The sequence below is a fragment of the Anas acuta genome, chromosome 1, assembly GCF_963932015.1.
Source record: "Anas acuta chromosome 1, bAnaAcu1.1, whole genome shotgun sequence".
In the NCBI taxonomy this organism is placed as follows: Eukaryota; Metazoa; Chordata; class Aves; order Anseriformes; family Anatidae; genus Anas; species Anas acuta.
Window position 1 is genome coordinate 84,865,165 of NC_088979.1, and position 58,026 is coordinate 84,923,190.

The 58,026-nt window shown below is 41.8% G+C and overlaps 2 protein-coding genes across 2 annotated transcripts; both read right to left on the bottom strand.

Annotated features, from left to right (window-relative positions):
• Nucleotides 1–6,001: 6,001 nt before the first annotated feature.
• Nucleotides 6,002–26,276, bottom strand: CYBB (cytochrome b-245 beta chain). The gene is made up of 13 exons (XM_068686576.1): nt 26,118–26,276; nt 23,920–24,015; nt 22,243–22,353; nt 19,013–19,097; nt 17,675–17,820; nt 16,763–16,953; nt 13,229–13,358; nt 12,490–12,582; nt 10,814–11,067; nt 10,357–10,519; nt 9,351–9,497; nt 8,941–9,065; nt 6,002–8,207 (listed from the first exon to the last, which is right to left on the bottom strand). The coding sequence occupies exons 1-13, from the start codon at nt 26,160–26,162 to the stop codon at nt 8,081–8,083; spliced, it is 1,713 nt and encodes a 570-aa protein (XP_068542677.1). The 5' UTR covers nt 26,163–26,276; the 3' UTR covers nt 6,002–8,080.
• A 6,909-nt stretch (nt 26,277–33,185) lies between these two features.
• Nucleotides 33,186–53,429, bottom strand: XK (X-linked Kx blood group antigen, Kell and VPS13A binding protein). Its single transcript, XM_068686604.1, has 3 exons — nt 53,041–53,429; nt 44,218–44,480; nt 33,186–37,250 (listed from the first exon to the last, which is right to left on the bottom strand). The coding sequence occupies exons 1-3, from the start codon at nt 53,283–53,285 to the stop codon at nt 36,424–36,426; spliced, it is 1,335 nt and encodes a 444-aa protein (XP_068542705.1). The 5' UTR covers nt 53,286–53,429; the 3' UTR covers nt 33,186–36,423.
• Nucleotides 53,430–58,026: the final 4,597 nt, after the last annotated feature.

Here is a 58,026-nt window from a genome sequence, read left to right on the forward strand (position 1 = left end):
GGTTGGTACCAGGTAAAGGGAAATGAAGATCTTGGAAAAAGGTCATGGCTGAGCATGTTGGTGCTGACTGATACATCAAAGAAAACAACACCAGAGGGCTGGGGATCTGCCTGCTTAAAAAGTTCAGTCACAATTTGAGAGTCACACTGAGTTAGAAGTCAGGGCAGAGAAGATTTAAGGTGAAAATCAGAAGCACCAGCAATTGTTTAAAATACTTTTTCTTGGTAAAAGATGGAAGAGAAGAAGGGCTGGTAGTTATATTAGCAAACGTTTGTTTTAATTACTTTTTTTTTTTAAAGATGAGAATGAGTTGGGTAGAGAAAGACAGTGGCATTTTCACTATAAACAAAGCTGGTCCTGTGCAGCCTTTCCCACTGACACTTTCTCTAATGAGTAAAACTGCACGTAAAGCTGCAATACCTGCTAGCTTGGCCCCGCAGTGTTTTCTCTGATGATGCTGTCCCCTCTAGCTGGTGATGGTCAGTGTTTTTGTCCATTGGTAGAGGGAGAAGGGAAGTCGCAGCACCTTGAAACAAACTAAGTGGCTGTGGACATTAGCGACATAACATCTGTTACTTCTAAAGGGGAAGTGGCAACCTTAATGTGGTACAGCTGAGTCTTTGCAAATGACTTGAAAATAACAGGAGGACTTTCATAATTTTCTTGGGTTTGGGGCTAGTTTCTGTTGCTTACACAAATGCAAGTGTACCTATTAGATCTTCCTCATAGTAAGCTGTATTACCCTCTGTCTAGCTCTGAGAAATGCAGATATTTCATTTATTGATTGAGTGAGTTTAACAGCTTTGGGCTGATGTTTTTCCCATCTAGCTTCACAAGACAAGACTCTTTTATGGACTCTCTTCAACTCCCTTCCTGAATACTACTGGTCCCTTTCCTCCAGCCTCAAGATCCTCTCCCCAGATGTTGCTAGAGAAATCTTATCTCTAGTCTATCACTAATACATGAATTTTAATAGCTTATAGTAAACCACCACCAACATCGTTCTAGAGGGATTTAGGGCATACAGGTTCCTGCAGGGGGAATCAGTACCTAAAGGGCTTAAATAGGATACATGTATTGCCTTCTTGCAAGAAATCAACAAGAACACTGGCTAAATCCTGTAAATATGCTGATGTATTGGCCTTGTTATGAAAAACTGAGACCAGCGCTCATATCCCTATGGTTATCCTGGAGGAGAGACGATATATTCAGAGCAGTTGCTTGGGGAAACGCTCATCATACATTGCAGAGCTGCTGGAGGGCCCCAGGCGGTGATGTGGCTGGCAGTCCTCCGACAGTAACTTCATTCATTGTGATGGCTTCTGCTTTGGTACCAGCTGAACGTCTGACAGATTAATGCAAATAAAGGCATCGGGGCATTTATTAGCCCAACAACAACAACGAATAACTTGAGGCAAGATTCCCCAGCTGTTTACAACACGGGTTTTGCTGCCAGTCTCTGAGGGTGTGAAATAGCAGTGAAAGGACTCACTTTCAGCTGCAGCAGTAATTGTGGCAGAGGCTAAAATCTTTGAAGTGTTTCCTGTAAATTGAAAGCACAGCAATATTGGGTAACTGGGCATTGGTTAGTACTCTGCAAATAGCATTTTGTTGCAACCCGTGTTGCTGTTATTTACACACTTCTTATTTTTTATTTTGACTTGTAGCATTAGGTTTTGCTGTTGACTGTATTACTTTATGCACATGTGAGACAGACAACAGTGATAGAAAATGATCCAAATATTTATTTAACCATTTGCAGTACTAGTACAGTGAAAGTATTTCATGAATTGTTAACAGACAAGATAAACTTTAATAATTCTGGAGCAGAAGGTACCTGCTGCTGACCTACAGGGCTCTTTACCTGTATTTTTGTGGGGATTTGCTCTAAAAAAACTTTCCCACAATTGGTTTGACAACATTTTCTGATTATATCCTTGCTGCTGTCTGAGGAAGGTTCACGTCTCTGAGGGCTTGAGTGAATCTTCCACCTGAAAATAGGCTTGACCTAGCATTACAGATGAAAGGGAAGTATGAGAAAAAGGCCAAGAGGGTGGTAAAACCGCAGCAGAAACTGTCTTCACTAGCTGCTTGTGGGATCTTGCCATCCCTGGGTCATCCTGCAGAGGCATTCACTTACACCTTGGCTCCTTGGGATTGTAGGGTAGAAATCTCTTCAGTTTAGAAAGGTGGGAAGGCTGCGATATGAAACCAGACTCCTGCTGTGCCGAAGTGCTTTGGTGTTAACACTGGTATTGGTGATGTTTTGGCCTCTTAGCTGCAAAGAGATGATGGCAATTGCCCTGTCCCAGTTCTTCCCTATGCCATTTCTGCACCCAGCTGGTGCTGAGGAAAATTCCACCTGAATTTTTTCAGCACTCTCAGTCATATAAAGAGAAAACAGTATAGAGACCCTGGACTTTTTCATGGTTCACTCTAACTCACAGGCATGTAAAATGGCAAAATCAGTGTAAGAATCACCTGCACTTTGTTTCAGAGTTACTTGACCAAAGATGTCTCTGCAGTCCACTTGTTCTGAAGGCCATGAAAGTCACGGTCAATGGTATTTTTGCATTTTCTGGTCTTAACACCTGTCCTGCTTTCAGCTGGGGCAGAGTTAATTTTCTTCATAGTAGCTGGTATGGTGCTCTGTTTTGGATTTAGGATTAGAAAAATGTTGATACCACGCTGATGTTTTGATTGTTGCAGAGCAGTGCTTACACAGAGCCAAGGACATCTTGGCTTTTCAAACTGCCCTGCCAGCGAGGAGGCTGGGGCTGCCCAAGTTGCTGAGAGGGGACACAGCTGGGACAGCTGGCCCAAACTGGACAGAGGGATATCCTGTACCATGTGGCATCACGGGCAGCAATAAAACTGGGGGAGTTGTCAGGGAGGACTGCTTGCTCAACCACTCTTGGGGACTGGCTGGGCATCAGTCAGTGGGTAGTGAGCAGTTGCATTGTGCGTCACTTGTTTTGTGCATTCTTTTATTATTATTATCAATATTTCTCTTCTTTTTCTGACCCCTTAAACTATTTTTATCTCCAACCCACAAGTTTTGACTTTTTTTTTTTTTTTTCTGATTCTCTCCCCCATCCCACTGAGGGGGAGCGAGCAAACAGCTGTGTGGTGCTTAGCTGCCTGCCGGGTTAAACCACAACACTACTAATTGACCTACATATGTTTTTTAAGAAGTCCAAAACAAAATCAACCAATGAGTTATTTGTAGGGCACTTTGCTTTGTGAACTGCTTTTATTATTACGAAGTGTCTGTTCCAAGGGAGAGAGATGGTCTGACTCCCCGCCTTGGCTGACCTTCCTGCCCTCCCTCTACCATAGTGCTCAGTGAGGTGTGTGGGTGTTGGGGATGGGAGCAAGTGTTGTTCTTTTTTCCCCATTCCCCTCATTTCTGAACAATGCAAATGAAATGCAGGGCTAAATGCAGATGTGTTTTACGAGGCAAAAGTGCAGAATTTGACTCACACAGGCTGCTATGCTAGAACAGAGCAGCTCATAAACCTCCTTCACTGTAGAATTTAAAAAGTTAAATGTGGGGAGAAAATCCTACAGAAGCTGTCCATCTAGGCAATTCAGAGCTGCAGCCTTGGTCTCTTTGCAGTGACAGGGAAGGTGGCAGCTGGATCACATTATGCGTGATGCATAGCACGCACTGCACCCCGTGCTTCTCCCTGCACTTGTAGGTGGGCCCGAGCACTTGCAAAAGCACCAGGAAGCCTGAGGGAACTGGAGGTTCTCAAGAAACTTGCAGAGCTGGGGAGCAGGAAGGAGTGGGCGAGTGAAGGTGCAGCAGCAGCAACTGGTACAAGAGGATGAATGGGGATAAATCGCTGGTAGCTGAGCGGGCAGAGATACTCACATTAGTCAGACAGAGGAGTACCAGTGGAAAAGGAGGGCTGGAGTTAGCAGATGTTCAGAACACAACTGGAAAGCGTTTGTAAGCTTTCAGCAATTCTTTCACAACTTCTCCACTCTCCTGCTATTAATTTCTGCTTATCTGGGCTGGCTTGTGTGTTGTGAATGTAAATGAGCGCAGTGGCTTGCTGGGGTCTCTGTGAAATGCAAAAATTAACGTGTGGTTCATGAGAAATGACTGCTCTGGTTTGCATCTGTGGAGCTGTCGCTGTTGTACACAGTCAGACACGAGGATCTTGATCCTGCGAGCTCTTATAACCATCAACATCTTAATAAATGCTACTAACTTCCTTTGAGCATTTATACGTGTGTGTTTGAGGTGCGAGAGCTTACACCTGGCTATGAGTTCTACAAACAACAGCAAAAACAAGCAAACAAAACCCACTGCAAGATGGAAAAAATAACAACAGTCACCATTAGTTTATTAAGAATACCCAAATTAGAGCAGGATTTTGTGACAAAGTGCCATAATTAGTCACTTGCTTGTTCAAAAGTATCTTGTGTTTGACAGGCAGCTTTTTGGCTGTTTTTCTGTTTCTAATTTGGTTTAACCCACCATTTGAGGACTGAAGTGCAGAAAGTCCCCACCCAGCCGAGAAAGTCTTGCAAGGCTGAAAAGAGGAAGGCCTATTTTGCAACCGGGGTGGTTTTCCCCCGGGACATGCATGATGGTGAACAGGCAGAGTAGCATTCTTATCGTAGGTGAAAACTTATGAAAACTTGGATTTCCTTTCCATGTTTGCAATTTTGCAAGTGTTTACCAGGGAAGGAAGGAGGGCGAGATGAGTCCTAGAGAATACCAAGGTCTCAGATGTATTACCTGGATGTGAACAGGTGCCTTGCACCCTCCAGAACCACCGTCCAGTTTCCAGAATTAAGATGGGACCAGTGGAAACTGGAGCTGCCCAGCACCCCTGAGGATCAGGGTCTTTAAGCGTGAGACAAACTCCAGTGGCCTGCAAACCAAGGACACTGATGAATGCATTAACATCTTAGTTCAGACGACTACATGTGGAAGACAAAATATTGTGTAAGAACCTTACCTCTTCTAGAGTCAGCTCTACAGAAGAGGCCGCGCTAGGACTGAAGGCTCCTGTAAAAGGACGGCCTTAGAGGGAGAGCCACTTGTGGTGTTCAGACCCCACTGGAAGGGAGGGTGCTTCTGGAGGGGGCCCCGAGACCTCCACGAGCATGGGCAGCAGCAGAGCTCTGCTCATTTACTTCAGCAGCCAGCAAGTCAGGAACTTGGTAAAGGTGGGGGAAGAGTTTTGGGGTGGGAATCGATCCTTGTCAGTGAAACATGGAGCTCTGTCAAGTCCGGCCTTCTCCCACTGGCTGCCATCCCCATCCTCCCTGGCACTGCTCCCCTCAGCTGTCCACTGGCACAACCCTGACATGTCCCTGCCTTCCAGAAAACCTCGCTGGTGCTTCACATTAAGGTCAGGGTGGCAGGCAGCGTTGCCCACAGTGCAGAATACCATGTGCAGCTCCCCAAGCAACGCTGAGAAGCCAACCTTTGTTTCCAGGACAGGCCCCTGGGAGTCAGCAGCGTGACAGCAGAAAGAATCTGTTGATTGTGAGAGCTACCCCTGCCACTGCCCCCATGGCAGAAAATCCCCAAACACACGGAAGGAGGAAATTTTCAGCAAGGGGCCCGGCCTATAGCAGCGATCTATTTCCAAGCAGTGTCATTGGGACACCAAACAGGATCGTCTGTAGGCTCACCTGTAGCCTGCTGCCCTGGAAGCAGTGGTGTTGTCACAGCCATGATCATCTAAGAGTGGCATGTCTCAAGCGGCTCACAGAAATGCCACCTATGTGGGGAATGTCTGTAGACCAGGCAAGCATTTGGAAGGAGGGCTTTACTCCATTAGCGAGAAGACAGCAGCGTTGAAAACAACACCACTGACATCCCTCCATGCTTTGCTGAAGAGCAAGGAGGACTTGATCTAGTTTCTTTCATAAGTTTGTGTTTCAGTGCTATCTGTCTCACTCACATATCCTAGATTTAAAAAAAAAAAAAACAACTTCATATTTCATATTCAGACCACGATTCATAATGCACGTCTCATATTTCAGCAGTATTTAATAAAACAAACCTTTGAAAGAAACTGAGAAGCTCTTGCTTGCTCTTTTACATGTTTTAGGAAGACAGTGGTTTATCGATAAGCACACAATTCCTTTTTTCTGGCCAACAGTCCCTGGTATAAACGTGCAGCAGGTCAGGGAGTGTCATTAGAACTGGCTGTGAAAGGAAAGATCCCTGGAGTTGTAAGAACAAAGGTGACAATGTTTAGAAAATGAATAAGTGAAGTAAAATGCACCCCCTCCAAGAGTCTTCAAATGCTTAGGGTCTTAAATATGCTGTATTAGACCCCTTCTTCCTTCTTCTGTATCGATTAGACCCCAGACTTCCAGTTTGCTAGCTGACAGTGTGAAAATCTGATCATATGTCCATTAAAATCAAAGCCAAATATTTCAGTGCTCTCTGCAGGGGATGAGAGCCTTCCTATATTTCCATAGCAATTCCTTTTATTCCAGTGAAGAAGTTTATTTAATTCTGCTTAAGCTCTGTTCTGATTTAATAGGCATGCTTCAAACATTATTTGTGTGGATTTAAATATGGCCCCTTTGAGAATTGAAGAAAATAATTGAAAAATTCCTCACCAAGAGCTGATCTTTAGTTGTGTTTACCAGCTTCTGCCCTTCAGATGGTGATACAATTCATGTTATATAGGTAAGTTTTATATTAATAAATAAAAATGGTAAGCTGTCCTTCTAAAGTAGCATGAAGTGCTTGGATAACATTTAGAAATGGTATAAAGGGAGAACACATCCCATCTGGCAAGCTGGGGTGTAAAATATGCTACATACAACCAGAAGGTTACACAAACTCGTGTGAAGTTACAGAAGGAGGTCACCACTTTTTTTCTGCTGACTGCAGGAACCTGTCAGCAAGGTCTAGTGTTGTGTAGGAGCTACCATAGGGCTTGGCAGAGGAGTTTGAAAGGCAGTAAGCAGGTGACAGGGCTGAACTGGGCTGAAATAAAATGTCTGTTTCAAGGTGTGTTGTTTTTTTTTTTTCTTCTTTTCCTGCAGCTGGTATTTAAAGTGTCTTGGTTCCTTTTTTTTTTTTTTTTTTTTAATAACCTGTTACCTGCACTGTACATACAGAAGCACTGTGCTTTGTATGGGTTTCCTGCACACGTGCAAGCTTTATTCATGTCTCTTCCAGCTACTGTTCCCATGCCATGGTATTTACTTTCTCAAACCTATCTCACTACAGTCAAAGAGGAGCAGCTGAACAATAGGGCCAACAGCCCTGTGTGCATTTTAAAATGCTTCGCGAAAGACCCATTAAACCATTCAGTGAGGAGTCCTTTCAGCCTTGAAGTCAGAAATTTAGAGATGTGAAACTGAAACAGTTCGGAGCAGCTGAGCGGTGGCCCACAGGCAGAGCGGAGGACTTGGTTTGGCACCGGCCTCATGGTCCCCGCTGCAGCTGGGCGATGGTGGCAGTGGTGCTCTGACATCCAGGTGGTTCCTTTTCACTTCTCTGCTTCCCTAAAGAGAAATGGCTGCTTTCCAGCTGCCCATGCTATCTCTTGGACGAGGCATTTAGGCTTGTACCTAAGCCTGAGAGATGCTGGTGTGCAAAGCAGATTTCCTGTTCTAAGGTCCAGTTTTTCCTACACACCTTTCCCTAAGTCTTCCCTCATTCCAGAGACTCCCTGTAGCCAGGATAAGCTGTCTCTTAATAGCAAGGATTATGCCAGAACGCCTTATAGTTTAATAGCATTAAGCTTTCTCTGTGTGAATTGGTTCCCAAATGCGTATGTCTGCCTTGAACCTTCAGCAGTCATTATGAATAACAGGAGGATAAAGACAGTTGAGGGGAATTCCCCTCACACAGATGAAGAATAAATTCTTGCTAAATCGCCAGCGTGTTGGGGGGTGGGTGGGCAGGCAGTGCAAACTTTCTTAAAGTAAAACGTGACTTCTACTCTACCACAGCGCCAGAATAATTCCAAAGAAGCAAAGGGATATGCATTTGTGTAACTGGGATTAGAAGCCGGGCTGCTCTTCCCACAGAAAGATCCAGTCTCTAGGCTTTGTATTGAATGAACGACTGCCACGTATTTGGGAGTTAGAAATTTTCCTTGTTAAAGATGAAGTGTACTCCTCGTGGGTCAGCTTCCGAGTTACTGATGCTCTGCTTGTTGAGCGTGTCAGCTAGGCCCTCCGGTCCACACAGAAAAACACCTATTCTGGAACTGTGAAGAAAATGAAAACATGGTCAGGAACTAAATATAGAGCAGCTGGATGTTGTTTGTGCATATCAACCTTATGTTCTGTAGCTGCAAGTCGTTTTTTTCTCAGTGACAGAACTTAAAAGAGAACAGCATGTCTCCCCTTTAAAACTTATAACCCCTTCAAACTTGTAAGGCATCTACTACTGCTTCTAAAGCAGATGATGGGCTACATCTCAGCTCAGCAGAAGTCAGTGAAGACAGTTCTATGGACCTCAGTGGAATAAATAAAGTGAAGCCTCAGAGTTTATGACACAAATTGTTGAAAGGAACTGTTCTATTTTTTTCCTACAAATTTTGGGTGCTCAGCCAAAGGCCATCAATATTTAGTTTTATTTATTTATTTACTTATTTATAGGTAGAAAGCATTACTATTTGAGGTATTTAGAGGTCAAATGACTTTCCTATCTACTTCAGCTAGGAAGTTGTGATATGTGTTTTCTAAAACATTGCTAGTAATTGCATACTGCATGAAGTACCTCACCAAACATGGATGATTTTTTTTTTTTTTTAAGCTGTAGGTTAAAACAATTTGGTCAAGACTCCAGGTCATGTCTCCAGGTCTGAAACCAGATTAGAAGATACTTGGAGATTGTTTTTTAAATACTCTAAAATACTCTCCTCAAACATTATTGGTCAAAGGAACAAGATTGTGCTATTATGACGTTCAGACAGAGGACTATCAGTACAGGTTTACCCTGGATGCTGCCTTGCAATGGTTTTGAACTCGTTTTCCCAGTTAGGTCTTCCATACAAGGTTTTCTGCTTAAGGCCTGTAATCACATCCTTCTCTTCTTCATGATGCACTACAAAATGAGTGGCCTGTGGGAAAGGAAAGACAAAGGACAGCAGCATGTCAATATGCACTGAATTATTTGCAAACCAAGAACATTCCTGAAGAATTTATGGTGTTTAGGAAGGAAAGTTACATGGGTATAGTCCTGACTAGTAGTGTCCATCTCCCTCTTTTCCCCTGATTGGTTTATCTCAAGACTTAAAGCCATAAAGCGTTGAACACTGAAATGACATTTCTTTTGGAATGAACTGTTTTAGTCCAAGAACTGTAATCAGTACATAAGGTAGTGATATTTTTTGCAGTGTTTTTACCTGAGATTCATCCCAGCCTGTAAGGTAGATGTTATAGCTGAGAAACTCCGCGTTATTTCTCTCCTGCATTTGAGTTTCCAGAGACTGCAAGAGGTCAGCAAACCATTCAAAGGCATGAGTGTCCCTGCAAAGCCAGTAAAAATAGATCTGGAAGAGACAAGAGTAAACTGTCAGGGGACATAGTCCTTTAGGTTTCCGGGTTTCTGTCTGCTGACTGAATGAGGATTTCAGAGTTCTTGTAGAAATTTTCCTGACCAGTTCAGCTAATGGGTAGGTAGTACTGAAGCTATTCAGGAGTTGTGACACTGGGAGGGTTGTGAAGCAGAATGAGTGACTGCAAGAACAAAGAAACATCTTTCTATTTGTCTTTCACTACTGGGTTACATTTGTAGTTCAGGATGTTTCCCTAGTTGTAAAACAGCTTGTTAGGATGTAAAACAATGACCTGGAGGTAGATTCTCCCTGTCCGCTGGGGGGGAAGTTAAATTAAAGCAGGTAACGAAATCAGATCTGTCCTCTGGATATGCCCATAACTGTGGAGTGTGGCCCCACATCTCTGCACAGGGACTTTCCAGGGGCAGAAGGCAAGAAGAGGATGGCAGCAGGGTGCTTCCACTGTCAGAGTTGCTCTCTTTGTTGTTAGGGAAGGCACACAATGTTTGCATGTGCTGGGGAAGTATGGCATGTCTTTTTGTATCTAGCATGGCTTGAATGGCACTTCCACCACAGGTGGAAATCCCCAAATCCCCAGGACCACAGCCAGGATTTGTGTATAGGACTTTGCTTCTAGGGTTTTTTTCTTTTTTTTTTCTTTTTTTTTTTTTTTTTCTTTTTCCATCCTTTTGCTTCCCTACCTGCTCTTCTTGTGAGACAACTGGGCTCTTCTTTCAGGATTTATGCATGTTTGGAGCCAGATCCCTTTTCTGGGCCTGTCTCGATTTGGGCTGTCAGCCCTCCAACAACTACATGAGTTCTGGGAAATTTCTGTGACAAAGAGGACACGTACCTTCTTAAGTTTTAGGTTGGTCGCATCGTGGCAGTATTTGTACCAGACAGACTTGAGCACGGATGCAAATGGTGTGACCCCTATCCCAGCTCCAACAAGCATAACAGTTTCATAACTGAACACGTCCTCACTGGCGGTTCCAAAGGGGCCGTCCACAGCTATCCTGAAATCAAAAGTACTCTTAAGAAATCAATAGTGAATATTTGTTAGCACCATTTAAAGTAACAGTAGAAAGGTAAAGTATTTGTCTGTTAAAATGCATGTTTGGGCTGATTTCTAGAAAGTAGGAGAAAAGGTGGATTTGATCATAGGAGGGAACTGGAAGGAGCAGTCCAAGGTCAGCATCTGTGATGGAAGTAGTTAATGACTGCATCGCAGGTGCCACCAAACTGGCTGAGTACAATTTAAAGTGTTTAAGATTTTGGTTGGCTTTGTGGTAGAGTCTCTCTGTACATACTTGGGCAACTTCCAGGCCTCCTGGAATTCTTGCTTGTCACATCCGCAGGCATTGAACAAGCCCTCTGTCCAGTCCCCCACAATACGGACATGAATACTGAAGTAATCCTCTTCTGGGGCAGAGGTTAGAGTGAATGGATGCCATTCCAGTTTAGACACTGCTGGACATTTGACAAAAATATATTGTCCGACCTCCATCTTGAAACCCTTCTTCATCATCTGGAGCTCAATCGTCTTGAAAGGATGAATCACCACCTACAGCCAGAGGGACAAGGGGAAAAAAAAAAGACAAAAGGAAAAGGCTGTCTTCCCTGATCACTGGTTTTATCTGTCCTTCATCATCCTTTCCTATGAAGGCAAGGAAGGCAGGTGAAACTTTGTTCCTAGTAAACTGGGAGTGAGAAGCAATGCCTGACAGCCAGGTGAAACACTGCAGAAGATGCTGAATTGTTGGCTGAGGTACCTTTTTCACACTGCACGTGCAGTCACTCCAAAAGGGATAGGTCACACTGGCACATCTTGTGACACATCACCAGATCTGTGTATGCACATTGCTAATTCTAGGTGCACCTTACACAGTGGCACAGTGTTAATGAAACTGGGTGTATGTATCAACAAAGAGCTATCATAAAGGTAGGGAATTAGACAGATAGTACCACTGGAAACTGAAGTTTTCATGTTATACCTGGGTGGGAACTATAGTTGTGCCTATTGTACCTATATTTAGCCAAGAAGTAACAGTAGGAATATTCTAGAAGCAAGGCGAGTATTTCAGTCACTGCAATTTTTTAATCCCAAAGTTGTTTGCCAATGTTATTTTCAATTTTTAGAAGAGAATCAGGTCTCTCTGTTTATTAATGTAGGTATCAATAATAGCACTCAGCATTGTGGAAGAAGCTTCCGGCCAACAAGGAACCAAGTAGGCACAATAGACATATGATGCAGAAATAGAGAGATTTTGGTAAAGTTACTAGAAAGCATGCTAGAGTACAGGAGCCTTCCAATATGTCAGCATGGTGCCAGGAACAGCAGAGGCATCTACTATGATCCCCCAGATCCTGCTATGACTTGAACGGGGTAGGTCCATGAGATGCAACACACTGCCCGTGAAGAAATTATGTTGGGAAAGGCCAGGGGAGTTTTTGTATTTCTGAGTTTGATGCCACGATAATTTGCCTATCATACTTTCAGAATCAGCATTAACAGCTCTGCAACACACCATGGGGACCTACCACCTAAGCTTAATGTTAGCTTTGGCTGTGCAAAATAGGACCCCCTAGCTCTCCTACTCAGAAGACATTTGTTCTGCTGAAAAATCAGAATTCCTAAATATCCAGGTAGTTTTGAAAAGAAAGATTTGTTATCCTAAATTACTCTTTATGCCATGAAGTATTTACATTGGTGAGCATTTCGCTAGATCTGAAGAAAATTAATTCTCTAAGACTCAGTCCTGTGCCTTAGCTAACTTCTTCCTGCACTCTTTTAAAGAGCATCCTGGGGACAACTATCCTTGGATGTTAGAGGTTAGTATTATTTTTGCGTGTTAGCAGCCAGGACACACCTGAGAGGTCTTTAATTGACCACATTGTCTAATTTGTAGGGACTGCTGGCTTCGCTGCACCGTCTGGAAAAATTGGTAACGTTTTGCCCAGTGTTAAGCATACCATCAACACATACCTTTGTGATAACAACCTTCTGCTGTGACCTCCAAAACCGCACCAACCTCTCACAGAGGTACAAAAACATGGGACCTACTACCCACTTCCATGTCTGTTAACAGAATAAAATGAGAAGTCAGATCATGAAGATGGCAATTGACATTACACTGAGTTCTGGAAGTGCTATTAACAGGAGTTAATTTAAGTTACTTATCAACCAGAGAAGGGAAGCCTTAAAATATATGACACCTTCAAAATAGCTTCTGCTCAGAGAAAGAATTTCTTTCTTTGTTGAGAATTGCAGTTGGATTTTTAATGGATACAATAGTTACAGCAATGCACTTTCCTATGGGTGATTTTGTCTATACCTTAAAACTAAGGTAGGTAGGTGTAATGAGGAATACAACTCTCAATGTGTTACTGACTCAGGTCTGTATTACTGCAGGGAAGTTTTCTGTTAACAGCTCTGTCTGAAACATAAATGAAAGCCAGCCTGGTTAGTCAGTAAGAGCTGAAGTTTCAGCTCTTGATGTCTGGAGACAATCATTTTCTGTTAATGATCATTGATCCATTAATAATATGAAACTATTATGCGGATTATAGCACTTTTTAGGAACTGCCACAAGCTGCAAAATACATTTCGTAAACACATTTTACGTAAAGTAAGCCGCTTTCTGAAGTGACTGTATACATTATTTAACAAAAAGTGAACTCTAAACATTTTTGATTGACTTTACACTCAGAACAATTGTTCTTACCATAGGAGGATTCCCTGAAAACTGGGGGATTGGGCAAGCTCCTTTTTTCCCCCACTCACTGAAGTTCTTATAGCAAGTCTCTGGTTCATGTACAGCCAGACTTTCATCAGTCTGTCCACGTACAATACGCCTGAAAAAAAATTGCAAAACATTAAGGGAATGAAATGTAAATGAACTTATTGTCATGAACTGTCACTTATTATTATTCTGTTTACGTACTAATCTATTTCCATGAAGTTATGGACTTCTGCAGTGCTGGTGTTCCTTTTGATTCAGTTCTATTTCTCTGACCAACCCACAAAATTCCTATTAAAATGATAATAATGAGGAGGAAAATTTGTGGGGGAAAATACCAACAACAAGATCAGATGAGGAACTAAGGGGTATGTTCATTATCATTTCCAGTACATGGTCACAATAGGAAAACTTCATTCTTTTCAAAGCAATCCTACTTTTTCCTTCAATAAGAAAAACCAAACAGGGATTGGGCTCAATAATCAGCTTCCTAGTGAAATAATCAGTTTCCTAGTGATCAGTGCAGAAATTATTACTGTTATTTAGCTTAGAAATCATAGAGAACCCATTCCAAAGTACCTCCTTTGATACTTTCTCTCTCTTTAAAGCTGCACAGTAGATGTTCAGTTGGTGTGAATGGGCACAGGTTCCTCTGGCTCAGTGGAGCTACGCCAGCCTGCCAGCCAAACCAGTTGATGTCAGTTGATGATCCTGACTCTATATTTCAGCTTGTGTTTTGGTTTGGTTTGTATTGGTTGTTTGTTTTATTATAGAGAAGCCTGATTGCTCCAGTTCTAGCTTTCTAGTAGCAGAGCTGGTGCTGGAAGAAAATTTCAGTCTTGAGGACGAAAAACATACTCAGAACTTGTTCGCCATTTCCTGCCTCTGTGTGGAGTTCTACCAGCCTCTGGGCCACGTGAGAGTCCCCAGAATGACAGTAATTAGTAGGATGATGGTGATAGCAAAGAAATGAAGATTTAGATCTGATGACTTTCCCTGGAAATGGTCTGATTCTGATTGGCTTCGTGCCAATATGATCCTGTTGATATTTTCTTTCCATGACTTCTCTTTCTGCATTTCAAGATTGGTTTCCTTGAACTGAACTGTGTTTCTGATGTTTCAATGAAATTTGGTATCTAAGTTAAATGCGTATCTGTCTTTAAGTGACAAAAGTATCAGAGGATTATTGAAGTGCCTGTGCACTATCTTGAAAGTTAAAAGATTTCAACGCTGATAGATACTACTATCAAATCGCTTCCTCATTAAGGGTTTCGTTGTCATCCTGCCTGAAAAATAAAGGGAAAGAATGACACTGTCCTAGGAGCATCACGAGTTGCAGTTTGCAGGATCACCAGTTGCAAGTCACTTCCCCACTAGTGACAACGGCTTCAGCGGAGCCGCCCTCTGGGGTGATTTACAGGAACAGGAGGAGCCCATTTTCCGCCTGTTTTCTGACAACCCTCACCCCCATCACTTAAGGGAAAGAGTGGGCCTGGTGGCTTTTGCCCTGCCCTATAATCCACTCAGAGTTTGACAATGCTGGGAGCTTGTACAAGAAAAGGGAAACAATTATTTTCACTTACTGTGCAGTGTAGATGCTCTTCCAGTACTGAAATTAAGCGTTCAGTAATATAGCCTTATCATTACTTCTTTTTCTGCTACAAGTTTTACTTTAACTTCCAAGGCAGGGTGATCTGAATCTCTGTACTCTTTCCTCTTTACATTTACTACAACAGGAGGATTTGGACTTTTGTCTGTGACGTAACTCGCGCACAGAATATCGGTGATGGAAAAATGCTTTAACAGCTTGTAACAGACAAGAATTTGCCCCCTTCATTCCATTAACTATATTTGCTTCAGTTTTCTGTATATACACGCATATACGTATGTACATATACCTATGTATGACACAGTCTTTTCTTTTGAGATACGATGACATCTATGCCTCTTTCAAACATACAACTTTGAGAGTGTCAGATCATACTTATTTTATAACATCTGTCTTTACACATCTAAGATTCCTTCCCTGAACATAAAAAGACCATCTAATATTTTTTCAGTATAGTATCATTTTCTCTAAACTCGAAATGTCTTTTGCTTTTAAGGCAAAATAGGATGGAGCTATCTTTGCCTGAAAGTGATCTAACACCTATCCTGCATACCACTAACGGCCACTCTGAGTTCACTGCCAGAAATCATTCTTCCATCTACAGATAATAATATTCCTGTATTTCTCTCCTCCCAAAGTCTAGCTGAATCTCTCTGACAACACGTCAACCTCTACTGCTGCCCAAACTCTGTCTTTTCAGTACTATGTTATTAAAATGATGAAGATATAGTCCACATCCAAGTAACCAAAAAGTCAGCTTTTATGAAATATATGCTACTCACTGACTGCTAGAAAGAGAAATGCTTGCTTTCTGACAGCATTGTGTAGTAGCTGTTGACAAGTCTGGACATTTTGTTGGTAATTATAATGTGTTTGCTGAAGGAAACATGACCCATTTGTTCTTTTCCTTCAATGTTTTACTCAAACATTCTTCTTGTTTTGGAAGTTTAAATGGACTATCGTTGCTGGTGATCCTCCTCTGCCTTCTATTTTTGCTGTTCCTGTTGTAGTCTCATTTCTGTCGTCTTTTTTTTTTTTTTTTTTTTTTTTCTAGCACTGCTGGACTAAGAGGAAGTGTTGTTGAATAGTCATTTTGGTTGGGCATTTTTAAAGGACGCTTTCTAGTGCTCTGAATCCTTAGCTATTTTTAAGGTAATAACACCTAGAATTTCATTGTAAATGGATAAAATGGATAAAATAGCATAATTATCAACTATGAAATGTGGCTTGGAAGATTTAGCTTTTTTTTTTTTTTCTCTTTATGCATCAGTTCTGTAGTTTTAAAAAATGAAACTAAAGTTCATTTTTCTAAGCAGTTAAATTGCTTATGCGTAGTCCTAAAATTGTTTCAATAGGCTATTCAGATAATTCAGAAGGTATGGAATGAACTTTCCAACTGAATGTTGGAAAAGAAAATGTTTGGCATTTAAAAGTTACAAAAACTTACAGCTACCTGTATTTGAGCTGCAACAGCTAAAAATCTATTATGAAATGCTGTTGATACTAAAAGCCCCAAAAGTCATCCAAGTCTGAAAGATAAATGCATGTTGTTGTAGTTATCATTTATTCCACAAAATCCTAGGCCTTATGTTATTACTATTCCTTTTAGGACACAAAGATAAAATACAAATTAGAAACCAGAACCCTGGGAAAGAGCTTTCCAGTTTAAGTATCAGAAAGAGTTGGTTATCAGTGAACTGATAGGCTTGACTTTCATAAGCCTCATGCATGTGAATAACTTGTTGCTTGTATCTGAGGGCCTATTGGCCTCAGAACCCATATTGGTGCATCATTACCATAAAACTAACCGCTGTTTAGTGACTTAAGTCTCTATATACATCTGTGGGTAGAGAACTTTAAGCTAAAATATAGTAGTTATCATGTATTGTGCGATAAATGAGAATACTCACCCAGCACCATGGATGACAAGGCCAATAAAGAAGATGACAAAGAGATGATGTGTGTACCAAAATACTTCAAAATATGACCTTCTGATGGTTTTGGTGGACGACGTGATGATTAGTATGAGGGCCAAAGTGATGATAACACCAGTGAGACCAGCCAAGTATGTGAAAGCCACATATAAGCCCCCCGTGGGATTCTGTAAAATAATTGAACACATTGGTCTAAGGACAAGGCTGCATCAAAGCTGAGCCAGCTGAACCACCAGTCTGTCTCCCTTGCCAAACTCTTTATCTTGTTGCAAATCTTTAAGTCATTTTCTATGAATTTGCCAACAATGTTTTGAAAACCCACTCCATTTTTGTTTTACTGCGAATGTACTCTTACTAAAGTAAGTGGAAGTGGAGATGAACGATTTTCCACATATTAGCACACCAAGGATTGTTTCTTACTCTGCCACTGCTCAGCACTAGGGGCTTGGGGAAAAACAAGATTTTTGAGCAACTCTGTTTCTAGAGCTGAGGTCCTACATCCATATTTAGGAAGCTAAATTAAAGTTCTCATTTTCAGTAGTGTTGTGCAGCTGTGGTTCTCAAAACTTATGTCAGACTCTTGGTGCTTCTGAGGAACTTTTGCTTTGATTTCTGTCTGCCTAATGAGAAGATTTCTTTATGGGGCATTTGTTTTTATGAAACGGTTTGAAGCTAATGTGAAAACCTCACGTGAAAAGATATAAAGTATTACCAAAAGTCAGCCACGTTATTATTGACCAACATAAGGGAATTAATTACAAAAGACTGTCCTGCAAGATGGTTCAAATGCAGATTGTGCACTCCAGAAATAGGAAATCTACTGGGATATTCTTGCATGATTATCTAGATGAATGGAATAATGATTCTTCACAGCCTGATGTCACTTACCGGAATAGTTTGCCTAAAAAAATTGACATAGCTTTCTTCTGGCTTATCACCAAGTTTCGAGAGTACAGATGCGAGAGTGTTTTTTTGCTCAACACGTGCTTGCACACTCCACTCCACATTGAATAAGTGTGCAATGGTGTGAATTGCTAGGAGTGACAGGAAACAAATAATTAGGGTTAAGCACAGGGTAAGTACTCAGTGTTTTGGGGTAACATTTGGGTGAACACTGTAATGTTTCTCAACAGCAGCTTAGAACCTTTGCCACTCTCACCCTCTTCATCACAATTTCAGATCACTGATGTGTGTTATTGCTAAAGTTTCACCATCTGAAGTTTACACCTTTTACTGGGTAGAGGAAGGAAAGAGGTAAAGGGAAAAAAAATCTAGAACATCTTTGTTCAACAAAGGTTTTCAGCAATTCAAGTTGAAGAGCAGTGCCCTAATTTTATACTTGGGATGGCTTAAGTTATCTGTCAGGATCATACAGAAACTATGTAGAAGAGTGAAGCAGTGAATCTGGATCTCTTTGGTGTCAGATTTTTTAGGGCTTCTTTGCCCTAACAAAGCTTCTTTGCTTTGTTTGGCTAGCAGTTATTAGAAAGTTTTTGCTGGGCTGGACTTGTCCATAAACTAGTTCACCTGAAGTATTTCACATTATTTTCACAGTGTGTTATTGCAGGGGTAAGCTATACAACACTTCTCGAATATTTTCCACTTTTATATAACTGGATATTTACTCACATGCAAATCAGGGCCTGAGTGGCCTTACATAAACTGAATTGCCCCATTCCTTTCCTGTGAAGTGGTGAGCTCAAGTAATCTACTGATGTTACTACTGTTCTAAGATACATGATTTGTTAGATACTTGAATTGAGAAGTGACAAATTTGTTGGGGGTGGAAAAAAAACAAAAACCAAAAAACTTTAGTTTACCTGATAAGAGATAAAACATGAAAATAATTCAACAGCCTGCCCTAGTTTTTACAATGCTTTCTTTAATTATTTCTATTATTTTTTCAGATGTGCCAGCCAATTTATAAGCCTAAACAAAAAAATTGCTAAAGTACCAGGTTCTCAAGGCTTTGCTAAATACTCTTTATTAATCAGTGTCATGAATTCTGCTAACAGTGCAACAGAAAGGTATCATTTCTTACTTATCTTTTGCTCTCTGCCAGTTGTAGATTAATGACTGAAAACTGTTCTAAGCCTTGATACATGCTGACTCCTTTAGGTTAATGAAATCAGCTCTCTGCCCATATCCATAAGAACTTGAATCCCACCTGAATTTTGCCTAAAATGAAAAAGAAAGTAATAAACAAAGAAACATTTGAGTACCAACCAGTATGAAGGGCGATCATCCATGCCACCATTTTGTGAAAAGTGAGGTTCCTGTCCAGCTGTCGTCTGACACGGGTAGAGCAGCACTTTGGGGTTGAAGAAAAAAAGTATTTGTGGACTACTTGTGATGCCTTTGCATATTTATTTAAATGCAGGGAAAACAAAAAAGTGAACAAAAAATGGAGGCCCTAAGCATAACAATTGGTCACATTGGTGGTAAAGAATATTTAGGAATTCAGAATTCCTAAATATAAACAAAAATATATCACTCCATACTTAGAATATAATCATAATATTATATTTTAATATGTCCCATTGAAACAAAGTATATGATAATGAGAAAAAAATAACATGCAGTATGGCAAGAATATATGCCTTATCTGTGTTAAATTTAAGTTACATGTTATAAATGGACGGGATCATCACACTCTGCCATGCTAGGACAAGGTGACTGTTTTGGTAGGGATTCAGGTTGCCAGCTAGCATCAGAATCCTGTTGTGGTTCACACTGGAGAAATGGACTGCAAAACCATAACTGTCATCTCAGAGAACTTCCACTCCAAACGCAGCAGGCACTTATGTTCCTAAGTGATTCCTTCCCCAAAACACTGGGTGTACTTGGCAGACATTCATTTGCAAATTGTCACTAGTGTTATCCAAAGGGAAACAGGAAAAAAAAACCTCTCTGCTAATACAAGCTGAAGAACTTGGTTCTTAAGAAAAACAGAATGGTATTTTCATTAACGATTATGACAGGTGCCTAAGAGACCCTATCTAAATTGCGCTGTAGTCCGTGGCTGTTCTCCTATACATTGAAGTTCTTGTAAACCTAGCATTGTTGCCTCCACGCAGTAGAAAGCATAAATATCCTGTGTTGTGTCCTTATATTGCTTTTGCTAACTGCCAAAAGTAACAAAACACTAAGCAAGCTAAAACATTATATGCCTTGAAGCCATATAAATGTTTCACACAAGAAATTAAGAGAGATCAAAATTTTCTTCCAAGTGCTTGCTGAACATTAACTTTGTAGACAGCCAGGTAAAGTATCTTCCCATGTAACAGGGTGGATCTGATCATTCCAGATCATTGTTTTGTTTTGTTTCATTTTGTTTTGTTTTCCAGCTGTGACTTTGATTAAAAGGCAAACTTTAACACTACTACAATGACTTCAGCAGACTATAACAACAGCCAGAATAAATTTCACCTTCTCTGCATCATGTGCCTTGAGATATAATTAAAAAGCTTGTAGAATAAAGAGTAGTACAGCATGGAAGTGCCCATCCTGCTTTTCTGCCTTGCAAAAAGCAGGTAGGAACACTAGATCTTGCTGTTTAAGAGTTTAAGACCAAGCGATGGCAAAATGCTGTAGTGAAGTTCGGTAGTGAGGCTCATTAACAAAAGCAATGAATACAGCAAGAAAGGGCATGTAAAGACAACACAGCTGTTCTTTCAATTAATAATAAACAACTTTGTGGTGTATCATTTCTGGGTGGCAGAATGTAAAGGGCAGGAGTTTCCATCACATTCCTATTGAGCAATTCACCCTCTGCCTAACCCCAATGGCATTGCTACTGGAAAGGCCGCTGCCCCTTCAGTAAGTAACATGACATTTAAAAATCCTGATTTTCTTAAGAGATCCTCAGAGGTTTTACTTCCAGAGCATAGCTAATTAGACAAAAGAGTAGAACAAGCACAAATAGCTGCACCACTGCACCATGGCCACCAAAGTCCTGTCCCTACCAGTGGGACACTAAGCTGTGCATGTTTTGCTTAAGGTATACAATTCCTTCCTTCCTGAGGTAATACAACACATTGCTACATTGCTATAGATATATTGTATAAAATTGATTTATGTCTATAAATACATTGTATATGTAATATATAAATAAACAAATGTAAAAAAAAGGCTATTGAGATTTATTGAATCAAGCAACAGAAGTTAAAGAAACTCCAAACAGTCTTAAAATCCTATTTTATGTCCCTCCCTCATGTCCTTATTCATCCTCAGAGTCCTGAGCTTCCTCACACAGCCTGGTGCTGTCAGCTGCAGGCAGGCAGCAGAAATGAAGCTGTAGATCTCTACATGGTTCAGACTTGCAAACTGGCTAAAAGATGAGCAATTCAGGACAAGAAGCTTTAAGACCCAGTTGCAGTACAATTCTCAACCCTTGGAATCAGTTTTTAGCATTCCAGTAATGTTTCTGAAAATGTCTTCAGCTCTTTCATTGATTTGAGCTCAGAAGACTTCTTCCCAACCTGCTTACAACCCAACTTTGGACAGCATTGGAAATACAATTTAGGAGCTTAATGTGGCAGAAACAGTTCACTTTTTCATCCACACTGATTGTCAAACCATATGTACTGGATGAGTGTACAGTGTGGGTTGTCTCTGATTATTTTCTCACGTGTTCCCTCAGCTGACAAGGGTCATCCATTTTGTATTAATAAGGTTTGCAACTTGTAGATGCTTTTGGAGGCCTAATCATCATAGCTGTGGAATGGGAGCCTTTTCTAGTATGCCTGAATAAAATCATTTAATCTTTCTGTCTGCATTATTTCTGCTGTAATAGAGATCTAGGTTTCAGTAATGTGATACAGTCAGTGCTATCAGAGGAAGCCACTCCAGATATCACCTAGAATTGGTTGTCCTTTTTCTTAGTGGTGGTTCCTTGGTGCTGTGCATAACGTGTGTATTTGGGAGCTAGAAATGGTCAAAAGGCTAGTGAACTATTTTATCCTGAGATAGAAATGCAATGCAGAAAAGAAAGAATGTAACTTATGAACCACTTGAAAAGTCCCATTCTAAGTCTGTGAAAGGATACGTTTGCTGTAAGAACTGAACATGCACAGACAGAAGACATGGGTTAATTTCTCCTACTATAAATGGGCATTGAATCATTGACAAATGAGGCAAATATGTGTAAGCATCACCAGTGGTGTCTGGCAGACAGAACAGGGCCCTTGCATCCAAGGCAGCATGATGCCCAGAAGGCAACAAAAAAGGGAAGAAGTCTAAGTCAAGGCTAAGTACCTCAACAGAGCTCTAGGCATGCCATTGGCATAGAGACCTCAGTCTTTCTCATAGCAAAACTTTGGCCTTCTCTACTTCTTCATAAAGGACATCCCCAAATAACAGTGTACATGGGGAACTTGGACTGTCACTTGGGTGTATTTGCAAGGCTACTTGGGTTATTATCTTTCATAAATTTTGAAATTCTTTCTTCATCTTACCGCACTTGATCCTCTGAGGAAGGAGAGCAAGTTTCGACATACTGGCAGCAGAATCAGCATGCAGTTGAAATTCAGACAAGCTGCAGGAGCCCTTGCCAGAGCCAAGGCATGCTGTAATTGGAGAGATGCTATTATTAAATGAATTACCTAGGACATTATCCAGGAGACACATAAGCAAAGATTTCATTTATGTATTATATCACAAGTATTAATGAGTGTGAGATCTAGAGTTAATTAACAATGCTTGCATTTCAGAGTAGCCATGCTCTGGCCTAGTTAGGGGCACATATGCAGAAAGAAAACCTTCCTTCAGACAGACACTTTCCATGCCCAGTTTTGAAATAATATGGTTGTATGAAAAGCTCCCTCTCAGACCTGACAGTTCGTGGCCAAGCACAGATGCAACTCTAAGCCATCAGGAGAGTTTTCTGTCCCAGCGTTATAAAGAAAGAGGCCCTGTTGTGGTTTCAGTTGGCTGAGGGTTAGGACAGAGAGAAGGACAGCTAAAAAGGGAAGTGGTTGAGTGTTCCAAAAGACAATAGGACTGGATCAGGACTAGTCTTTCTTGTAATTAACATTCATATCACAGAAGCTTTGTCTTGCTCATAAAGCTCATGTTATCTTCAGAAGGTTAATGTCTAAGGCTCCTGCTCTGACCTGTCCCTTGTGTGTGCACCTTTGTTGTCAGTAAAGAGAGTCTAGGGAAATTCATTGCCCCGTCTTTTAGGCATGTGTTCCCTAGATGTTGATCTTCACATCCTGAATAATTTCAAATTTCGACTAAGACAGTTTGGAAGGAGGGGTTAGTGACCATATTAATACAAAAACACTGAAGGGAAGAGAAAGATAGTGTGTGCTCTCCTTGCATTGACTGGGACCCTTTCAAGTTTCAGATCACAGTAAGAGTAACTTGGGATTACACTGAGTTATCCACATACAGATCTGTGCCCTGATAACAAAAGGCAGAATTTGATCCATAGATCTGAACCCTGCATGATCTGAAATCCTGCATGAGCAGGATTTCCTGCTTGGTAGAATTAAACCATTGATTTGCAGAGCTTCTACAAAAGGATGTGTACTGTAATTTGAAGATGAGAGTGATTTTTGAGTCTGTGATCAGGCTTTTAAACTATATGAACAAATGAATCTTCTCTATTGGCCATGACCCTTTGTAGCTTTGGAAACACCTTCACAGTAAGACACCTAATGTTGCATCAACCAGTTAGGTTATATTGAATAGCCCATGGTCCAGGAGCACGTGGCTGCTTGAATACTATTCACACGCTTGATGAATTATGATTTCTTTTCAGAGCTGATAACTATGTAAAATATTCAGGCAATGAAAAAGGGAAAATGGTTGCACAATAGTTCCAATGGCAATATTTTATTCACCTTCTGCTAAATAAAGCGGCAACAACACGCTTAGTTTAATTATCAGGAGAATAATAGTTACCTGGAAACACCTTTAGAATGAGATATCTCTATTTTGCATACCAGCTTTCTATTCAGAAGCACTGGATGTCTGTCTGCATAAAGTTATCTGTTTATGTGTGAATTTAACTCCTACATGAACCTGCTGCTCCAGCAACTTGATCCTGTTTCAGTCACAAAAAAAATAGGGAAAAATGCTATGTCTATGCTCAGTCTATGACAAGATAATGTATGTTTTGTACTTACACCAAGGAGTTCTCTGGTGTAGAAGAATTTTCGTGGGACGTCATATGCAAGATAGAACCACCAAAAGAGGAAGACATTTAACCCCAGCCACACAAGCTGAAAGAGAAACAAAGAGGAAACTTTACAGTTTGTTGTTACAGATCATATAGCTGAATTTACACAGTTCAAAAAATCTTCAATTAGTTCATTGTGCTTCTATTTGCAGAGTTAGGTGTGCTGCAGGTGGAAATGGGAGCACAGGAGTGGCAATAAACCAAACCACAGATGTTGGTAGCTGAAACTTTTGCATAGTCTAAAAGACTTACAGTTATGTAAGGACTGTCATGTTACAGGTGTCTAGCTAAGTCTGTGAGTCTAGATAAATCTCCAAACATCATGAAAAGTTCCAAATGGCAGTTTGCCTGAAAATGTCCTTCCCATGCTGCACAAGTCCAGGAAAGTGAAGGGATTTCCATCAGCATAAGGCAGGATATGGGAAATCCCCAAATCCTCATTATAGAATTAATCTAATCTCAGGATTAAATGCTCTTGAATACACATTTAAAGTGACAGCATGCCAGTCCCATGTACAGTAGCCTGACAGCGTGCCCAGGAGGCCAAGATGTTTGGTGTGATCCTAGATGGATTCTCACATTCCTTGGTGCTGACCCATACAGAACATGGACCCTCTGAAAAACACGGTGACACTCTGGCAACTTGTGCTGAGTGGTCAAGTTAGGGGCCATCCATGCTTTTCAGCTAGGGCCAATGAAGATTAAGCATGCTGGAGTTAAGGATGCTATGTGTCTGTTTTATAGAGGTAAATCAATACAGACTGTGGCTGTCCTGTTCCTATCAAGCACTGGACATCCCTGTAGCTAGTCAGTGTATAATAAAGCCATAGTGAATAATGCAGAATACTTTGGTAAGGAAAGTGAACTGTGTGTTCACTTAGTTGCTTTCTTTATTGGTGACTCCTTTAGTTTGTTTCCCTACTAGATAACCTTGTATACCCCTGAGACTAAAAAAGGAAATAAAAAAATCCTACTTAAACAACCTAATGGCCTCTTACTTAATTCTGTTAATATTTCAGTTCTGATGCAAAAAATATGCCCGAATTCACCTCTTGGTAGTTTCAACTTCCTCAAGTCACTGAGGGTGACAGCAAACGTAGTTACTCCTTTTCAAAGTACTAAAGTGCTAATGCTTTATTCCTAAACTAGAGATAAGCATCTACAATGTTGTACGTAAGTATCAAACATGCACGGCAGCAGCAATACATTTTTTGAACAAAGACATTCACATTTCAGTCACCACAAATATAGATTGTCTATGGCTTTTTTGCATTACTTTCACTATTTACATATACTAACCCCCCTTGGCAGAAATCCCATAAATGGCATTACATTTTTATTGTATATATTATGTAAAATAATATTATCATATCATATCATATCATATCATATCATATCATATCATATCATATCATATCATATCATATCTACACATATTAAATGTTATATATGCATAGCACTTGTATCACAATTATGTGGAAAAAAGTGAATGTTGAAATACTTTATCGTGCCTACATTTTCTTCAAGGAGGACTGCCTTGCCTTACTCTTCGGCTCTTTTAAATGGGAATGAGATTTCTGGTACTTTTAAATCTTGCTTGGAATGAATTTAACCTACTTCCACGGCTACTCCATGCAAGCTATATACAAACTCAGTTCAAATGCTAGTTGTCCTAACAAAGCATTCATGAATCTCTACTCTAAATTCTGGAATCTGACTCTAATATTAATTTTCTATCCTCAAGACACATCCACAGTGCTTTCAGTTACATCTACTTTTATTTACAAAAGTGCAAGAAAGGCTTGTTGTTGTGATTGCTTTCTATTTTTGAAGTGCACATGGTTTACAGTGATATGTAATGTTATTATTTTCCCTTAAGTCACTGTTGCATTCAAATAAAATAAATACTTCCATTTATTTCTAACAAATAAAATGACAGTTAACATAAGATCATTTCTAAATTGACAATAAAGCTGATAGCAATCAAGACACCAGCCAGGGCTCCTAAAACATCGTGTTCTTGAAGTGTGTCACTGCACTTGCTGCCCTAGTTTCAGAATAATCAGATAAATCATTCACTGACACAGTGAATGATTTCTGTAGAACTTTCTAATGGATACAAATCACAATAAAAATTGTACTTACAACAACAAAGATGGACAGTCCTTCATTCTCCACCCAGTTACCCATGATTGTCTGAGACGAGAGTGCACAACAGCCCCGCTCTTTCTGGGATAGTGTCTCTGTCTTCTCTCATAAGGAAGTGAGAGCAGAAGCTTGCAGCAACCTGTTTCCTTTCTCATTCATTTAGGAAATAAGTTAACCATTGAATCATATCCATAGTTCAATTTCAAACACGTTTCTACCCCTTTTTCATAGAACTTTTCATAACTCATACATATATAAACCATTGAAATACACTTTTCCTCATGATACAGAATTTGGATAAAATAAATAACGTAACTGGTGAGGTTTTATGCTGATAAAAATATTGCTACTTTATGTAACTTTTGCTGAAGTATAATACACAAAGCACAGAACAGTTATCTCCTCTCCAGTCTTGTCTTTTTTATCACCTCAGGTCTGAATTGCCATTCCTGCAGATCCCCTTTGATAAATTATCAATAGAATTATTTATCTTTCAGTAATTTAATGTTCACAGAAGCCTTCAAATGTAATCTAACACTCCTCTTGTCTGGGACATACATGCAAACCTTGCCACTTCCTCTTTGCTTGGGTCAAAAGCGAGGACGTGTCACTTGACAGTCTGTTTTTCATATTTGGTACTGTCACACAGTTCCAGTCCTGAGAATCCTGTCACTCTATCAGAAAGAAAAAAAGAAAAGGAAAAAAAAAGTAAGGTAAATATTTTTCTTCTGTGATTAGAGAGAAGAAATGGAAAATCATCCAAATGTATTTTAGAACTTGCAAGCCCATGGACATTTATCCCAAGTGTATTCATTTAAAAATGTATATATATGTTTGTGGGAAATTAATGATTCTGAATGTTTTGCCTCTGGTACCACAGTTCCCAAACCTACAATAAAGATGGCAAAAAGATAGACTGGAGGAGGCTTTGGGATTGAGAAAGCACATCTTTTGGCAAGGTACAGTCCCTAGAGAGGAGAAATCCCTTTACACATGCCTCATGCTCACTTTTTTCTCCAATTCCACCTGTTGCACCACAGAAATACAGATCTCCTCCCAAAGTGACTGACAGAAGTCTGATTTCCAAGGAGGTGAGATGCATGTATGGATGATGGTAATGCATTCTACAAAGATCTTTTTAAACATTAAAAGCTATGTTCTTCCCTTCCCTTCCCTTCCCTTCCCTTCCCTTCCCTTCCCTTCCCTTCCCTTCCCTTCCCTTCCCTTCCCTTCCCTTCCCTTCCCTTCCCTTCCCTTCCCTTCCCTTCCCTTCCCTTCCCTTCCCTTCCCTTCCCTTCCCTTCCCTTCCCTTCCCTTCCCTTCCCTTCCCTTCCCTTCCCTTCCCTTCCCTTCCCTTCCCTTCCCTTCCCTTCCCTTCCCTTCCCTTCCCTTCCCTTCCCTTCCCTTCCCTTCCCTTCCACGGAAGAGTTTGGCTTGTGATCTCCCTCTGCCAGAGCCATGCCATGTGGTTCTGCTTGCTCCCATCCTGCAGAACTTCATGGCTTCCCAGAAAGAAATTTTGGGAGAGCCTGGCGGGGCCTAGCACAATACTAACAGCTATAGAGAACAGGGCCATTTTCAGAGGCTTGATTCTGCTCCTACTGGAGTAAATAGAAAGCATCTTATCAAGCTTGTATAACTTAATTTCTTGGAGCCTGATTCTGGCAGTGATGTGATATTTGGTCAGGATGTAAAACTGAAGATGAGGGCACCCAGCATAATTCCCAATGCTCTTGCTGTTTTCTTCCTGTCTCTTCTTCCAGCATACTACCCTTATTAAACTTCTCCTGGAATATGGCCTCTGTAAGGTGACATAACTGGGTCTTGAACAGAAATCCACTGCAGAAACAACCTCATTTGTTGAATTTTTCATTCATTTTTCTCTCTCTCTCTTTTTTTTTTTCTTTTTTTTTTTTCTGCAGAAGCAACCTCAAGCCTTTGGGAGCTGAACAGCTGGGGTGATCGGGGAAGGAAAGGATTCAGAAAGACTCAGGGATGTCTGTTCTTGCTGTCAAGACTAGCCAGTTCTCCCCACACAGAAATAGCAGTGCTAGCACTCCATTTTCTTCCCCTGTTCAGGCCAAGTTACTCATGGCCTTTACAAGCAAGTGTGGGCAGCCAGGATGCCCTGAGGGCTTGCCTGGCAGCTCCTCAGACACTGCAGCCACTGAAACGTGGGCTCACTGCTTCAGGAGGTTTCTCAAGGGCCATAAACCCAGCAGGGGCTGATCTTAGATTTGTCACAGTGGTCACAAAGCTTAATATCCTCTTAGCAGTCTGACTAGCAGCCATGAAACAGAACATATTTCAGCTGCTCCAAGCCTAGCAGTTATCAAATACTTATAGTTTATCTCACTGCCTGAACTCAGAAGAAGAGGTGGAGGTCTTGGATCTCTGGATGTTGTGTTTTGTGTCTCACTGATGTTTGGAAGCTTAATGTGAAAAGCAACAGCACAACATGCAGCTGGCTTTCCCTGGCTTCCGTACATAACGGATGCGAGTAGAGCTGGTATCAAAACCACCCACTCATCACCCTTGATTTAATTCTGATGCTTGAACCTTCTGAACACGTTAAATATCATTGGTGTAGTATTACCGAGACTTTCTGGTTTTGTACTTTGGTCTAATTAAAAAAAAGAAAAGAAAGCATCATGTACAAGAAAAAGCATCACTGGCAGCTGTGTATTAACCATTATGTAGGAGTGTGTGAAACTCAAGTATGAGAAACTTAAACTCTTTTTTCTTACTGTGTTTCTCAAATTTCTTTCAAGGTCTTTGATTACTCACATCATTTTTCATCCTACTTTTAAGTGAAAAGTTCAGTGAACAGTGGTCCTCTCTCAGTGAGACAGTTTGAAAAAGTAAGTCTCAGGCTTCTTCATTTCTTTGCAGTTATTTTACCTCTTTGCTTAGGAGGTTACTTCAATTTCTATGCCGATCTGTGCAATAGTATTCTGTTTGTAGGCTGAAACCTTTGTTTTTAATGCTGTGCAGCCCTTGTCTCTCAACCTTCCCCTGATTCTACACCAAAGAGGTAGAAATGGAAAAAAAAATCTTGTCAAGACGCCTTACCTGAAGGTTAAAGCCCCATCCTTAACCTTGTATTTGTTCCCAAATAGCAGAACTTCTGGAGCTTTCTCTGCTCCACCACACTTAAGACCTGCTTTCACACACAGTCTGAAGTTAGCACTGTATTGACTTCCCTTCACTCAAGGGAATGACATAGTCTGAAATTCTTTCCTTTCTGTTTTGTTTACAAGGTAAATTATTCCATGCTGAGGCCAGGACAGAAAAGTGCATAGATGTGAGCCAGGAAAAAAAAAAAGCCAGTGAGACTTCAGTGAGGATTGGCAGATCCTTCCTTATATTTGCTTTGTGCCACAACTGTCAGTGTTGCTCCCTGCTCCTGTACTTCGCCATGCTGCAAGTTGCAATGACCATGTCAGGCCCCTGTTCTAGTATTCAAAACATCCGAGCGTGATCAATATGATACTGGCCATATCAGCCCTGGCTTGTAGTCAAACAGCATAAGTCAAAATGCCTGCACACTGCTATGTTGTTGGAAGGAAGAGCAACTACCAGTGATGCACCTTAAGTACAGAAAAAAAGTTTATCATATTAAGCTGGCAGTAGTTTCCAGGTAGAGGCTGTAGTGAGCATAGCATTAGGATACCATGACCTCCCATGCATAAAGCCAGAGGCCAAAATAAACCAGTTTTGTGTGGGACTGAGGAGGAGGGACCCCAGCTTGCAGCCTTCAGGCAGGCTCCCAGGCGTTATGATCTACCCGTCCAGCTGTGGGACTGGAACATGGCCAAAACATGTTTGCTGCTCCCTGTGCAGCTACTTCTCTTCACATTTTCTCCCTTGCTCCCACCACCCACTGCCTAGGAGGGGTTCAGCCACCCAGGGCCGGCCGGCTGAGGGCCTGCAGGCAGCGGGGAGGTGGCAGGCACCAGGGGCCCTTGGCTGGGCACCGGGCCCCAGGCCCCTTCCCTTCTGGGCCTTGCCACCACAGGCCCCTGCCCTTTGCTGTAACACCTGCTTCAAGCCATGCTTGCTTTCCAAAAATCCCTCTCCAACTCCTAGATGTCAGCCCTTGGGATGTCATCTCCCATTTTTAACTAGCGGCTCACAGGTTGGGAAGGGACCTCCAGAGATCAATTGGCCCAGCTTTGTGCTTCCAGGCAGAACCGTGCTGCTCACAGCGTGCCTGCCTTGCCACATTTAGGTGCAGAAATAACTGAGGTGCTGAGCCTGTGCTGGGCAGAGGAGTTAAAAATGTCTGAGGGAAGAGGACTGCTCCAATTGTGTCAGTGGAGCAGGCCAGCACACCACTTTGTTCGCTGGATCTGTGTGTACGGCCTTTTTCATGGTCCCTGGATTGATCCCTACAGTGAATCTCCCATAGGGTTAGGGATGTTAGGGTTAGGGATAGCTCTGAGGAGAGATCTAATCTCTGCTGGGGCACATTTTCATTCATAAAGCTAACATGCAGTCTTTATTCAAGACACTGGGGAGTCCATGAAATTTTATTTTTTTTAATCCTTTTATCCTGTAAAAGTTATATTAGAAAATGAGTCCACTAACAGTAAATGTAAGTTTACATTTTGTGTTAAATGTGAACTTACCAGTCAGGGATCTGCACTTCCACTGGGAATACTCTGGGAGATGAGAAATCAGAAACAAGCATGAAAGTTACGGGTGTGAAATTTAGGTAAAATATCAACACACAGCGTCATTTCACTGCCCACTACGGCCTACAATCTCCAGGCAGCAGCTTTTTTTCTCCTATAACCAAAAATGTCACTTTCTCAGTGTTTCCCTTAGGATTCCATCTCTGGCTCATGTGGGCTGACCTTTGCAGCTGTAGATCTGATCCTAGAGGCATCTGAAGGACAGGTGAGTGGCTGAGCGTTAATCATGGGAGCTGGCCTTTCTAGCCTTTCGCCAGAGGAAGAAGCTATACTGAAACTATTATTTCAACTACTAATAAAAAGGGGAGTAAAATATGATCCCTTTAAGATAAAGCTACTATTGAAATTTTTGCAAAAACAAGGGCTCCCCTCAACGGCTTCTGCAGTATTTGATGTAAAAACGTGGGACCAAGCGGGGGAAAAAATATGGGAAGCGGCGTCTAGGGGGGATACTAATGCTGCTGAGGTGATGACTACGTGGCGGCTGGTGACTGAGACTTTTAGATCTGGAGGCAGAAAAGCAAGTACAGAACACTGCTACCCAGACAGTAACAGCAGCCAAACCAAGATCAGAGCCTGCAAGGTCCCCACTGCGGTGCAAGTTGATAGACCTGGGGGATGATGACAAGGAAAAGGGCAGCGGACCTCCACTGCTGAGCCCCTCCCCACTGACCCCCTCAGCTCCCGCCCTACCTACCCCTGATAACTCCTTCCAATGGGACCTAATTAAAGAATTAAGAAAGGCTGTGACTACACATGAATTACGCGCACCATTCACTCAGTCATTATTAGAATATGTTATGACTGGTCAGTTGTTGGTGCCTTACGATAGCCGCACTGATTTTAACGCCAAAACAAAAATTGCTCTGGGAGCAAAAATGGGAAGAGGGGTGATAATTAGCTGCCCTAGGTAACATGGAGTGGCAGCCTGGCGACCCGCTCCGGGGGGCCGGGATCCCACAGCTGATGGGGGACGGAGCCGTTCCTTGATCTGAGATTGCAGGCTCGGCTCAACGATGCCATCCTGCGGCAGCCCGCGTCTCTGGCCCTCCAGGCGATGCTGAAGCTGCCTGAAGTTGGAAAAGCCGAGCCATCATTTACCAGCATCAGGCAACGCGTTACGGTGCCTGAGGTGCTGGAGCAAGCACGGTTATCCCATGCCTTTCCCCATCAATCCGCCAAAGTCTTGACAAAACAATTCACTGTATCGATCACTGACGCCAAATTGATTGTCCAAACATGTCCTGACTGTCAACAACATGATTCAACCCCGTCTTTAATGGTAAACCATAGAGGGCTACGGTCCTTACAGTTATGTCAGACCAATGTAACGCATATTCCAGAATTTGGTTGCTTGAAATATATTATAATAATAACTAGTCACCATGTCCAGGCTCACTGCTGTGTTGCTTTCTCAGGGCGAGGCATCCCAAAGGAAATAAAAACTGACAGTGGCCCCGCGTATTGTATGTAGTCTTCATCTTCTTTCCCTCTGTATCTCTCCATCCCCACAACTTCTAATCCTCTTTCACTCCAGGAGCAAGAGGTAGCAGTTGTATCACTGAGCGTGATACAACAAGATCAAAAGGAGGGATTCTATTGAATCTGTAGGCAGATACTATCAAGATTTTTTAATAAAACAACCACAGAAATTATCAAAACTGTGCCTGAATCTGAAATATTTCATTTAGTTTTAAATCTCATTTGATTTTTTTTTTAAAGTGTAGTTGTCATTCATTTAAAAATCATCCCCTGAAACTAAAACCAGTATCTGTAGGAAAAGATTAATTACTTTCCATGCTTTAGGGAGGGAAGATAGTGGTGTCCATCACCACCAGTACCTTTAAAATTCTGTTCATCATTTAGGCGGCATGCTGACATTTTAAGCTGATATATGTATGTATAAAATAAATATCATATGACTCCACCGTAGTTCTCAGTGAGGATTTTGCTGGCTATTCCCAAGATCAGAGACGAGCATGTGGTAAACCCAGATGAGCATGAAAGGAGTGTGCAGGAAAATGTCACAAGGTCCTTTATAAGGTAATGACGATTTCTTTCTGCTTCCCAATGTAAAACAGTTAAATACAAAATGAAATCTTAACAACAAATAATCTAAATTGGTTTTTTATGTCACTTCTTTTAAACCACTAACAAATTCAGCTGAGATCCCCGCCAGCTAAGTAGCATTAAAAGCACCACTGGATTTAGGTGAAGAACTCTCAGATCAATCACAGATTATTCTTCTGTCCGATTTACTTGAAAACATTTCTTCTGCTGTGTGGTACCAGATGACAGCGTGCTATATAACCTTTAACTTGGATTTCTGAGTGCAGTATACTAAGAACCGACACCAAAACAATGCAAGTTAGTGTTTCAACAATTTAATTTGAGTTGTTTTACAAGTATAAAAGACGTACCAGATCTTGCATACTCATATACATGAACAATGCTTATTGAGCAATCCTTTGTGTGACTCAGGACTACTCAAGTGAGTTAAGTTTTTAACATTAGCCCTATACCCTGAACATATACACCTCTAACATTGAAAAGCCACAGTAAACTCGCAGCAAGACCTAACTCTTTCATATACATACATCCTTCCTGGATAATACTACCCTTCTCTCTGTGCAGCCACAAGGTGTATTGATGATAATACTATCTAGACTGTCACTATCCTGGGAAAATCTGCATCTCCTGGCATTATAGCACACTTCAGAAACATAAACTTGTCCTCCAAAACACTGGTCTTGATGCATCAGAACATGTCTGTCTCTGACTCCCTCTCATTCCTTCTTTCTACCAACAATGACAGCACCGCAGGATCAAAACATACACAGAGCAGTGATATGGCTAGTCAGTCAATCTGCATGTGATGCTGCGGTGACACGAGGCACAGAAAAAGCAATGGCACTCACAGTTAATGAGGCACAGCAAAAAGAAGGACAGCAAAAGCAATGGCACTCATGTTGATGCTGTGTTTAAGCTGTATTTGGCTAGTATATGGCGAGTCTGTACCTAAGGCAAAACCATATGACAGTGATATAAGCCATACAATCTTATTTTCAAAACAGTGATGTAAATATTCAGGCTCCTATGCATGCACTTGAGAAGACTAGTATAAAAATAGGAAGTAATATGGTACATTCTCTAAAAATATGCGTATACATTAGTCTTCATCGTTAGCATGTAAAGTTGAATGATACTCACTGCATATATATACTGGACTCCTGACTGTTGTTTACAGCTCCCTCCTGTTGACTTCCCTGTAGCATAAGCACTTAAATAGCTGAGGTTTGTGAAGTTTTCACTGTTTTCAAGTGGCAAAATCACAATCAGACCATCACTTCCAGTGTCCAAAGTCTGATTTAAAGACTCGAGAGCTCTATTCTTAGCTGTGAAGTACTTCTACACATGAAGTCAGTTTGTTCTCAAAGACTAAAATTTCTCACCTGGGTGCATATGTAGTTAGGCAATGACTTTAATTCCCTGATCATCAATGACCGTCCAACTATGAAGTTAGATATTCAGTTCTAAGAATACCTGAAAAATTGTCCCCATGTGCTGAACTATGAAGGTTTGGAATCAAGGGGTCACATTCTCACTTGCTCCTTTAACTCACCATTAAAAAAAAACAAAACAAAACAAAACAGATACTCTTCTATATCTAGAAAAGTGCAAGGAAATATTATACTGTACCTTTACGTACAGAAGTACAGAGAAATACTGTATTGTCTTCAAGGAATCACTTCACTATTCTAATGCTACTCAGAGAGAAGTTAGAGATGTTGGTTTTGGGTGCCTTCCCCAAATATATCAAGTACATTCCCATAGTAAGCTCATGTCAAAAACTCCTATTACCACCCACCAATAATTTAATGAGATCTACATACACATACCACACACATACACACATCGAGCAAAATGAAAAACATAACTCCATTATAAAACTGAAGTAGGAAGACATTCATTCACAGTGCAGTAAAGGAAAAAATAAAAAATAAAAACAGCTTAGCTCTGTGCAGCGCTGCATGTGAAATCTCATTACAAATGACCTCAGACCCCAGCTTGAGACGTTTCCAATAAAATGGTATTGATATCATCCCCGCTGAGGAACTTCTCATCTTCCATAAAGTAGGATGGAAGTTAAGCTGAGGACACCAGAAGGTCCTTTGAATCATGAATTGCTTTTTTTCCACTAGCAGCCACAATGTGCCATGCACAGAAGAAACCCAAGGTGCTAAGCCATCAAAGTGCAAAAAGCTTTCACTTATTTTTTTTAAATGCAGTTGTTTTTGTGTATTTTACTAAATTGTACTTCTTACCTGTCCACCTGCTAAAGTTTTCTCAGTGATTTGCAAAATACAGAAACACTTTATTTGTGGTGGTGATATAGTGCATTGAAGAAAAAGTCAACAACTTCAATTTTCTTTCAGATTTCAAGCCTGTGGTAATTCTGAGGTATAAGAAGCCTGAGGTTTTTGCAGTACTGATATCAACCTAGGCATAATACATCACAGCCTCAAAAAGGACTCAGTCTTTTCTGTCTCCACTTAACAAGTTACTGAGTTGCCTGTTTGGCGTACTATCAAACTGCTGACAAACACAGTAGCACTTGTCCCTACTAATTTTAGCCATCTAAAATGGAGACATGGTCAAGACTAGTGGTCAAGACATCTGGTTAACACTGAGAAATAGGTCTCCAGAAATGATCTGTGTCACCCAAGACAACATTTAAGATGCGCTCAATCACTCACTGGAGATGCTCCCTGGAGAGCACGTACCTGACTAGTTCATACAATCCACCCAGCTTCTAGATATTTCAAGTCATGTAAAGCGAACCCCACCCTAACAAAAATAATAAAGTATTATTTAAATGATTATATCAGAACAGTGAGCTATTCCAGAACATTACAATTAATGTGTTAAATTTAATTCCCTTACTAACAAGCAGCAAATATGAAGAGTAAAACAGTGCGTAAGCCAATAACCCCTCTGTCCATTCTCAGTAACAGTCACATTTCAGTATTAGTGCTGTCTAATTAGCTGTTCCTTGGCAACCTAGGCTCCTGTGCAATGTAGAAGTCAAATTCTTATGCCACAGAGAGAAGAATTATTTTATGACATTGATTAGAGTGTAAAAAAAGTCTGCCATCTGAGGAAAGCAGACCACAGCTACAGTCAATATATAGTCAAAGACTATACTCTGTTTCCATGCTAGGGTGGCATGCCTTAATGACATCCTATCTGAAATAAAATGCATTTCCTTCCATTCTCAGATTTCCTGAGTAAGATGAGAATCAGGTTAGTTTTTGAAGGATGTCTTCTATAACGATTTCAAATTGAGCACATGATAATAAAACCATGTCAAAAAGAATCTGAAACAGAAGTCTGCAAACAGTGACTGCTTTCTACATTCTACATAATCACGCACAGGTACACATACCCATAAACAACGTTTTCCATAAAGGTAGGCTTGTCAGTCTTCATGCAGTGTTCACCTGCAAGAAAGAAAACCCACCCACAAGACACAATATCCAAGATGCCCAACATTCCCAACAGGTGACCTGCAACCTTCCCAAGGCACATACTTGTTTCCAGTTACACTAGGCATTGGAAGAAACACTTTGATGACGATTCCCATTTTGAGAATCTGTTGTCTTGTTACTGCTCTGTGATCCATCAGCATTTTCTGATGATTTCAACTCTGCCTTGTCTGTTACTCTGGTGGACTTGGGAGGCTTGCAGACAAAGCAGAGGAACTTGAAACAGGAGAGCAAACCTTCGGTAATGCTGGATGAAAAGAGTTTTTTGCATGGGTGACAGAACTGGTAGAACACCAACATGAAGAGGATAGCCATGCAGTAACCTATCAGGAGCTGCAAGACCAACAACGGGGCACAGACGTACAAGTAGATATCAGTTTTATAGATGTACCACATCAGCAGTAGGAATGCATTTTCAATGAATCGCAGCATATAGTATACAGTCAGACGATACCAGTTTTGGGACTTGTTAATTAAGTCAGGATCATTGAGCTTCACCTGCACTGCCGACCAGCAGAACATGTTAATGCCTGCGTACAAGAAGGTGAGAAGGCACAAGACAATGGTGGTGCCGACTCTGCTCAATGCCTTCTCTATGTTCTCGGGAAATGGGGACTTGCTTTGCCAGAAGAGAATCCACGGGTAAAAGAAAAAAACAAAGAAATTCACTAGCACAACGGGGAGAGTCCAGATCTGAAGGACTGAGCTGAAAAGGACCAGCACTATAACCCGTGTAGCAATCTCAAAGCTTCTCCACATGAATATGCAGAGGTAGGCAGCTGGTTTCACACTGATATCGTAATCATCATACTTAATCTTAATAGCCAGGATGTTGCAGCGTAAGGCGCCATATACAATTGATAGGAGAGAAAGGACCATAAAAACACCTACAAAGAGAAAAGACAAATCAGAACCATCATCTTCACAGAAGACATTGCATCAGAGTAATACAGAGACGCAACTAGTTGTTTTTACAGCACTTCTAGGGATTCCCAGCAGGGTATAAAACCAAAAAAATCCATTATTTGTATCCACTTCTGGGTTCTTACTCTAACCCTGTGTCCGTTTTGGTTCCCATTTGTTACATTTCCAAGTAGACATGAAGAGAAAAGGTGGTGAAAAAAAATCACAGGTGTCTCCCCACCACCTGCCCAGGACTGTTTGTGCACGTACTGTTCTTGGTGATTACACAGCTCAGTTGTAAGAGCATGCAAGTTGCTCTCAAGCAGTACTCTCACAGTACTCCCTAAGGCCCTGGGGTGCTACTCACCCTCTGTACAGATGAATGACTGAGCCACAGAACCGAAAACTTTGGAGTTAGTTGGGCACACAGACACCACAATGCTTTTGATGTTTTATGTTGAAGCAAATTGTCTAAGCTCACAGAAGGGTTATGGCATAGAGCTCAAAACTGAAAGTCAAAGCAGTTTAAAGCCAAAAGCATCTGTACCTTTTTTTTTTTTTGGCCTTTGTAGACAAGTACTTGCTATATTGTGATTTTCTATACGTGTATTTTCCTTATGCAGCTATCTATATCATGCATTTAAAAACATTTATTTTAAAAATGTCTTAACGTTTAGATCAACTCTCAGTATCTCCCATCTACCCAGTATCCCTCATGTGAAGGTTTCCCTCTATTAATGTTCTGTAGGAAGTAAAGCCAGGGACTGGCTGTTACCTGGCTTCTACTCCAGAAGCAGCAGGGCCAAGCTTTCTAGCACTGCAGGAGGGACTCCTAACTTGTCACATGAAGGCTCACCCTGCTGTTTTGAGAGTCCTCAGGCACATTTAACAGCTGAGTCTCGCCAACAAGAATGAAGAGAAGCAGAGGACAGAATTCTGAACTGCCCCATAACAACCAAGATGCAGCAGTGCACAACCTCTGGGCTACAGCACTCTGTCAACTGCCAGGTAGGAGATGTGCAAAATACAGTACTGAATTAACAAGTGCACTGAGATCGGGAACAAAGTAGGAGAAAGTTATGACCTAAGAAGGTATGGATGCATAAGAGCCCTGGACATCACAGAATAAACACAAAAGCATCCCAGTGTTCAAGAGTGCACTCTTTTGTCAACATCTGCATAGCTTCTACACAGTTTTTACCAACATGCTGAACAGCTGATACAGGGGGCTAATTTCAGGCATCCTCATGCAATACTATGACTTTCAATCTGCAATCTGCATTGTTTCCATGCAAGGATCATTTCCAATTTAAGTCAGTTATGTACAGTAAAAAAAAAATATTATTTCTTTTTAAATTGTGTGAATGAAACTAACCAAGCTAACTGGTCATGCTACAGAGCATTATATTACCCCAGATAGAACCAGATAAACAGAGTTGGCAATTCTTGATTATGTCAATTACTTTTGTAATGCTCAGCTGCTAGTTCTTGCTGCAGCATTCAATTAGTTCATGTCATTATCCAATACATGAACTGGATTACCTACTTTGCTATAGCTATTTAACCACAACAATCATGTTTTTCTAATTAAAGTTGCTAATTTCTGAGCATGACTTTGAAAGAAACAAGTGTATTTTAGGATCTCGAATAAGTTTCTCACATGTTATTCTCAATCCTTTTAGCTAAACTCTCTCCCTCAAATGCTTCTGAATTACTTTGGAAAAGAAATAATTTTTTATATCTAAATTTTGAATAGCTCAGTAAATTGGAATACTGAATTTTGAATACTCAGTAAATTGGAAAAAAAAATGCCATTTTATATCGTAATTTTGTACGTGCCAGTTTCATGTTGCATATATTATTTGAAAATAGTTATTTATTTTCTTGTTTCACATTTAAATTTTTATTGTGCATTTTTAAATATCTTTCCTACAGCCCTACACTTGATCTGAGTTTTTTTAAACATTAGAAAGCATTGCCTAAATAAGGAAGAGCAAGTGAATAGAGTCAATAATACCAATGTGGTTCTTTCCAAAGTCACTCCTGTGGTTCCTTTCAAAACCTTTTCCTGTACTTTTGTGTTGAGTCTAGAACTGTGAGAGAACAGATAACTTCAATGAGCTAATTAAGCAAAATAATGCTCTCAGAATTTTATAAATAAAAGCACACAGAGCAAGTAAACCACATACACAAACAAATCCACTGGAGAAAGAGTGCTTCTATCCTGGAACTCAAGCTTGTCTTCTGCTTCTGATTCCATTTTAGGGATTGTCAGTGAATCTCAACCTTGCCTTAATAACTCAAACCTTCAAAAGTAGCACTGCTCTACTGATAGGAACCACATTCATGCTGACTCTGGTTTAGTACTGTAATCCAGTTCAGCCGCTTTTCCAAAAGCTCAGTACTGCCACCAGACTACCAGTTCAAACATCACTTCTAAGCCTGTGATAAAGATGGTTTTAATCAACCATATGCAGAAATGTGGAAAGGTGATGTCATTGTTGCTTTCCCTTATGAACTGTCATCTCTTTGCCTGCTCACGATAAAGGAAAGTATCTTCCTTTGGAGAGTTTAAAATCCTTTAGCAGTTCTTATGAAGGTGGCATTTCTGTTCTTCCTTCCTACTCATAGAAAACTATATTTTTCTCACAGATCAGAGTTGCACAGTCCCAGAATCATTCAGGTAGGCACTGTTTTACTTTTTGGTTTTATCACTACTACAGCTTTTAATGGAAAAAATGCATCTTTTTCAGCAGAATGATTTTATATTTAAATGGCTGGAAATCCCCTTTTTGGGATTATTTCATGTCTGTAAATGACTTTACTGCTGCTAATAGAAATTAGAAAAAACAAAACAAAACAAAAAAAAACAACCTTTAAACTAACAAAGGAAACAGATCTTTCACATTTGATACTGCACACTGAGAACTGGCCTTTTTTCAAGGATAGTAGGCCAAGTCATGCAATCCTTCTACCTCCAGCCAGCTATTTTTGTTATTTAAAATAACTCAGGTCTTTTCAGCACCTCCTGGCCTTGAGCTTCACCAGGTGGTATTACCTAAGCAAAGCAGTCCTGCTGGCTGCCCAGCACTGTGTAAGCAGTCATGAGCCGAGCCTGATGTCAGCCATACCTTAAATGCAATATTTCAGTTGGCTCTAAGACAATGCATGATAGTGACAGATGCGGTAGCGTTTAGTACAAAGTGAAGCCCAAATGCAAAAGAGAGATTGTATTGGATTTACATGGCAAGGTTTTGGTATCAGGCAGCTGCAGGGGTGGCCTCCGTGAGAACAAGCCCAACAGCTGCCCCATGTCAGAAAAGGGCCAGCTCCAGCTGCCTCCAAAGGGACTCACCACTGGCTAGAACCAGGCCAACAGATGATGTTGTCTGTGCCTCTGTGAGAACAGATTTAAGAAAGGAAAAACAAACAAACAAACAAACAAACAAACAAAAAAACCTGCTGCACCACAGCAGTTGGGAGACAGGAGTGAGACCCAGCCCTGCAGCCCCCCAGGTGAGTGCAGCAGGAGGGCAGGAGGTGCTCCAGGCAGGCAGCAGCAGTTCCCCTGTGGCCTGTGGAGAGGCCCCAGGTGGAGCAGGCTGTCCCCCTGCAGCCCATGGGTCCCACATGGAGCAGATCTCCACGCTGCAGCCCATGGAGGAGCCCCCGTGGAGCAGGTGGATGTGGCCTGGAGGCAGCTGCGGCCCATGGAGAACCCCCACAGGAGCAGGCCCCGGGCCAGTGCTGCAGCCCGTGGAGGGCTTTATTCTGCTTTTGCAACTTTTTACTCCTCCACATCTTATGTTCTTGGCAGACAGTGAAATGATAATTTCAGACAATGACAGACACTGGCAAGAATCTGATCATCCAGAATAAAACATCCAGGGAAATCCATTAATGCCATGAACTACATAAGAAAGACACAACATGGCACGGCTCTGGTTAACAAAGGATTAGTGAAGGTTGCACATTGCTTTCAGAACTGTTTGATTCAATACTGGAAGTAGTAATGAGTTTCAAACAGATCTAAAAGGGACAAACCATATTACAGAATCATAGAATCTCTTAGGTTGGAAAAAACCTCCAAGATCACCACGTCCAACCTAGCACTGCCAAGTCTCCTGAGTTGTCAGGAGTGGGAGGTGGCACGATGGTAAACAGTTTTAGATTCATGGATGTTAGTGTCTTTATTACCACTGACCAAGCAGAATCTACACAGAATAACAGACGAGGTAATGCAGGGATCCAGAAAAATATAGACTTATGAGAAGACAAGACAAAAACTATCAAAATCAGAAGACAAGAAGAAAAGCATAACAGTTATAACATGGACAGATGTACAGGAGTATGTCAAAAAACAGGGAAGTTGAAGACGTCTGAAGTGTGGAAGAAGAGCTGGACTGGCTGCTGATTACTTTGTTAATGCCATGAGATCCAAAAGGCTGAAGTCATGTCTCTGTACATAAGAATCCCCATGTACACATTACAAACAACAAGCTGATGTTGTGCTATGTATCATTCCTGCTTGCTGTGTAGGCTGAATAACACTGCTGGACGAAAAGATATTACTGCTGAAATAAGCTGGCTGAAGAGCAGAGAAAGTCTCAAGACTTCAGAAGGTAAGATATAAACAGAAGTGGTTATGACTTAAGATACAAACAGATATTGTTACAACTTAATTTTTCATTGAATCATAAAATGGTTTGGGTTGGAAGGAACCTTAAAGATCATCTAATTCCAGTCCCCCTGCCATGGGCAGGGATGCCACCCACTAGATCAAGTTGCCCAGGGTCCCATGGTCTTGAACACCTCCAGGGATGGGGCATCCACAGCTTCTCTGGGCAACCTGTTCCAGTGCCTCACCACTCTCTGAGTGAAGAATTTACTCCTAACCTCTAATCATCTCCTCTTTTAGTTTAAAACCATTACCCCTTGTCCTATCATTAGCTACCAATTAAAAAAATTGCTCTCTATCTTTTTTATAAGCCCCTTTTACGTATTGAAAGGATGGTACTTTTCTTTTTCAGGCTGAATGTCGCTGACTCTCTCAGCCTTTCTTCATAGGAGAGGTGCTCCAGCCCTATGATCATCTTCATGGCCCTCCTCTGGACCCGCTCTAACAGCCCCACATTCCTCTGGTGCTGGGGGCCCCAGACCTGGATGCAGCACTCCAAGTGGAGCCTCACAAGGACAGAGCAGAGGGGCACAATCAACTTCCTCGTCCTGCTGGCCACTCATCTGTTGATGCAGCCCAAGACTCAGTTGGCCTTCTGGGGTGCAAGAACGCACTGCTGGCTCATTTTGAGCTTTTTGTCCATCAGAACTCTCAAGTTCCTCCCAAGACTTCATCAGAACTCGTTTTTCTGGTGAATGCGTTCTTATGGACACTGCCATTGTTCTAGATCATGGATTAAGAAAATATATATATTTTTTTTTCTTTTGATTTTTGTATTTTACAGTTACACAGGACCTGCTAAACAGGTAGCTTCTGGGAGACATGAGGTAAATACTGCATTTTCTGGTAGCGTATTGCCCTCTACTTCTATTCATACATATTCACTGAACTCCCTGGTGAGCCACCTTAGCTCTGGCTGTTTAACTTCACTTCACCCAGAGAAGATCACTCATCAGTCTGTGAGAAAGGATTTACCTTGGCAGTGACAAATAAAAGTCAAAAGTAATAGGGAGTTACAAATCATTGTTAAATATGCATTTTTCTAATGATCTGGAACTCAGGGCTTCTCCTTGGCAATCACGACCAATAAGGTCAACACAAGTAATAGAAGAAATACAATAAAAAGGTGACCTTTCTTAAGCAAATGCCATCTCCAGCAAAGTGCTTGGAAACTGTGCTAATTACACTGCTCAGCAAAGGATTCAACTGCTTTGTCCTTATCCCAAATCACAGATTTCATGGTTATTTGAAGAACCTACTTTATCTGTGAAGTACTCAAAAACTCAGGAGCAATATCTTTCAAGTATCAACTGCTACAACATTAAACAAGTACTTTTGTATGAAGACCTTCACCTGTTGTAATCTCTTTATGCTGACTAAACCTTCAGCATGCTTTTGTCTTCCACCCTGAGTTGTGAGGAAAACCCTGACATCACTATAAAGGCTTCTTCAAAACAAACAAACAAGGCCTTCAAAAGACCTGTGGCCTCTCACAGTGTCGTAGCTACAAGAGCTGTTTTGTATTTCAGAGGAAATCCTGCGAGTTCTCACAGGTGCCAAAGCCCTTTCTTACATCAAAAAGCCAACTGTCCTACCACTACAATGGTACAGGTCCTTTTTCTAGCAGCTCAGCCACCAAATCAAGATTGTATTTCCACACAACTGGATCACATCATGGAGCAAGACGTGAAGAGTCCCATGGTAAGAGAGATGTGTCCTGGTAAGTCCATGTGGTGCAGCATTGCGTGGTGAAGACTTAACAGCTTGGGTCCAGAGATGAGATGGTAACATTTGCATACTAAGTTATGCCTTTTGATTCCAAATTCAGATGCTGGCACAAGTAAAAACAGTCTGTGGCCTCAGTCACGCTGCATTTCTGAAAGTACACTTTTCATAATGTATTGTGACAAAATATGCTCTGCATTGTACCCCAAGGAATTTTCTAGGAAGTTTGCTCAGAAGCCAAAAGGGAACAGAGTTGTGTGTTTTTTTTCTCTTCATGAAAACAGCTCAGTCCCTCCAGCTGCCTCCCTCTCATGCCATAAGGGCCACTTATCAAATTAATGCTTCTACAGCAACCGAAGTACACTAAAGGAAACGATAGTCTAAAACATGATGAAATAAACTTTGTCAGCAACACCACTGTCAAAAGCTAACAGATGAAACCATTTGCAATGTGTACAGCTCTTGTCAGAGGCAGCTACTCCTGACTGCTGACTCTCCTCCTCTCCCTCCCACCAAATTACGGAGGCAATGACAACAGCTCTACCTACTTCTGGCGGCCGTTATCTCCTGCTGCAGGACACAGATGTAGAGCTGGAGCGTGAGCTGGGGGGCTGAGCCGAGGAATGCCTGGATCACAGAGGCCCTGCTGAATGCAGACCTGTGCGTACACAGCTTGCCTTCAGCCTGGCCCACTTCCTTCTCAACTTCTTCTGAGTACCCATCCTTGGGCATCTGCCTCTTCTTCGTGATGCTGACATACGGCTCTTCAACTCTGCCGGCATGGAAGTAAATGTAAAAGACCTCCACACACCTACAAGCAAATCAGTAAATAGAATAACAGGAACAAATGAAACCACAGCATAGGGATTCCCCTTGCTTAGCATTTTAAGCCATTTTGTACAAAGTCACTAAGTCTTTTGTTTACAGAGCAAACCTTGCACATTTTCTCCTCTTGGTACATTTGCAATAGGACAGATTTTGTCATGCAAAACATGACCTGTATATGATGTTAGGGCAAGAATCTGGGAGCACTATTGGGGCTGCTTGTAGGAATACTTGGACATAGTAGGAGGTTTAGCTTTTTCTATGAGCTGCCCATGTCCTCTGCTGTCCTGTTAAAGTTCTTAAACTACTCATCCACCACAAGTTTCCCAGCCTGGGACCCAAGCTGAAAGTGTTTCTTTAGATTCTTTCACCTTCTGGTGTTATCCATACACCTATGACCAATTGGACACAACAATAAATTCACTTCTCATACCTTTGTCTTAAGCAAAACATCTCAAGACATCAGAGAGAAGCTCAGAGTACAAGTGGGTGCATGCACCTCAAACACAGCTGGACTCAAACCCTTGCTTGCACAAATCCTTGCTCAAACTCTTGCAAACCCTTGGTCCAGAAATACAAGTAATAAGCAATAGCAGCAACAATGAGAACAAGCAGTTTAGCACCTCACAACTCATGATATTAGCTTGTTTTAAAAAGATACAGAAACAGCACCTTTACTTCTTACATTTGCTTAGCTTTACTGAAACACTTAAGAAATATGAAACAATCTTGCAAAACTATTCTAAATTAAAAGGTGACTGTTTCCAGTTCCTGCAGTTATTCTTCATTTTAAAACATTGCTGATCCAAACCTTCTTGTTTATGTAGCTCTAACTTGCCACACATTAACTTCCAAGGAAAAAAAAGTTGTGCCAGTACATACATTTTTATTCACAAATTACATACTGTTTTAACATGTTTTATTACAAGTTGCCTCTACCCATGCACAGAGAATAACCTACACACTAGAGTGGGAATGGAAAAAGGATGAAGGGGTTGGCATCAGCAAGTGCTACAGCAATGAGGATAATACGGCTCCCTGAGTACTGAAGAAGATAATACAGCCTCAGGCAGACTTCTGAAAGGAAAGTTTCTAAAACTTCCCTCCAACAATCAATTTTAGACTAGCAAAATTTTTACAGACACTATTTTAAGAGAGTTCTGTGGTATGAAAGTGTCAAGGTTGGGCTTTGGTGTCAAGCAGGAACTGAAACACTTAAAGGAACAGTCTGAAAAGTAATAATGAGCAACTATCTGCTGAGGTATAGGCGAAGTTGCAAGATGAGGGGGAAGAGAGAGGAAAGAAATGCTCTATTTCTGTCACATTGCATAGGGTCCTGAAGATACAGAGCCTGCTGTGGAGAAGTCTATATATAGTAGAAACATAAAGGACAAACAGTATTGGCTACTGAAAACAAAAAATCCTCCGAAACCTAAACCCAATGTGGACAAAAACTATTTTGTCTTTTACGCCTAACGCTGCCACTTCAAAACCAAAACCAACTGATGCGTGAGCTGCACAATTAATGGCGGATGGCTTCCACTGAAGTTCTCTCCCAGCTGAGAGATGACTTCAAGGGGAGTGGAAACCCCAATTGCATGGGCACCCTGTGACACTATGTCTAGTCACAGCTCTTCTCATGGTTGGACACGTATGTCATCGTCCTCTTTTGTAGGCATCATCCTCTGATGAGGACTCAGCTGTCTTCTTTCTCTCCACAGTGCCCTACTGAGGTTCATCTCTAGCCAGTTGCTTCCATAGATAACAGCTGCTGGAATGCAGTAATCTCTGAGTCTTTTCTAGGCCAAATTTGGCCAATGTGTTTTTGCAATATGCAAATAAGGCTTGTCTTCTATTTAAAACTATCTCACAATTACAAAGCATAGACCTATGCTTGCCTGAAACCATTAGCTTCCATTACATTTTAACCTTCCCCCACTCCTCCTCACTGCCCCCCTAAGAACTGCCAATTCAGTCTTTTGGAGGAAAGCCTTTAGAGGCCTTTTAGAGGAAAGTCCATAGGCTGATCTAAAAAGCAGCACTGATAAAAATTAATTTCCCCCCCCTAACTGGACCACTAGCAAGTTTCATCTGGTCTAGATGGAGAGCAGTTTCAGTATACTGTAGTACTATCCTTAACTCAGTAGGCTTCAGCTATCATGCTCACTAAAAATATCTGAAAGGCCTGGTGCGCTGGAGGCTCCATTCACAGTGGTGACTTTCTATTTTCCCTTTGTTAAACTTTTCAGTCCCTGCCAGCTTTGTTCCATGTGAAAGAATCCATACAGCCAAAAATAAAGTGTGAAGAATTAATAAAGCACAATAGCTTATGAAGCCAATAGAGATTTTGAAAACAACAAATTGATTTTATTCCAAAAGAGAGGTCCCAGAACATTTATGTCTTGCTTAGTATTCAGCACCATCTATTCATCCTGAGCTGAGGGCAAGTCTGAAGCTATTACGGAAAATGAGATCTCAGCATCAGCCTCTGAACTCTTGCAGTGTATGATTAAAAGCAGATATAGCTGAGGGACCCATCCAACAAATTTGAGGTAATCCCATAAAAGAGGCGATAAGATTCACAGTATTTGCTACAGTCAGAAGGCCTATTACCAACAAAAAGATGGGTTTTGGAGCAAGCATTTGATTTGTATTTATTAGGTAGGTATTAAGTAACGGGATATTGGCTCCACTTTTATGATGGGAAACGTTTCCAATACAGTGTGAAATGAATGTTCTGATCAGCACACCTTACAGCCAGAGGAGACTTTAACCAGTACAACAGAGCAATACAAATGATATCTGCAAGCACTCAGCCTTCATCAGTAGTGATGCCCATCTTCTCTCAAGTCCTAACCACCCCATACAGGAGTGTCTCTGGAGATGATGCCCTCTGGGGCCCACAACAAATACATTCAAGACTGCACCTGGTGCCACAGCCCATGCAGCAGCTTCAAGCTCTTCTACAGAATGGGGAATTCTGGAGGAGACCCCACTGATCACCGTTCATCCCTGCTCTGGAGGAACAGGAGTGGGACGTCCCTAGTTCTGCAGAAACCATTTCCTGCAGTCCAGGGACATTTAGGGCCCTTCAGCAGATCCTCATACGGAGTCAAGCTGAAGGCCTTCAGCTTGGGAGTTACACAGGATGCAAGGCAATGCCAGCTGTAGTACAGGCTAAGGAGGAACTAAAATTAATTCAAAGGAAAAAAAAAATCAAGCCTAGTCTACACACTGGAAGTTAAGAGGTGGGAAAGAGATGTGCTGCTTTCTCCTCTGCTGCCGAATCTTGGCAGAGGGATGAGCTGTACTTTTTCAAGGGTCCTGATGGTGCTTGCAAAGAGTGATTCAGCAGCAACACATACGTCTTCCACACTGTCTGTAGGAGGAATAATCCTATGCCTGTTAAGAGCAAGCACCTCATTCCCTCTTTTAATCATGGATGCGTGGGATTTAAATACAGGCAAAATAATGGTGCTATGGAGAAGGAGCAGGCCATGAAGACATGGAGCTTCCCACATCCAACAAGTGCTCCAAGAGCAAACATCCATTTGAGAAGCCTACCCAGATAAGTTCATTGCAAATGTACAAATGAATTTCTCTGATGCTTCCATTTTAGTAAATCCTTTCCTTTAGTGCAGCGTGCAAAAAGACTGATCACTCCTGCAGAACTACTTACCTGTGTCAGACAAAGACTTGTTCTCACTCATCTTTCTACCTTCCAACTGCACTGACTTTCTGTTCATCGCATCTTGGACACCTAACACATCTGCTCAAGAAAAAGGGAAAAATAAAAACAAAAACAAACCTGAAGAGGGTCTAAGGCATATTCATCCCATCTGGAAAAGAGGGAGATGCACCAACAGTTGTAAAGCTTAGAGCTAGCTGAATCTCCTAAAGTCACGTCTGCCAATGGTAGTCCTACAAGGAAAAGAGTTTTTTAGACCTGTGCTATTCTGAACTGTAAAGCAGGTCGCTAGGAAAGAGAGACTACCCACAGGAGACAATACTTCTGCACAACAAGAATTATTAAACTAAAATGGTGAAGATAATGAGTATTATATTTCAAACTGTAGAATTAGGTGCCCAAAACATTAATAACTGATCATTTCAGCCTACCAGTGTCTTCTATTATTTTCTACAGCTCACAGATATCCAACATCAGCCATAACAACTGCTCCTCTGGCAGTTTGACTCAAACTTCCCACTACCTCTCCTTTGCTGCTGTCTGCATGGTACATACACGCACATCATTTTGTTTCTCCTTACGAAACAAAGCCTGGTCCCATTTAAAATCTATACTGTATATCCTTGTCCCAATAAAATCCGGGGAAAACAGCCATTGCTATTCTATATATTGGTCTATTTTATTTACTTTTTTTTTTAGTTATTATTATTTTCACAAGAGAAATTCATCTGGCAGACAGAGACAACTCCATGACCACAAGTCCTGTCTGTTCAAGTCTGATGGAAATGTACATTCCTTACTTCACCCCCCTCACCTACCAATAGCTTGCAGAATAGAAAAGGGTAAATAAGTTAACAGGGGTTTCTGTGGCACCCTTCACAAAGAGTTGTTTGTATTCTGAACAAATCCTTAGAGCAATACAACAGCAAAAACACATCCAGTGTTTTATTGGAATTGTTGAAGCATCTGAAATCTTGAGACGATCTTGGTGTTACAGGTGTTGTCTAAATGGACAGAGAACAAAGAGACAACCCTTGGTCCAGGAAAAGCCAGTAATAAGCCAAAAACATCCTTGTAGTCTTTTCCAAATAAAATAAAAACGTCTTCAATCTCTCATTGAACTTGGCTATCATATTAAGTCCTCTTTTGTGTCGTAATTTATTTTGCATGGTAAAATAATCTCATCTGAGAAAAAAAGAAAGAAAGAAAGAAAGAAAGAAAGAAAGAAAGAAAGAAAGAAAGAAAGAAAGAAAGAAAGAAAGAAAGAAAGAAAGAAAGAAAGAAAGAAAGAATAGAAAAGAAGACAAATATCCAAACGTTTTCTAAGTATTCAGATGCATTACTGCATTCACGAGAAGTGGCACCAACATGAAATGCTGCAGGACTCCCTCCAGTGCCCAGAAACCTGCAGTCAACTTGTTCAGCCAACTACTGCAAGCTGTTTCTGTCAGCCTATGCCCTGGAGATCTGCATCAGGCCATCAGAGGGGATTAGGAATTTTACTTCACAAACTGCTCTGACTTTATAGAGACATTATTCTTAGGGGGAGAAGGAATTAAGAAGGGCAGGCAAACAGCACTCTGCAGGTACAGCACGTGACCTCCGCAGGAAGAGGGGAGCATCCTAATTTTAGTGCTTCCAGCGGCAGGCCAGCGAGTGCCTCGAGAACAGGTGGAGCGTGGGTGTCTGGGGAAAGCAGTAGCATGTAAGAAGGTTTCGTAAGAGAATATGTTTTTTTTTTTTTTTTCTCCTGTAACACAGAGGATTCAAAATAGGCCGGACCATTTGGCTTGCTAAGCTAAATACACTCCCTCCCCTACCAAGATATTTCCATGCTGTTCTCCAAAATTCAGTCTGAATTTTTAGGGGAAAGAGAAAGGGGAGAAAAACTTCTTCATGATCATAAAGGTAGACATCTCCCACATGTACAAGTGCTGTCTGTCAACCAGTGTGCTGATGTTTGAGTATTTGACCAGAAGAAACACTAAATAACCTGTACCACGCCACAAACCCAAGAGAGATGGTTAAAAAGCTAATGCTGGCTTTCTTAAGGCCAGCCAAAGCAGACTGGCCTCTATTGAATTATACCAAGCTATTTAGGCTCCAGGCTATTTAGCATTTCCTTCTGATGTCGCAAGTGGACAAAGTCTGTGACAACTCTACTGCCTGTGTCCTGTTTGAACTAATTTGACTCAAAAAACATGCTGGGTGTGGAAGTGTGGAAGTTTGGGCCCACTAACGAGGGCCCAAACACAGGAGATGGCATGAGGCTTTGTGCTGTGGATGCAAATTCTTGGGGTCCAACAGAGCTCACTGTGCACCTCAGCTGGCTCTGTTGTGTGTCCTGGTGTGTATTTTGGATAGATGTGATAAAAGGCTATCATTCAGAACAGATCATCCAATTTTTACCCCTTTTCTGGTAGTCCCTAGGAACTAGTGGGTATAAGTAGTTTTGAATAAAAAAAAATAATTAAATACAAACAACAACCAACAACATAGGACAGAGACAGGGATAAACAAACCAGCAGCCCTTTTTAAAACAAGGAAGCAGATGACTAACAGCATCAGGGCTCTTTCATTCAAAGCATCAAGGTTTGCCTAAATGGATGGGACCACATGGCCTTAGGGACATTGTTTCTCTTCATCTCTCAGCAGTAAAAGCCACAGTGAAGTGATAATACAGCAACATGTTTTGCCTTCTGGCTATCCCCCTCCACTTGTGTACATTCCAGTCCACACAAGACAGAAAGCCTACTGTGCAAATCGGGGAATGGTGACATATTTCATAGAATATCCTGAGTTGGAAGGGACCCTTAAGGATCATCAAGTCCAACTCTTGACACCGCACAGGTCTACCCAAAAGTTCAGACCATGTGACTAAGTGCACAGTCCAATCTCTTCTTAAATTCAGACAGGCTCGGTGCAGTGACCACTTCCCTGGGGAGCCTGTTCCAGTGTGCAACCACCCTCTCTGTGAAGAACCCCTTTTCACGTGCTGAAACACTTCAGCATTCCCAGCTTTGATCTACACTTGCTGGGAATTGACATATTTCCTCTCCGGCCACACAACAGTGTTTAGTGGCAGCAGAAAGGAAGGCAAGGCAGAGTAACACAAAGTCCCTCACTGTCCATCTCAGACCAATCACTTCACCTTCCCAGCCTCCTGTAATGTATCCTACGAGTAGATACATTTCTCTGACTCCAAAGAGGTCGTTTTCTCTGAAACTTCCTCTTTACTCAGTTAATTTGTAGAGTCCCTGCAGCCTTTAGCCGGAAGTAAGTTTTTCAGGTGGCATGTGTACCACCCTCTTTTAATTAATTAATTTTGGTTATCCCGGGTCTAGAGAGAGGCTGATATGCATCTCCTCATGCTGCCTACACGATGCCATAGGAACTGTGGCACAGGCACACCACAACACCTCCAGACTCTCTGGAAATGCTGAGGTAGCAGATATTGGAGGAGGTGCACACACACTCACTGCAGCCTTCATGGACACGAGAGGGCTCCCAGATGCCCACTGGTTTCACAGCAACGACTGTGCCTGGGAGTTCACTGACAGCAGACAACATTTCCTATGTGACATGTGGCTCGTGTTGTAAGCAGATAAGCTTACTGTTGAGGTGGAAAAGAAAAGTGAAATCACACTTGGTTAAGGTTGAAGCAGAAGTCTATGTCTCTTCCAGAAAATTAGAAAGAAAAATTACTAATTTGTTGTTGCTGTTTATGTCCTTTGTTGCTTCTTTACATCTTGCAGCTTGACATGACAGTCATTTCGGGTTTGTCCTCAAGCAACTGTTTTAGAAGGGCAAAAATCCTGAACAGCCTCTTTATTTTGGGAGTTCTCTTTGGGTCCACTCCTGTTTTCCAAAAAAAAAAAAAAAAAAAGAAAGAAAAAAAAGTGTGCAGGTATTTTGTTCTTCACTTTTAGAAAGCCAGAGCTCTTCAAGAACCTGTTATGCTGTAACACAGTAATTGTTATGCCATAACAGGGTAATCTCTTTAAAGTATTAACAAAAACAAACCAGCCAGAGTTACACAGGAATTCAATGTTGTTGTTTTTGTAAGACGTTCTGAAACACCCAAGCTGTTCACCCTCCTTAGTTTGAGCTTAACAAACCTTCCATTTCCACACTGTCTGGGAGTTTCAGAAAGCTGGGGACACTTCTCCTAACCTCCGCTCCACAGATACCACATTTATTCCTCTTGCCTTTTAAAGATTTGACCGTAAATTGGAAATTAAAATAAATTCCCAAATAAACTGGAAACGAAAGCCCCCAGCCAGTGTTTTGTGGTGGGTTTTCACTGACTCTCTAACTTTTCACCTGCCTTTTTTATTTTTTTTCCCTGAGGACGTTTTCCATCAGCTGGACTCGGGCTGTACAATTCTGCGAGGCTGATTTGGGGCAGCTCGGTGCCCGAAAGAAGCGACGGGTTAGGGCGTTACCGGCATTTCCAGCAGGCTGGGACCCTTGCTGTCCTTTTAAAGGGGAGACTGAGCAAGCCTTCCCTCCTCTCGTGGAAGTAACCTTGGGGCGTGCGGCCGGGGGATGAAGCGGCAGCGAGCAAACCCAGCCATCGCACGGCTTATCTCACATCCACCCGGGCAGAAGCTACGCGCAGAAAGCACCGAGAGAAAAAAAAAAAAAAAAAAAAAAGCCAGAAGGACGGAAAGAAGCACCAAAACACGCACCGTAGGGGCTCTGCAGAACCACAGCACCCCTGCCCCCAGCCCCCGGGCAGGGTCTGCGCCTCCTCCCCCCGGCTGCTCGCAGGCACCGCCGCCCTCCGCCGCCTCCCCCCCCCCCCGGGGGCTCCCCTCCGCCCCCCGAGCAGCAGCCGGGGGGGTCCCTCACCGACCTGACGAGGGGCCCGAGCTGCAGGAGGTGCAGCAGCAGCACCAGCGGCCGGTCTCGGCTCACGTCGCGGTGGATGAAGACCAGGCTGAGCTGCACCAGCGCGCAGGGCAGCAGGGCGAAGAGCAGCGTCAGCCACTGCCACATGCGGTCCCCCGCCGCCCGGTACGCGCCGCTCAGGCACAGCGCGGCCGCCGTCTCGGCCACGAAGAGGACGACGGAGACCAGGACGGAGCCGGGGAATTTCATCGCCGCTGCCGCAGCCCCGGCCCGACAGACGGACCGACAGACCGACCGACACACGGACCGACAGACCGAGCGAGCGCCGCGCAGCGCGGCCGCCGCCCGCCAGAGGGGGCCGCAGGGCCCGCGGCCGCCGCCCGCCGCCGCCGCTCCCCCCTCAGCCTCGCCTCGCCTCGCCTCGCACGCCCCCGTGGCCACAAAACCCAGCGGGTGGACCGCGAGAGCCGCTGTAGGGCGGTGTGGGCATCCCACAGCCTCACCCCTTTCCCCTCAGGGGCCAGGAGACGCGCCCTGCCCCGTCCCTCTCCCCTGCGGAGCTCGGGATGTGGCTCAGGGCACCCTGCGGGTGGCAAAAGGTGCAGCCCAAGGGGCAAGGCTGGCCTTTGCAGGCTCTCCCTAACACCCCTGGAGAGATGAAACACCCTGATTATAAGCACCTGGCAAGATGCAAAGCTCCTGGGGCATCAGCTGGGGCCTGCACACAGTGCCAAGGAGGGGTCTTCAGTCACTGCCTCTCGGCGCAGACCCTGGGTCCGCGCCCACCCGGCTCTCCCCTCCGAGCTCCTCTTTCTCCTGGCTGGTGCCCAGGTAGCTGCGGACCTGCCCGAGCAGATCAGCTAGGAACCAGAGACCGATTAGGAGTATGCAGGAAAGGCGAAGATGTGGAGTCTGGGATCCTTTTAGCCGATTAATGGCACAGCACTAATAGCTACTTCTGCATGCCAGCTAATAGGCTGTAATGCTACTTAGGTTGTCACCAGATTTATAGAAAAAGTGCCAATAACACTTTGTTTGGGATGTTTCTTGACTGCCTTTGCACTGGCAAATCGCAAGTCCCATCACTCACCTCTAGCTGAACTCAGCTGATGATGCCAAAGGGGAAAAACCTTGCTCTGGGTGCACCTAGGTCATTGTGGTGCTCTGGTACTGGGAATGGAGGGCTTTTACTGGGATCGAAACAGGGTGAAAATAAACAGCCGAGCGGCAAGCTTCAACCCACAGCCCGAAAGCAGCCTGTTACCTCCTGTGACACGACCATGGGACAGTTCTGCTGAATCACTAAATGCAGCCTGGATGTTTTGCCTAATTCTCACATAAATGATTCTTACCTCCGATAACACAGTACTGCCGAGAGCCCTGGAGCACTGAGTCACTGCTCCAGAAAGGAAAGCTGCCGGTGATAAAGAAGATAAGGAATTGACCGGAAGATGAGGAATTAACCAATGCAACACAAAATCATACTGTTCAAAGTTGGGCTTTTATTTAAGGCAAAATATAGTCACAGCTTTAATATTAATATTACGGATATACACAGTTTGTTCTGCCACTATGAAGCTTAGTATTATCTCTGCTTTTAAAAAGCTATAAAATCTATTTTCTATCATAATCTACAATACAAAACTAATACAATAAACACATTCTGAAAGATCACAGTGTTTAAAACATCAGAGGAGCAGGGGTCCTGCTTTTAAACAATAAGGTGCATTTCTAAAGAATCAAATCACCTTGATTCTAAAGGGACTGTACCACAGTATGGCTGCGGATGGCTATTATGCTGAGACATGAATCTAGGGTGCAGCATGTACTCAAATCAACACTATGTTGGAATATACTGAATATTCAAGTGTCACCAACACAAACTAGATGTGAAATTACACCCTTTATTGGTAATGCCATTTAGTTCCCTGCACTTCTAATTGGTATTGGCTTTCATGCATATTGCAGACCTACTGAGTAAAAATGGGTGTAAAACTGCTATCAGATAGGGCCCTGCATATACAAGCACGCGTGCTTTCCTCTTACAATACGAACAAGTCTCGCTAATACCAGGGACTCATGTTGAGAAAAGCCTGCAGGTTTGGGGCCCAGAATGATGCAGTTCTGCCCCAGTTTCACACATGTGGAAGGCCCTAACCTCGCATGCCTGAAATCAAGTGGAGGTTCACCATTGACATCAGTGGGTCACATATCTGGCCCTGAAAATGAGAGCATGAGGCCAAAACATTAGCAAAATTAAGACTGTTAGAAATATTTCTTCTCTTGTGTGGTCATGGTAATGAAGACAAAAACAGAGCCCAGTTTCAGGTCAGACAGCCTTTCTCTTCGGTATGAAGTAGGAATAAATATTTTAATAAGATTTGTTTTCTGTTCATTACAGGTTATCATTAACTTCGGGACTTCTGGAGTATGTGTGAATCATAGAATCACAGAATGGTTTGGGTTGGAAGGGACCTCTCAAAGATCACTTAATTCCAACCCCCCTGTCACAGGCAGGGACACCGCCCATCACACCAGGTTGCTCAAAGCCCCATCTAACCTGGGTATGTATAATCACGCAGTATTGTTGATGAATATCACTGCATTACAAAAGATCTTTAATTCAAGTATCATTTTACCACTAGTCAAAATAAGTTTTTAATGATTTTTCTGCCATTTTAGTTGGTATTGCTGTGCTTGACCTAAATGCCTTCACCTTCTTATTGGGTCATGCACTGAACAAAGCCAAGGGACCCTCCTGGTACATGTTAAACATAAACGCAGCTGTATGTATTTTCAAACAGATTGCTGTTTATGGATTAACTGTGTTTTTTTTTTCCAGAGCGTGATGTAAAGTTTTAAATATACAGAGTACAGGACTAACAGTGACATCATTGACAGTATAAATATATCAGAAAATTTATTAGGTGAAAGACAGGTCAAAAAGTTTGTGCATGTTGGCTTTTTTTTTTTTCCACTTTGTAAGCATTGATAATGTACATCCCTTTTATTCCATTGAATGATAGGGGTAGGCAGTAGGTTCAGCTACAGGCAATTCCTTCTTAGGCAGATTTTTTTTTTCAGCATATGATGACTTTGCTGTAATGACAATGAAGAGTTCAAGGCAGCTATAACCTGTTAAGTACAGCGCATACTGTACCACAGCAAACTGTGCTATTCTCTTGGAAAATGCCTATTCACATCCCTAAACTGCTGTATTGTTTTGTGGACCCTGAGCATTTTTGGGTTATGGCTTTGAAGTATGTCGTTCTGTCAGTAATGTGATTTTTGGTCATTTTCTTATTTATTTTTAATTTAGTTTTATGCCACTTCCTACTTAATCCAGGACATCTCTGTATAAACTCAGAGCAATCTGAACTGTGCTGTTAGACAACAATTGCTCATCTGTGTAATTTTTCACAGGAAGATTACTCTTTAAAATCCACAGAGCAATTCTTACTCCTGATATACTAGTTTTTCCTACAGATTAGAATATGCACTCATGTCAGTGAATATTCAATGTATGTAGGAAATTACTGCACCTGAGATTTATTTGGCAGACCTTTGAGATACACTCTGTCCATGGATCTTATAGGACAAAATTTCAAGACAAATAACAAGGTTATATTCTCCAAATGCATGCATATGCTAAAATAGTTTGCTGTTTGCATAAAACATGCAATATCTTGGCAGATGCTATAACTGTATATGCAGGTAATGCTTCACGTACAAAAAACTGATTGATCATGAAAGTTTCCATTTGTACACATTGCACCTGTACATTTTTGAATATATCAGATACCTACATTTATTTTTTTCCATGGGATTAAAAAAAAAAATCAATATTCTTATCATGCTCACTTAATGTCCATGTAATTATTATTAGAACACCAGAATGGCATTACTTAATTTCACCGAGTGGTGATGAGGGTGACCACTTCACTTGCATTCACTTGTGCATAATTCCTAGAACTATTTCAATGCGTATTTGGGGAGGTCTGGTTACTTCCCTTATTTCTGATTGAGATCCTAGATAAGTGAATGTGTTGCCTAGAGTCTTCCCCTTTTGTTTTATTCAATGATGCATATCATCGGTTACAGTTATTTTACAATATAATGATTTTTCCTTAGCAGTTGGGAAACGGCCAAGCCAGTGAGAAGAGACCACCTGGGAGCGTAAAAATAATGTAATGCAAATAAGTGGAACACTCCTCTTCGGCAAAAATCAATTGATCTTATTTTCAAGAATAAAAGACCCAGGCTGCTTGTTTAGCCTTCCAAAGTTAGAAGTCTTTCCATAGACTGGGAAAGAAAGGCAGGGAAACCGAAGGAAACAACGGTGCAAACAAAGCAGATATTGAAAGCAGTGGCACAAAACAAAATCATTATCATGCTGGGAAGTTGTAAATGTCAGGGAAAAAATAAGATGTATGCATTAGAACCGTACTGTTGCTGAAACGGATTGCATGTGGCTCTATGAATGCTAAAATCACTAAATCTTGACATCACAGATCTAGTTTCCCTCAAAATTATTCTATGACAGTAATCTATGGATGACCTACCAAAAGTCATGGATAGCATATAGGTCCTTAAACTGCTTTGTAATCTACAGCTTTACTCACAAACAGCACCACACAAACACAGGTACATCACAAATAAGCACCAATACCAGCACAATGCATCCCTTTTGCTTTAACTGCATAATCAGAAATACTATTATATCACTTAAATTCCTATTGCCTACGCTTTAGAAACTTAACACAGTAGAGAGACTAATGTGCAAACGTGACTCAGTAACTTGTGTTTTACACTTTTAAAAGAGGCTTCTCAAGTTTCTGGTATCACAGTCTTTTGTCACAGCACCATGGCACAATCTGTTCAGAAATACAATTTTTCAGTCTATTAGGCTTGGTTTTGGAGCAGGAGGAAGCAGCATCCAGCTGAGAATATCTAGCGAAGGACACGTAATTGATTTCCCCGAGCAGTACGA

Coding starts and splice junctions, on each gene's coding strand:
- CYBB (XM_068686576.1), bottom strand. CDS start 26,162: ATGGGTAACTGGGTGGAGAATGAAGGACTGTCCATCTTTGTTGTT. Junction 16,954..17,674: donor TTTTTAGGCAAACTATTCCG/GTAAGTGACATC, acceptor ATTATTTTACAG/AATCCCACGGGGGGCTTATA. Junction 13,359..16,762: donor CTTGTCATCCATGGTGCTGG/GTGAGTATTCTC, acceptor ATTTTTTTTCAG/GCGTATTGTACGTGGACAGA.
- XK (XM_068686604.1), bottom strand. CDS start 53,285: ATGAAATTCCCCGGCTCCGTCCTGGTCTCCGTCGTCCTCTTCGTGGCC. Junction 44,481..53,040: donor CAGCTCGGGCCCCTCGTCAG/GTCGGTGAGGGA, acceptor ATTTGCTTGTAG/GTGTGTGGAGGTCTTTTACA. Junction 37,251..44,217: donor GGAGATAACGGCCGCCAGAA/GTAGGTAGAGCT, acceptor TTCTCTTTGTAG/GTGTTTTTATGGTCCTTTCT.